General features: G+C 36.3%; 2 protein-coding genes across 2 annotated transcripts; both read right to left on the bottom strand.

The window, feature by feature from the left end:
• Positions 1-8,374: 8,374 nt before the first annotated feature.
• Positions 8,375-22,388, bottom strand: LOC106054930 (aquaporin AQPAn.G-like). Its single transcript, XM_056003951.1, has 6 exons — positions 21,469-22,388; positions 19,304-19,428; positions 15,903-16,035; positions 12,103-12,240; positions 11,342-11,422; positions 8,375-9,836 (listed from the first exon to the last, which is right to left on the bottom strand). The coding sequence occupies exons 1-6, from the start codon at positions 22,042-22,044 to the stop codon at positions 9,639-9,641; spliced, it is 1,251 nt and encodes a 416-aa protein (XP_055859926.1). The 5' UTR covers positions 22,045-22,388; the 3' UTR covers positions 8,375-9,638.
• A 30,251-nt stretch (positions 22,389-52,639) lies between these two features.
• On the bottom strand, positions 52,640-55,005 carry LOC106054931 (circumsporozoite protein-like). The gene is made up of 2 exons (XM_013211018.2): positions 54,519-55,005; positions 52,640-52,656 (listed from the first exon to the last, which is right to left on the bottom strand). Exons 1-2 carry the CDS (start codon positions 55,003-55,005, stop codon positions 52,640-52,642), a joined length of 504 nt encoding a protein of 167 aa, XP_013066472.2.
• Positions 55,006-55,868: the final 863 nt, after the last annotated feature.

The raw sequence follows: 55,868 nt of genomic DNA, 5'->3' as shown, positions 1-55,868 counted from the left end.
AACGAAGCTAACACATATCTCGGTTGAAAAATGTCTGTTTTCATATATATGTCAGTGTAGTAATGCTCTATCGTCAAGTATTTTTCAGTATACCAATTTTCTGTCGACAAGTATATGTCAGAATAGCAATTTTCTGTCTGCAAGTATATGTCAGTATAGCAATTATCTGTCGGCAAGTATATGTCAGTATAGCAATTATCTGTCGGCAATTATATGTCAGTATAGCAATTGTCTGTCAGAAAGTATATGTCAGTATAGCAATTGTCTGTCGGCAAGTATATGTCAGTATAGCAATTGTCTGTCGGCAAGTATATGTCAGTATAGCAATTGTCTGTCGTCAAGTATATGACAGTGTAGCAATTGTCTGTCGTCAAGTATATGACAGTGTAGCAATTGTCTGTCGGCAAGTATATATCTGTACAACCAGGACCGGGATTACGAATTGCGGGGTCCAATTTAATGAATCCTTGCGAGGCCCCTCTTCCTAATTTTTTTTTTTTTACAATAGCAACTATTACTATTAATTCTATCATTATAGCGATTATACCAGCATTTATTATACAACATGCGTAAGAAGCAACTCAAACCCAAATGGGGGGGGGGGCTATAAGAGTTCCCCCCTGGCCCCTTGCTAGCTGGAAGGGACACGTTATCTTAAACAATAAGTAAGTAAATAGATTTAATTAAAATTCTGGAAATTTGGATTCCTAACAATAGAGTAAATATTAATGCAAACTGAAATCGTGAAAATGTGCTAGATGTGAGCAGGGTATTTTTTCTTTTTCTTATTCCAATCAATGTGAAGAGTTGCCGAATCTTGAAACTGCTGCGCAATTTATCCCGGATAAAGGACTACTTGTCTGAACTGGAACCAATCATTATAAAAGGCATGAAACGTCGCAACCTGTGGGCAATTTAGACCAATTGCTCGTTGCCACGTCGTACAGACCTGTGACGTGGCAACGAGCTGTTGGTCTAAGCTGCCCACAGGTTGTGACGATGCAGTTTAGTGTTGAGGCCTTCTATAATGAGTGGTCTCACCTGAAGCCACAAAATATAAATAGAAGGAAGAAGATTACTCCTTGCATCCCTTCTTTTTGTTTTCAGAAGCCGTTTCGTTGGTTACAACAAATTCTACTTACCAAACATGATAGGACATATTGAAGGACTTATATGACTTATTGAAGGGACATATGGGACATATTGAAGGACTTATATGACTTATTGAAGGGACATATGGGACATATTGAATGGACATATTGATGGACTTATATGACTTATTGAAGGGACATATGGGACATATTGAAGAGACATATTGAAGGACTTATATGACTTATTGAAGGGACATATGGGACATATTCAAGGGACATATTGAAGGACTTATATGACTTATTGAAGGGATATATGGGACATATTGAAGGGACATATTGAAGGACTTATATGACTTATTGAAGGGACATATGGAACATATTGAAGAGACATATTGAAGGACTTATATGACTTATTGAAGGGACATATGGGACATATTGAAGGGACATATTGAAGGACTTATATGACTTATTGAAGGGACATATGGGACATATTGAAGAGACATATTGAAGGACTTATATGACTTATTGAAGGGACATATGGGACATATTGAAGAGACATATTGATGGACTTATATGACTTATTGAAGGGACATATGGGACATATTGAAGAGACATATTGAAGGACTTATATGACTTATTGAAGGGACATATGGGACATATTGAAGGGACATATTGAAGGACTTATATGACTTATTGAAGGGACATATGGGACATATTGAATGGACATATTGATGGACTTATATGACTTATTGAAGGGACATATGGGACATATTGAAGGGACATATTGAAGGACTTATATGACTTATTGAAGGGACATATGGGACATATTGAAGATACATATTGAAGGACTTATATGACTTATTGAAGGGACATATGGGACATATTGAAGAGACATATTGATGGACTTATATGACTTATTGAAGGGACATATTGAAGGGACATATTGATGGACTTATATGACTTATTGAAGGGACATATGGGACATATTGAAGAGACATATTGAAGGACTTATATGACTTATTGAAGGGACATATGGGACATATTGAAGGGACATATTGAAGGACTTATATGACTTATTGAAGGGACATATGGGACATATTGAAGAGACATATTGAAGGACTTATATGACTTATTGAAGGGACATATGGGACATATTGAAGAGACATATTGATGGACTTATATGACTTATTGAAGGGACATATGGGACATATTGAAGAGACATATTGAAGGACTTCTATGACTTATTGAAGGGACATATGGGACATATTGAAGGGACATATTGAAGGACTTATATGACTTATTGAAGGGACATATGGGACATATTGAAGAGACATATTGAAGGACTTATATGACTTATTGAAGGGACATATGGGACATATTGAAGAGACATATTGATGGACTTATATGACTTATTGAAGGGACATATTGAAGGGACATATTGATGGACTTATATGACTTATTGAAGGGACATATGGGACATATTGAAGGGACATATTGAAGGACTTATATGACTTATTGAAGGGACATATGGGACATATTGAAGAGACATATTGAAGGACTTATATGACTTATTGAAGGGACATATGGGACATATTGAAGAGACATATTGATGGACTTATATGACTTATTGAAGGGACATATTGAAGGGACATATTGAAGGACTTATATGACTTATTGAAGGGACATATGGGACATATTGAATGGACATATTGATGGACTTATATGACTTATTGAAGGGACATATGGGACATATTGAAGGGACATATTGAAGGACTTATATGACTTACTGAAGGGACATATGGGACATATTGAATGGACATATTGATAGACTTATATGACTTATTGAAGGGACATATTGAAGGGACATATGGGACATATTGAAGAGACATATTGAAGGACTTCTATGACTTATTGAAGGGACATATGGGACATATTGAAGGGACATATTGAAGGACTTATATGACTTATTGAAGGGACATATGGGACATATTGAAGGGACATATTGATGGAACACATTGAAACGTATGAACAGCCCTGCCCTAAGTTTGCATGAGGGACTGTGTTCGTTGGTGTACTGCAGTGTTTCTCAAAGTGGGTTACGCGTACCCCCCCCCCCCCCAAGGGTACGGGAAGACTTTTGAGGAGGTACACGTTGCACCTCATTAATTGTGCTGATTTGTTTAAAATGCCCATTTAATATGTTCTGTTAATAAATTAAAGTATGATGGGGGGGGGGGGGGGTCGAGGGGTGCTCAGCATTACAAAAATTTAAAGAGGGGTACACATAGGTCAAAAGTTTGGGAAACACTGGTGTAGTACTGTTTGATCTCCATAAGAACCTTGCTGCGTCACTTCCTATTCACTACGTCAATCAGACGACATTTGATAGCAACTAGTCAAGCAGCTCCGCCTACTAATAGGACCTACCCGTATGTCCCTTCCACGCTTGAAATACTTCACCGGAGCCTACACACGCACACAAACAGCCAATTCAGTATCGAGAGCCAATGTGCTCAGACGAGACACAACTGAATGACGAAGCGTAATCCCTTCACTGGTTTGAACTTCATCTATTTGAATGGGCCAGGTAGGCTGAGAGCGCTCCTCATTTCTATTTTAAAAAGTAGGCCAATGTGTTTTGAAACTCTGAGTATTAATATACGCAGAATATTTCGAGGCTCTATTCAGCTATACAACATGCCCGAATAAACGGAGCATTAGTCTTACATGTCTAGGCAATGATCAACTTAAGGGCTTACATTATAGATACACAGTAACACAGACTAAAAACGCAAAATACCTAGGTGTTATAATAAATGAAAAACTGTCATGGAATCCCCATATTGATGAAACTATTAAAAATTCAAACAAAGCATTAGGGATTATTTAAAAATTCTATGAATCAAATAAGAACATAAAATTAAAATATTATTTAAGCTTGGTTTGGCCAATAATAAAATATGCATCCTCTGTTTGGGACCCTCAACTCAAGAAAACATTAAGAAACTGGAACAGACACAAAATAGAGCAGTGAGATTCATAACAAACGAAGATTCACATTTGACTAGAGTAACAGCTTTAGTAAAAATCACTAAATTTAGAAAGCCTTAAGGATAGAAAACTTAAAAGTAAAGTAGCAATTATACGTACAACACTGAACCATAATCTTCAAATACAAAAACAAAATCTAATAAAATACTCAGAAAGACACAAAGATAGAGGCACACTTCTCGTTCCATATGCTAGGACAAATTTGTACAAGTACTCCTTCTTCCCTAGTGCTATTAGAGCATGGAATGGGTTGCATGAGCTAGCCAGGAAAACCAGTGACTTGGCAGAATTTAAGTCATTGGTTAATATGCATGACTGAATGCATGACGCATAGGACGTAATCATCTTCTTTTTTTTTTTTTTTGAAGTAACGTCTGTATTAGATAAGATAAGAAAGGGAAATAATATGGAATAAAAGAGTTGAAAATCATATCATATGAAGTGGATATAACAGAAAGTTGCTTATTGAAAGATGAAGTTTTCTAAACATTTTTAGATGGTAGTTTGTAACAGACACATTAACCTTCATATAGCAAAAAGATAAATAACAATTAGACTTTGATTTCACGGTGGGAATAGCATCCAAAGTAAAGATATCAGATATAAGTTTGTTTAATGCAACTCTAGATACGTTGGTGGTTACCCTTTCTTTGTTCTACGTTCACATGATAGTAAGTTTCTGATACAGATCTGTTCCATGATAATAAGCTTCTGATATAGATCTGTATCAGTGATATAATATTAATTAAATGTATTATCAAGGCAGACGGAGCTACATTCCCAGATCTCCACAATAAAGGGGCCTCCATAAAAGAGATAAACATGTACCCGAGTTTCAACGGGTCAGAAACCTTTTAAGTTGTTGTTTTTTTTTTAATTTTTTTTCCGCATTGTTACAGCTGGCAAAAATGTCGCGATTAAGAAATGTATTCTTGAAACATGCTCGGAATAAGTAAAAACAGCACCGGATTTACGACAGTGCCTCTACCACAATTAAAAAACAACAACATATTTATACGTTTTGTAACAGATAGGTTAATAAAAATCATTAAATGTAAATAACAAGAAACGAAACAAAGTTTACAAATACATAGGCATAAATTTCCAGTATAATTTTAAAAGTTTACGCTTTGTACATACAATGTATATAATCAGTGTTGTGTTTGTTAATAGTGTCTGCATTTATTTCATTGCTAATCTTTGAAGTTTTATATTTTCATTTTGTGAATATTCTATTTAGATCTAGTTCTTACATTACGGATTTACGACATGGCCTCTAGCTAGGGCCTAAACCGTCAACAAACTAAAACATATATACCCTTTTTAAAACTAAAATATGCATATTAAATAATTTTTCAAAGGAATGTTAGATTACATGTGGAATCTCCGCATTTCATTCTTCTACAATATTGCAAGCTTTTAGATATATAATAAGTATTTTGATTGATAAGTGGATCTTTATAAAAGATTCTGAAAAAGTGTAGGGGTCTCCACATGCTTGATCCGGCCCTGTTTTATGATTCTTGGTTTTATAGCAAAGCAGGCAGGCGCTTCATAAATACATTAAATCTATTAATACGTTATTTTACAGGCAAACTTTGGACTAGCACAACTGCAGGATACATTTCTTGAACGACAATGGACTTCATTCACCAATCGTAAACAAACAACATTTAGCCACGTGATAATATTGATAAAACAATGAAAATTACGTATCACGTGACAGTCTTTATGGATTGCGTAATTTGTATAGAAGATATAATTGTAAATAAATAAAATAAAATCACGAGTTCAGCATTTTATTGTCAACAAAAAAAAAAAATACAAAACAAAAAAAATCAATAAACAATTAAAAACTATGTTAATCATTAGAAAAAACAAACTCAAAACATCCATGAATAAATAACAATGAATTGTGTCTAGATGTAAGTAAATGTAAAAACAAAGAAATTAATTAAAAAATGGAACGGGAAGGAACATCACATTAAAATAAAAAAAATAGCCACAGAATATACATCAAAGAAATAATACAAACTTACCAATTTGTACACAATACTAACATACTTTTTGGACATATACATTTGTAGATATATCTGTATAATGAACATTATATAAATGGTTTATTGTAGTGAGTTTGATATATCAAATAAAAACAATTTATTTGTGTTCAAATATACATGCTTGGGATTGCATTTACTTACACAGTAAAATTTCAAAAAATAAAATAAATATAAAAACAACAACAGAACAAAACATATCTATATGTATGTCACAAGTAGGTTAAAAACAAACATAATTAAATGTAAATAAACCAAGAAACGAAACAAAGTTTACAAATACAAAAGCATAATTTTCCAGCATAATAATAAAGTTCATGCTTTCTATATACAATGTATATAATCAGTGTTGTGTTTGTTAATATTGTTTGCATTTATTTCATGCTAATCTTTGAAGTTAAATATTTTCATTTTGTGAATATTCTGTTTATATCTAGTTCTTGCATACTTAAATTCAATCTGTTTTTTCAGTCATGAAGTCATGCAAAATCATTCAGTCATCTTTTGTTCATGCAATATTTCTCTACATGCCTGTAAAACTCACCAATAAATGCCAAGAATAAAAAAAACTCTTGCCTATGTTTTAAATCAATAACACACTGACATGTATAAAACAATTTTACTACAAAACAAATTTGTTACAATGTAAAAAAAGAAACAGCAACAAACATCCCAGTTACAAACACAATAGCCGCGGCTAGAGCTCTACTTTGTCTATATTTCAGTTTGATATAAATATATATATATAGATACAAATATAATGTCAGTCAAAAGACTTCAACACATGAATCTGGTCATTAAATTAACAAAACAATGTGGACTAGTGGTCAAGATAAGTAACATCTTAACACTGAGATTTGGACAAAGTAGAACTCTGCCTGGGTCTTCTGGCAATATACTGGACACTTACAAACATTTATATAAGGCTCCATATCACTTAAAATAACATCCTAAAAACTGTATGTTGAAGAAACTTATTGGATATCATCTCCTGAACACAACAGGGGCTTAAGTCATCTTTGATGCTCAGACATAGAGTTTATATATATGACTATGTAAGACTTACAAAAGAAAAAAACAACTTGAAGCCAGAAACAAAATAAGAGTTTCAAAAACAGCTAATTAAAAGAAACAAACAAAACAAATATATTCGAAACAATTCTTTTTGATTAAATTTAGCTGACCTTTTGCCTCTCTTTTTAAAGCAAATCATTGCAGAACATTCATTCTCAATCACAATCCCAGTCACAATCCTACAGTCATAGCATCCTAATCATCAATTTTAATAAAATTACAAAATACCCGTAATTTTAAAAATTTTAAATCCTAAAATGCATACATCTTTATTGAATATATTTATTGATATATTTTTTTTTTAAATACATTTTATTTGAGTTTTACTTTGTGTTTTCAATTGTTCACTTTTAATTATTTATTTTTTTTATATTTTGTACAGGGTTTGATTACACTCACATCATCCATCATCATACATCCAATCATTGCACTTATATGCAAATAGTTTATTACCTATTTTATACTTTATATTCCATCTACTTAAAAGCCAAAAGCTTTAGATTAGAATACATAGGACCGACAGTATACAGTCAGTTATAACAATATTCAGTAAACTATAAGGTACCTTATGGAGTAGTCCAAAATAGTTTAATACCTGTTTTAATGTATTTATTTTATTCTAGTTAAAAGCCAATAGAAATATATTACAATGCATAGTGTTAACAGTATCCATTCATTTACAACAATATTCAGTTTACTAAAGGGTAACTTATGGAGTAGTCCATTACCTCAGGTGTGGCCATTTTGAACACAGCCTATGAAAGTGTATACACCCATTTGTATACATTTGTTTTGTTTCATATGTTTTACAAAGTTCCATGAGAAATAAAGAATAGTATGTCTTAGTTATACACCTCCCGCAGGAGAGAAGGGAATGGAAGTGGGCAAGGTTCCAACTCTGGGCCATGACAACAGCAGTCCAGTGTGACCAGGCAGCCATTTGCTGATGCTTTTTATAATTAAATGACTAGTTAGAAACTCAGGAATCTCTCAACTGAGTAACTGAAGGATATGGGAGAAGAAAGCTCCTTTTCAGACCTTTTAATCTCTAGGGCAGATATTGTTAAGGCCATCTGTTTTTTTTCAGCCAATAGTTAACAAGGCCAGAACAATGACTACTAGTCTTTAATTTCACAAACTAAAGTCAGGTACCCATTAGAGTTTGGTAGACTCAGGGGCACCCTAAAAATCTGGAAATTCAATACCCCAGTCTTCACTGAGATTCGAACCCAGGACTCAAAGTTCGGAAGCCAAGAGCTTAACCACTGAGCCACCACGCCCCTCAACTAAAGGATCTAAGGCTATTGAAATTCTAGAATACTCTGGTACTCACTTTGTCATTATGATTGTCCCCAGTTTGAACCCAGCCCATAGCCTTAAACCCCAGCAGGAGGTTGAAGTTTGGGGCATAAAAATATTTATTTCTGAAAGAACATCAAAAACAAATAAACAAACATGCCATCAGAGAGTAGCATATGGCATTGTTAACACTTATTCTTGTTTCTCAATTCTATATGTCATATAACATAAACACCATTGGAAGCCTCCAATGTCAGGCACCAGTGACAGTGTATGGGAAAAGCTTTTCTCAAAATTTCAACTTCGAGTAAAATAACATGAGACCTTTACCCTGACATGTATATTCTATTCATATACAAATGTACATATTGTGAGCCAACATAAGCCACAGAGAAACTAACTTACAATGTAATGATGTCCAAACATAAAAAGTGTTTACAGTAGTCAGAGAGCATTCACATAAATATTTATAACATGGGTCAAAACAAAATTTATTCAGCTTTTATAAATATTTATGTCAGTGACAAAAAGCTTAAAATCTAATATAAATTAAAAAATTTAAAAAAAAATAATAATATGTCTTTAAAACAATTAAGGCTTCAAAATATGAGTAGGATTCGACAAAGGTTAAAAATAAACATAAAATGTGTCCATTAGAAAGCAGGAAAAAGCCTGCAAATATTTTAATAAAACATTTACAGTAGAAATGTGTGTATATTTGTAGGGCAGGGAAAAAATCCCTTTTAGATTGATGACGTATGGCCTAAAATACAAGGCCTAGGTATAAAACCAGTGTTGCTCCACATCTGAGAAACTTTAGATCATTTGTAAAGAAATCCTCCTCCCAAGAATTCAGCTTTTCAAGTTCACAAAGAGTGAATTGTCACTTCAATCACCAAATTCTGTCAATTAACTTATAAATCACCACATTATGCTCATAGTCTCACTAATCACCAAGCTGCATTCAAATTAAATTTCTTTGGGGGAAAAAACCCATCAAACTCTTTTTTTTACTAGACTCTTTAGTTACTCCATGCTAAATGGAATATTTCCTTAAAAAAAACACTTAGACATTGGTTTCTGGAGTTTTTTCCAACTGAATGTGGAGCTTCTCTGGAGCTTTCTTCAACAGTGAGTGGTACTCTGTGTCTTTCTTTGGGCTGCAGCAGTGCACCAAACATTTAAAATTTGCCCCAACAGCAAAAAATTTGGCGTAGAGAAGTGCTCCGATAGCCCCTCCAATCAAGGGTCCAAGCCAGTAGATCTGTCAGAAATAGAAATAGTCAAGAAATTTTACTATCAAATCTATGAAGCAAATTGTAAGTTGTCTGTCTGTCTTTATGTATGTGCTATTAACAGAAATCAACATGGTTTTAACAAATCATAAAAAAAAAACGTGGCATGAATTGTTGTGGAGCCGTAGATTTTTTAAAAAAAATTTACAGTGCCCCCTCTGAATGAAGGTGGTTCTAAACTTTTAAAAAGTTAAAAAATTATTAAGTTGTATTGGCTGCCTGTGTTTTACTTTAAAAAGAAAATGTATTCAATGAATTTTTTCCTCTTATGTACTTAAAATAAAACCATTCTAGAGCAGAAAAATTAAATCTTTATGTAGAGCAACTTGATAAAAGTTTTTTTTTTTTTTTAGCTTTAGTTCTTAGCTAAGAACTCTAAACTGGTTGAAAATGAAAAGACATTGAAAAGAATACAGCCATGTTTCATTAGTTAAAAAGCACTCCAACAGATACATTTGAAGCTAAGGCGCCAACTTGCTTTATCTGACATAGAACTTAGAGAGCACCTGGTTGGATGAGACTTTAGAACTAGACAGCTGGAGGTCGCTTACAAAGACTTACATCTGAGACCAAAAGATAAGCCACTGCCGAGGACAGGCTTAGACGGTTAAAAGAGAATCTAAATTGACCACCGGTGAACAATGGTTATGCCTGCGCCACATGTGGCAAAATAGGTAGGTCGCAGCGTAGCCACGGGAAATACTGTATTTCTCATTAATCTTTGGGCACCAAGCCTTATTCTATTTGTAAATATTGAATTAAATGGTCATTTTTAAAGGTTACTCCATAATTATTATTATTTACAGTAAGAAGTATAGTTTAGGTAAAGCTCATCAGTCTCTGTAAAAAAAAAAAGTTTCCATTTCAGACCTTTTGGTCTATAGGGCAGATGATCTAAAGGTCATCTGATTCTGTGGCCTACGGTTAATGAGGGTGTCATGTGGCCAGCACAACGAACAACCGCCTTTACTTTTCCCCAACTAATGTCAGGTACCCATTAGAGCTGGGTAGACTCAGAGGCGCCCAAGGATCCCGAAATAAAAATCCCAGTCGTCACCAGGATTCGAACTCGGGACCCCCATTTCACAAGCCAAGCGCTTTACCACTCAGCCACCGCGCCTCCATCTGTCTCTGTAACTGATGGTTAAAGAGAGTGTCATGTGGCCAGCACAATGACCACCAAACTTTTACTTTACCCAACTAATGTCAGGTATCCTCTAGAATTGGCTCGTAAAAATAAACCAGTAAGCAAAATATTTTTTTAAAAAAGGTACCTTTACAGCCATATCTCTAAATAATGCAAGATTTATTTCCCTTTTTGGTATTAAATACAATTAATTAATAACAACTGTTTAATGAAAGGATTGGTTTAATTTTTTGATACATAAATGGGATGTGTGTGAAATAACGTCTTAAAAATTAAAAAAAAATAATTAAAATGCATAGGTAAAAAAAAAAAAAAGCTTGAACTCACCCACTGGTGACTGAAGTCTCCCATGACCACAGCCGGACCAACAGCACGTGCCGGGTTCATACACCCACCAGAACTTGGGGCCTGGTGAAAAATGAGATGCAAGAGCAATTAAGTTCTATCTTAAACATAGTGCACAATTCAAACTAACATTAAAAGGTAAAACGTTCCCCTTTCAGGCTCATCTGTCCAACAGTTAACGAGGATGTGGAGTAGTCAGCACAATGACTGTCTTTACTTTACCTAATTAATATCACGTATCCATCAACCAGGACTAGAATAACTTAAGTTCCCTCATTGAACCATTATTTACAAATAGAAAGACAAAATCTAATGAAATACTCAGACATAATTTCGTACAAGTGCTCCTTCTTCCCTAGTGCCACCAGAATCAGCAAGGAAACGACTTGACAGAGTTTAGGTAATTGATTAACATTCATAACTAGATTGAAACATTAAATGTGTTGGTCATAAGTAGGCCTATCTTCCTTTTTTAAAGTAACGTCTGTAATATGTATAAGATACCAAGACCCCCTCAATTTAGAAGCCAAGCAATGTACCACTCGGCCGCTAGGCAGCTTAAAAACTACAAATACTTATCAAAACTAAATAAGCCAAAAAGATCTTATCTTACTAAACAGCTTATGCACTTGTAGATTAGATAAGCTGTTCACAGTACCTAGCCATTTTAATAAAACTGCTTTCTGTTGTTTTTTTTAAATCTCACTAATAAACTAATCTTACGCTATAAATCATCAACCTACCCCAACTAAAACATTAGCGAAAATTGTGAGGCCAACTACAATGGGGATGGAACCCTTGACGTCAGTCCTGCCCTTGTCCACGTGAGCGATGATCACGAATACCAGGAACCCTGAGATCATCATCTCAACAACCAGAGCCTAAAACAAAATAAAAACAAAGAAAAACATTTTTAAAAATACATTTAAAAAACAACAACAATAAAACATAAAATGAATTTTGTTATTTTTATTTCACCTCAAATTGGGTATCGAACTCGTGATTTTGGCACCGTCAGATTCGTGATTGAACGATTCTGCCCATTAGGCTAGCGGTCGCTGTGTAAGAAACAATTTATTGGTACCTTCATTACACGTATAACTCTTTAGATCTAGTTTAGATCTAGATCTAATTTTAGACCTAGAATCTAGACTATGAGTTTATTAGATTAACGTAATAAATATAAGCAAAGATTAGATAATCTATCAATAAACTTAAAGCAACTTCAAATTTAATAAATATCTCAGTTATCGGTACGGCTGACTAAGACATGTTTTTTATTGAATAATTCCAATGATAGGCCTTTAAACGTCTGTATTTTATAAGATGCTCAAATTCTCCTGAACATTAATTTATTAAATTTATGAATCAATAATGCCCTTAATTCGGAAATGCTCGAAAGCGATAGTCGTTTCAAAACCAAACGTAGGATGTATCACCTGTCTGTCTGGTAAAAAGTTGGGGCACTTTAATTATTTCCCCCTCACCCAATCTCGGATTAATATGAAATTTTGCGCAATTATTTCTTTTACCTGACCACACGAGAATAATAATAATAATAAAAATGAACAATTAGTTAATTTAATATTCATTATTAATTATTTTGTTTGGTATTTTAAACAAGGGAAATAAATCGTACTTGACATATATGGTGGTGTAAGTTAAATTAGTTCCCTTGAGAAATCGATCCCTGGGTGAATTTTTTTTTAATGTATAAAAAAATAATGATGGTGTAAACATTCACTAAAATACCCCTTCTCCCCCCCCCCCTGTGGCCAACGAGCTAGTAATTTTCTTTTCAGCTATATAGATCAACTGTTAAAGTTATAAGTAAATCCATAGTGCCGTTTGTTGAGAACGGCTTAAATCTTAAGCCTTAACCTTTATGCCCGATGGTCAACGAGGTTGTCATGTTGCCAGCACAACGACCAACCGCCTTTACTTTGCCCCAACTAATGTCAGGTATCCATCAGAATTAAGTAGATTTGGGGGGGGGGGGGTCGTTTTAAAAAAATTCGAAGTCCTAGTCTTCATTTTATGATCTCATGTTTAATTCATGATGGTTGTTTATTTCGTTGTTTTATCAATAAGATCACGTGACTAAATGTTGTTTGTTTACGATTGGTGAATGAAGTCCATTACTGGGACACCTCGCTTCGGAAGCCAAGCGCGTTATCACTTAGCCGCCACGCCACCATCTCTTAAGTGAAAGAGTAATTTCTTCATTCCTTAGACAGACACTATCACTGTGAGCTCGGGTAAACGTGTCTTAATTTCATTAGAACCCGATTGCGTTGGTAGAAACAGAGGGAGAAAAAAGGGGGTGAGGTGGGGGGGGGGTTAAAGCAATATGACCAGAGGCGTTGATTCGTTTTAAGTTCGAGGAGGGGGAGGGTATTGAGAGTGTCAGGAAATGATATTGTTAAAAAGTATTTCTAATCGTTGTTTTATGGTATCGATTATAATAATATTGAAATTTCGATCTGTCGCGTTATAGCAATTACGAGCAAGCAAAACCTAGAGTGACGTCATTGACAGGCACAGGTAGGAGGGCACCTAGCACAGGTGCAAATCGATGAATTGGTCGCAGCTGGTACACCCTTTGTCTCTTTTTTTTTTTTCATGAAATCGTTTGGTCAGACAGGAGGCAGCCGGTTCTTCTGACATTGAATGCCGTTCTTTGAAAGTCCGCACTTAACAACTGATCACGTGTCACACCTTTGACGCTATTAGGTAAAAACCACGCGTGCTGCCAGAGGACGTCACGTGACAGTGCTATTTTTAACTACACGTCACTTTTGGGGGGGGGGGGGGGAACCAACGAATACAAGCTGCGACCGCGTCGTTTAAATATTACAGATATTACACTCGTCCTGTTCAGAGACGGAAGCGAATTAATTGCACGAGCAGACGAATTAGGTTCGAACCGGATTGATGGAGCCTGTTGAGATAAAAAAATAGGTCAAGACTATGCCGTTGATAACGGTGCCCTGTAATTGACTGTTGAAGATTGGCCTGTAAAATTATTTCACCATCATTTTAAATTCAAATATTGTTTTCAAAAGCTAAAGTATATACCACTTTTAAGAAGAACATTAAGACCTACTTCATTGACATTTCTTTTTGATTACTCTATAGTCAAAATTGTCACTGTAGTGTTTGTGTTTGTAATGTTATTACAGCGCCTTGAGCCTACATTTTGTAAAATTATTATTATTTTATTCACTGGTAATGATATATGTTTTTTAATTGTACTCGGTCGTAAGATCAATTAGCGTTCAAATAATTCAAATGCTAGGACAATTCGTGCAAGTGTTGCTTCTTGCCTGGTGTTATTAGAGCGTGGAAAGTAATTATTTTCTGTTTAGAGCGTCTGGCGTAATTTATAAGATAAGATAAGCCTTACATGTTTTTCCACGTTGGAAAACATATTCCTAAGATTAAAGCCTTCAAATCTGCTTCAAGTGAAATACAAATTATTATTTTTAGTCAAATTCAAATGAAATACTAATTATTATTTTTAGACAAAGAAAAATTAAATACATAGCAAAAAAAAAAGCAAAATTTTTTAAAAAATATATTTGTATATATCTTTTAAATCTCATTACCTTCACAAAAATATTAAAAAAAACAAAATTTTAAGTTAATTTTATGCAGATTGTTCACGGGCTACATTAAAACAATAATTGTTAGATCTAAAAGTCTAGTCCCACCAAGAACTCAACGGTCAGTAGTCACAAAATGGAAAAGAAAAAAATAATAATAGACCTAATTTTAAAAACTTCATGTACTTGAATAAGTTTCTTCGTTTATATATATTTTTTTTTACTCTGGTATTTCATTAACTTATTGGCCAATCTATTATATCAGTCACTTGACAGTCACTACAGCAGACAAAGGCTTTGTCTGTGATATTTGAGACAAAATTTGTAGGGCACATATGGTCTTGCGTATCCTCAGGAAATTCTATACCCTTCCTTGATCTCGTACTGCTAGACATTCGACTAATTATTTTCACATTAACATACCATACATTTTCAAGAAATTCAGTCGTATATACTTTTTAAAGACTCAATGGCTTGTACTCTAATAGTCGTAGTTTAATTAACATAATCGAAATATATAATTAGGGCTGGATTTAAGTGCATTCTCATTTAATTCTATGCCAAAAGTAATGTTTTCTGATGACAAACAAAAATGTTATTGAAGTTTAATCATAACAGGGCAGCATGTACATATGTCAAAAATGAACAATTCAGTCAGAACATGGAAAATAATTACGGAGATAAAGAGTTAAAGTATTGTCTGAAAAAAATATTTATAACAAAAGGTAAAGTTGTTGACCAGTATTTCCACTATTGTGGGGGGCCCATTTCTTGTGGAGGCCCATTTCTTGTGGAGGCCCATTTCTTGGGGAGGCCCATTTCTTGGGGAGGACCCCTGGGCATTAGCACCGCGTGCCCCTGCCCTTAATCCAGCCCTGTATGGTTCGTAACTGGGAATTTGGTGGGGAATCTTTATTCATTGTTGTATTCTGACTCACCTGTGAACTTCCCACTCCTGCGGGAGGGGCGATGACCCCGAGTGTCCCCGTCATGTTGGGGTGAACCAACTCCCTCAGCAGCATGGATCCGGTTATGGCGCCACAGCTTTGAAACATGATGTAACATAGCGCCCTAGAGAGGACAGAGAAGAAAGAAAGGTTGAGGACATTCCCTGGAACCACTGGTGCGTGACAGCGTGCTTTGTACCTACGTCACGCACTTCTGTAACTAATACTAATACCTTCGTAGGTTCAGTCACTTTTAGGCACTGAGAGGAAGGAGTCACTACACATTGATCTAACTGTGCATGACCTATACGTGTCCAACAATATCTCTATCTCTCAATCTCTCAATCTATCTAATCTATCTAATCTATCTAATCTATCTAATCTCTCTCTCTCTCTCTTCTCTCTCTCTCTCTCTCTCTCGCTCTCTCTCTCTCTCTCTCTCTCTCTCTCTCTCTCTCTCAGCTGACACTCCCATCATAAACGTTCCTGACGACACAGAAATCGTTGGCCTTATTGCAGAGGACGAAAATCTGTACCATTCAACAACTAACACTTTTTACCAATGGGGTATAGATAACTTTCTAATTTTAAATTTCAGAAAACTAAAGAAATGATAATTGACTTTAGGAAACATAAAGGCCATATTGCAGTAATTAAAATTAACAATTTAACCATAGAACAAAAACAAGAATATAAATATCTAGGAACAACCATCAACAACAAACTGAAATAGAGTGAACTTTGTCAAAACCTCTACACAAAAATTCACCAATGACTGTTCTATCTCAGAAAGCTAAGAAAATTTAACATCGACAAAACAATTATTAAACTTTTTTATACAGCAAACATCAGCAGTCTAATTAACTTTGCCATCACCTGCTGGTATGGTAATACTTCACTGGCACAAAGACCTAGACTAAATAGACTAATTAAAAAAGCATCGCATATCACTCAAATACAGCTACCATCTCTTGAAGAGCTTTTTCATGAAAGATGCCTTTCCAAAACACTCTCGATTCTTAAAGATAACCTTCACCCATTAAACCACTGTTACATAAGATCTGAACGAAGTGGTCGTCTCCTTTCCATTAGGACTAAAACAGAAAGATTTAAAAACTCCTTTATCCCACTATCGGTCAGAGTGTTGCAAGATCAGCTGTCGTCATCGAGAAGTACATAGAAGTAAAATTCATAAAGCGCTGGCTGTGAATGTGTATGTGTTTCGTGTGTGAACGTTGTTCGAATTTTTCATCTATATTGTTATTGTAAAGTAGTTTCGCTGATGTCAATTGTAGTCAAACTGAATTCCTATTTGATTGGATCAATAAAATTATCTTATCTTATATTTCGTCTTGGTTCCACGATGACCACTTATGTCATCAATGCCATGTCATCAATCAATGCTATACCTTGAAGATTTGTTATAGACGAACTCCAAGACAAACCAGGAAGGATCAAACATAGGAACTGGAAACTAACACAAATGTATTACACTTTAAACCTAAAGGGTCTTCCTTTAGTTCTTTTTATTGTGTCTAGACCAAAGGCAAACTTTTCTATATTGCTTTTATTCTTTACATTATGTCAGCCATACGAAATCTTCCATTCTGTATATGATGCCAGCTATAAGAAATTTTCCAATCATTACATACATATCTCAATAAAGTGTGTTGGTGGTCTGGGGATAATTTGTGTAATAGATCTATCATCTACCCAGCTATTTAAAAATATTTATAAAAATGAAAGATATAAAATACTTTCACATAATTTAACATTTTTTTCTTTTTGTCTTTTTTCTTGCCAAATTTAAAATTTATAATAGTAAAAACAAATCATTTGAGATCATTTTTGATTATCTGACTTTAAGTGGGCCTAATAAAGATTTTTTTTCTTTTTCATCGATCTCATTTTTAAGTGGAAGGACACAGATAACTTGGCCTGTATCTGAGACGGACTGCGGAGTGATTTCCAGATCAGGAAGTAGGCAGTAGCTTGTACCATGTACTTTAAAAAAATGTTAATTTTAGAGAGTGTAGGTTTTAAAAAAAAAAACTAGAAATCTAAGTCTGTCACAGACACGACAATAGTTAAGCGGCTTAATCTATCCTAAACTTGTGGTGTCACGCATTCCAGAGGTCTTAAGATAGAAAGCGTGCTTAGAAATAGACCAGGATTTGTCTAGTAAACACCTGAGTTTGCAATAATGAAAATATTTTTAAAAAGTTTCTATATTTGGATTTGTTCCAAATACATGTCTGAGTTTGGTGGTGTTTTTAAAAATGAGCGATCTCATGATATACAGTATTACAACATCTCAACAAAGTCTAAAATAAATTCCACTTATCTTATTCATGGTAAACCAGTAACACAGACTAAAAATGCAACTAGGAGTTAAAATAAATGAAACAAACCTATCATGCAATCCCCATGTTGATGAAATTATTAAAAATCATGCAACGTAATAGGGTTTATTAAACGACATTTCTACATATCAAATAAGAACATAAAACTGAATTAAATGGCTAGGCCAATAATAAAATATGCATCCTTTGTTTGGGACCCTCAACTCAAGAAAACATTAAGAAACTGGAACTGACACAAAATAGAGCAGTGAGATTCATAGCAAACGAATATTCACATTTGACTAGAGTAACGGCTTTAGTAAAATCACTAAATTTAGAAAGCTTTCTAGACAGAAGACTTAAAAGTAAAGTAGCAATTATACATAAAACACTGAACCATAATCTTCAAATACAAAATTTAATAAAATACTCAGAAAGACACAAAGATAAAGGCACATCCTTAGTTCTATATGCTATGACAAATGTGCACAAATGCTCCTTCTTCCCTAGTGCTATTCGTGCATGGAATGGGTTGCCTGAATCAGCCAGGAAAACCAATGACCTGGCAGAATTTAAGTCATTGATTAACATCCATTACTAGATTGACCTAGGAGCACTCGTAATAAGCAATCCTCATCTTATTTGAAGTAACGTCTGTATTTGATAAGATGAGATAAGATAGGAGTGACAAAAAAATCAACAAGATTATTAGTTTCTAAATATCGCAAGCGGGACGACATGGGGCAACAATGATCTAATAGACACGCTTGTACATTCAATGTACTTTAAAAGGTAATTATGTTCCGACATGCTAACATTCTGGTATATCTCGGTTTTTTAGTTCTATCTATATGGTGGGGAAAGAGGGGGGGGGGGGTCCACAACTAATGGTCAATTTGACCTAATTTGGTCTCCAGCATGTTTCATGAGCTTGCGAGATTCAAACAGGCACGCTATCGTTTTCACGCTCTGTCACTCACAAGACAGCCATGTCCAGACAGCACGTAGTCCCTTCACACGTCCGTTCTCCTCCCTAGCCCCTTTCCTTACCTCATAAGACTGATCTGCCTGAGGACGGCGAACCCAACGGTCACGGCTGGATTGACGTGACCTCCACTAACATTGGCCAGTGCGCTGATCAGGACACCCAGGAACATTCCTCCTCCCAATGCGTTCTGGAAACAGTCATCAGAAGTATTACATAATGATTTAGGATTGAAAATGATGGCACCTTAACTAATTGCACAGATAATACAATAAATACATATATTTCAACGTTTTTTATTTGGTAAACATTAAATCAATAATGATAAACTAAATTAATTTCCCTTGTGGGTATAAAACAAAATAATTAATTGACTGGTTCATATGTTGTATTGATTCAGGCCTTGTCTATGCCAAGAAATTGCGCGAAGTTTCAACTTGGTCCGAGATTGTGCGAGAGATATAACGTGTACACACTTTTTTTACCAGACAGACAGACAGAGTGACGTGATATAAGCTTTTGAAAAAAAAAAGAAGATTGTGAAATATTTTTCTAGAGGAAGAGAGAGATTTGAACAAGATGTGTAAACAAGAAGACATTTCGAATGTTCAATCTTTAAATGTTATTTCCTAAGTGTTTGTTTAAAGTTCTAATTCTACTCAAAGATAACATAGAAGACTGAAAAGTCAACATACACATTAAGAAATCAAGTTGACTAGGCGGTGGCTCTGATAGCTATCGAAGTGTAAGCAGAGAGACAAGGGGACACTATTCTTACTTGACGAACCTAAATGACTACCGAATTTAAAAGATTTAAAATCATATTTCAATTAAACATACTCAGGACGCACCGTAACTATACAAATCAGTTAGTTGGTAAACATTACTAAAACCCACATCCGCATTGACTTTTGAAATAATTCTCACCTCACACTCTCTCTCTCACACACACATACACACACACAAAGAGATATATCAAAAGGAGAGCTCAGCCTTGTCAGTCCTCTACCCAGATCCGCCTGTGCTTGGTCCCACATACCCATGCCCGGTATTCCACGTGCTTTCATAGATCTTGACTAACACTTGACACATACGGGAGGGGGGGCAACATATTAGACGATTTTTCATATTTGGAGAGAGGTCGATCTCATCTAGTTAAACTAAACTTAAGGTTAAGCGTGTTATTTAATTGAAATTTTAAACAAAACAACTTAAAGAGTCATTGATAATCCTTGTAGTGACGCTAATCAGATCACCTCTGTAGCGCCCCTCTCCAGGCTAAAACATAACACACATGGTCTAACAGTACATTTACATAGGTAACATGTCACACACACGCACATGCCTGGAGGGGAAAGATCTAGATCTACTTATAGACCAGTGTGTGTGTGTTTGTGTGGAAGTTTTGAGGCATGGCTTAAGTTCGACTTAATTTTTTGTAACGTGGTCTATTTCAAAAGAAACCAATCCCGTCAATAAATGACACGGTACTATTTCTTTTAATGTAGGGCGATACTGCGTTTCTCGTCATAAGTCCATTACCAGATGTGATCACATTATGGTACAATACAGTATAGTAGAAGTTCCCCCTTCAGACCCTGCGATCTATAAGGCAGATGATGTAAAGGTCATCTGGTTCTGTGTCCCACGGTTAACGAGGGTGTCACGTTGCCAGCACAAACGACCAACCGCCCTCACCCTTTCCCCAACTAGTGTCAGGCACCCATTTGAGCTGAGTAGACACAGAGGCGCCAAAAGATCTCGAAATTATAAATCCCATTCTTCACCAGGATTCGAACCAGGGTTCCCCGGTCCGGATACCAAGCACTGTACCACTAAAAAAAAAAAGGATCTCCCACAGTACAATATGGTATAACAGTATATTGTACAAAGACAAAAAAGATATACGTGTGAACAATTCAGGGGAACAATTTTTTTTTACATGTATTTTCTTATTAGAAAAATGCATTAGATAATTTTTACAGTAACTTTAAATTCAACAGTATATTGATGTGTCTAAAAGATCTACATTAATCTTAAAAGTGACGTGCATGAAAATTTTGAACTAGAATTAAAACGTTTTAAAAATACTTTTACTTTATCGTATTTTTCTAAAAAAAAATATTTTTTTAAAGTTTTCTTCTTTACACTAATAACTTTGCCGTTTTATAAAGACTACATTGTTTTATCCATCTTTTTATCGTAAAGACTTTTTGAGGCGCTGACTCACCTGTAGCAGAGGCGGCTCAGGTGTTCCGGGCATGTGGAGGCCCATCCCAATGGCAAAGAAACAAAGGAGCAGGCAACCGACAAACTCCGCCAGACAGGCACGCCAGAAGGAGATGGACGTGATGTCATCAAACTCCGTGTTCAGGAAGGTCAAGCACCAGCCGAACCTTTTAACAAATCTGGTCAGGCTGGAGTCTGGCCTCTTGATGCTCCCCGCATCTGACGTCATGGTCATCTTCTCCAGAAGTAACGGCCCGTCGAACTTGTTCATGTCCAGCTTGTAGATCTTGTCGCCGTTCAACACGACGGGGGCCCTGGACTGAGACGGCTTGGCCTGGACGGGCTCCTCCTTTTTGTCCGGTGTCCCGGGCTCCGGGAAGACCTCCCTCACGCTGATCCTCTTCTCAATCTGGGGTCGGTGGATGGTGAAGGGGTCGGTGTTGTCGTAGTTGACCCTGTTGATGGCGCTGACGCTCTGGACGGTGTCCCCGTTGTTCCAGAGGAGCTCGTCCAGGTCATCCCCGGACCCGTCGTCGTTCCTCTTCTTGTGGTGCTGATGGTGCTGGTGGTGGGTCATCTTGTCCCGCTAAACGATGGCACGGGTAACCTCCTCAAGTCCAGCAAAATCCTCACTCCAAAGAACCGCTAAAATTACTTACGTTGATTGCCAATAAGGCTTGAATTGAGAAATAATAACTCCCAGCAATAGAATAACAACAAAGTAGATCTGGCGATGTTAAATTTCGATTGAAATCTCAATCCAATGGGAAACACACACAGAATAACGGATATATTGAATATTCCCTTTTACAAGATTAGCGAGACTTCACAGCTTTAAAGTGATCTGATGGCTTTCAACAAAAAACACACGCACACAGGTGCGTTCAAAAGCAAGCGTTACACTCTATGATTAAACCTCGGCCTGGTTAGTCTCCCCTTTTATAAAGGACAAAAACATGTCAGCGGTTCTCAACTCTTTTTTTTTTAGCTCCGCGAATCCTTTTTACAATGGCAAGTATGCCGCCACCCCTGATCGTAATTATTTTAATTATTTTCAGTTTATTAAACAAACGAAAAAAAAAAGACCATTCCGTCAAAACTTTCAAAAATGTATTGCCAATAAATAAAATTATGTTAACAAAGAATGTAGCAAGATGTTAAAGTCAAATACAATTTATATAAACAAAAAATTAAACTACCGCGTTAAAGAATGGATTTTTTGAGAACATTTTCGACGAAAAGTCGTTGATGATTGCGCTGAAACCTAGCTCCCGGAATAAATCGAATTTTTTTTTTTTTTTTAAATCCATACTGTGGGGGTCCTCTCTTGTGGAAGTACTGGGGCAGAAGCCCCACCTTCTTTCCCCTAAATGCATCCCACCATGTTCAATACTATTGAGACCGTGAGCATGTATCTGTTTACAAGATCAGGAATTCTCGGGAGAGTCTTTGCAAAATCACAATGTCATCTCCAGCATCGTCAGTTTCTGTATTTAGACTTGTAACAGGCTGGTAGCTCATGTTTTGTGAAAAAAACAACTATTATTTTATATATACCTAAAAGTAAAGTCTACTTTAACACCTTGCAATCTATAGAGAAGATGATGCTAAAGTCATGTTTCTTTGGCCAATGATTAACAATCAGGGCGTCATGTGGCCAGCACAACTAAAGTAAGGTACCCAATAGAGTTGGGTGGACTCAGTGGTGCCAAAGACCCCGAAATTAAAAAATCCCAGTCTTCACAGGATTCGAACCCGGGACCGCCAAGCGCTCAGCCACCGCGCCTTTTACATTTTGTTTGACAATTGTCAATTCAAATGCACATTATATATGCACATTTCTTCAAGGTAAATAACAGAGAAATAAAAAAAAAATACTTTAAATAACAAGGCTATTAAAAGATGGCGCATTATTAATTATGGGGGAAGTCGATTTTCAGTTATCTGAGGACGTCACCACAGATCAATGATTCCGAAATGGCGAATCTTTTTACGCATTAATTTGCATTAATTTAACTCTTTCTCTCCTAAATGACAATGCCAACGTTGGTTTGACCTCATCAAATTAAATTAGTGTTTGCTTGTATAAACTTGACTTTGTGTTCTATAAAAAGAGAATGAACTCCCCTTTAATTCTAGACCAAATCAAACACATTCCGATTTACAAACGACAAAGCCATTGATGCTTAATTATAACAAGCTAGTGAAATGCTAATGAGCATAATGAAGAATTACGTCGGGACGTGGAAAATAATTACGGAGAGAAAGAGTTAAACTGTTAAAAAAATAGTTATACTGCTACAATTAAAATGTTTTGAATCATACTGCATTTGTTTACAACATTTATCCTTGAATGACAAAACATTTCATGAGAAAAACTTGGTACAATGTGAAATGTTTAAGCTAGACAAAAAAAAAAAAACACATTACCACTAGCAAGTTGTCACTCGATCCCCAAGGTTGAGAATCCCTGGTCTAAAGGCTAGGAACTTTTTCAAAATCTGGGTTTTTTTTTTTAAGTTTCTAGGTAGTTCACCACAGAACTTACTACGACTGATTCTTCAAAGAAAAGTTATAGTATAATAGCTATTTGATTAATTACTATATTTCAAAATAAAAATAAAAAGAACCCTGCCCTTCTGTTTCTATGCCCGACCGTTAACAAGGATGTCACGTGGCCAGCACACCGATCAACCGCCTTTACTTTCCACAGCGTATGCCCACTCAGGGGCGTTCTTAAAATCCCGAAGTTCAAAGTCTCTGGATTTAAACTAGAGACCCTCTTTACTGTAGCCTAGCGCTTCTCACTCGACCTCCCCTCCCCACAGAGTGGACAAGATCTACTTTTAATGAACAAGCAAGACGTATCGGTAAAAATTATCTCCATTGAAAAGAAAAAAAGAGAACCAGGCAGCTAGTATAAACTCACCCGATTTAGATATCTTCACTTCTTGATGAAATGTGGGGATATGATGGATTTGGTTTCTTTTTAACGAAGCCCAACCCTGGCAGTGCCAGAGAAAATGAAAATCAATAATACATTTCAATAATAATAATAGCAATAATAATAATAATAGTATTAATAATAAAAAGAAAAATGAAGATAAAAAAAAAATAATATAATAATAAAAGTAACAGTAATAATAGTTGTTATAATAGTAATGATAATCAAAGTAAAAAAAAATAATAGTGATAATACTAATTTCGATAATGCACCAAACAAAACATTATAACTATAAAACAAACAAAATGTACATCCACACCAGACTCACTCAAAATTTACATAATAATAGTAATAATAGCAGTAAAAGTAAAAGAAAAAGCAAAATTAAAAGTAAAAGTAATAGTAATAATAATAGTAATAGTAATAATAATAGACCTTCCACATCACCAGAAAAATCATCAGTGGAAACTGATAATGAAATAAAACTCAACCCTGGCAGTGCCACAGATGAATACTCGTTCGTTTCGAATATAATAATAATAATTTTAATAATAATAATAATAACAGTAATCCATTAATAAGTAAAAATCTAGAATAAAGCAGTTTGTGACTTCTGGGTTATCTTTACTTGCCTATCTAGGTTTTTTTTTTAAGCAGAAGCTACTAGCCTGGTCAAAACAAGTTTAATGTAGTGAATGCGAGTCGCAAGACGAGGGCAGGAGGGGTTGACGTTACGTGTCCGCTTTAGTGTTAATCGCATAAAGGGGAGATTTATTTTTTGTCCAGGTAAATGGCTCCTGGGCTCACAGTTGTAAGACTGGTCATAAGTAGGCCCGAACAAATAAGGATATAGACGTGAAGCTAGGTGCTGAAACAAATGATGATACATACATGTTAAACATAAATAAACAGCAGCACCAGGAACCAAGTTCTTAAAAACTTGAATTTAGTCTTAGAATTAACTCTTAATAAACGAATTTGATTATGAAACAAGTATGGTAACTTCGTTATAAATTCTCTTGGCCTACATTCTAAATAAGTGGCAATTTAATAACATGAAAATATATATACACCTGTATTTTACATTTTAAAGCTGTATTCACTATTCACTTCTCTTGAACTTGAACTTCGGTGTGGTAACTTTCAGTTATGATGGAAACTTGTAAAACAAAGAAGTGCATAATAAAGCTATGATATATTTTAATAAAAATTAACATAATTTTGTTTATAATATTCTGTTAGTACTTAACCTATTTTATACTAAATAATTGCATAATATTAACAATCGACTTATGTCAATGTAAAACGGTGCAGGGCACAATATTTGCAATGTATTTTCTATAATTATTTTATTCTATTTTATTTCCTATGAAATTGGGTGATATTTATTAACATTTTAATCTACTATAAGTGATTCTCTGGCATGATAAGATTAGTAAAGGGTTGCATGATTCATTTTGATGTTCTGGACAATGATGCCTATAGAGTAGGTATCCAGGCCCACTCCATCTGGTAAAAGAGAATAACATTTACTCTATTGCTGCTGTGTATTTGGTCAGCGTATCCATTTTATTAGTACCGTAAAAACGAATTACAATAAGATCACAGGCCCTTTGTGTTCAATATTATATATATATAAAGGTATGTTTGTTTATCATCAGTTCCAGAATGTTCGTGTGAATAAGCTTAATAAGACGCACGGTAATTGTTGATGTCGTCACCGTTGTCACTGTACTTGCAGAAATCTGGTTTGTGCTTGCCTTGTTTCTATAAATAGGGCTCCCATATATGGCAGGTGATGAATAAAAGGGAAACAACCGTAGGACTTTGAATGACGTCAAACGTCTGGATTTCAATACCTTGTGTATTATTTTTTTCCTTAGCGATGCGCGAAACAAACAGGAAAACATTGTGATGAAATCTGTAAGGAACAAGGTCACTGAGTGTCCCACGCTAGATCTTGATCACCTGTGGCCATGATTCAGTTAGATTTCACGGACGACTTCGTTAAGATTGTCTCATTAATTAGCGGCGCTTCACGGAACGTCAAATGGGATACTGCATGTGTGTGTGTGTGTATGACAACGAATTAGATCAGTGTCTCCAGGTTCTAGAAGATATTGGTATTAACCAGTTTGTATAGAAGATGACTCACCCTTTCGTTGATTTACAATTCTATAGCCAGGAGCTGAACACAGTAACTTATCATAATACATTTTAGTAATTCCTTCAACGATTCATAAGTTCTGAGACTTTTGTCGTAATGGACCTCATTCATCAATCGTAAATAAACAACATTTAGCCACGTGATTCTATATATCTTCTATACAAATTATGTAATCCATAGTGGCTGTCACGTGATTCGTATTTTTCATTGTTTTATCAATATTATGACGCGGCTAAATGTGTTTATTTGCGATTAGTGAATGAGGTCCATTTTAATAGACTTAGAGGCTTTCTTTGGCGCTAAAAACACTTAGTTAAAATCACAAAAAAATAATCTCCAGAAACAATGTTTTGTTTTGTCAGTATTTAAGTGTACCGCCGTGTTTACCAAAAAAAAAAAAAGTTGTTTTAGTTTAGAGATTAAATGGCACTAAAACACAAAATTTTGACCAATGACGTAAACATAACGGGTGATGGTTACAGGTTGCAAGTTTTTTCATGAAACAATCTTTAGTGGGGTGGGAGAGAAGGGCGAATAAGGAGCGAAAATTGCCTGTCAAAGGGCCCTTAACCTATTCGATCTAAATCTAGGTCTCTGTCTTTGTAGAGGGGCACACAACTTGCTTTACTTTTATTATTGCTAAAATGAGTTTCGCTATTGGAGAGTTTTTTAGATATAAAAAAAAAAAAAAAGAAAATGTCAAGGACGCTAAATTGAACGTCACTGTTGCCACTTTAAAAAAAAAAAGAGTTGTGCAATAATGTTAACAATATTAAAATGGCGGGGCAGTTGATCTTCGTATCACGTCTCCTCTCCTTTATCGCCACTAGCTAGTTACACATTTGTTTTTTTTTTTAAATAGTTCAAAGGTCGTACTGTAGTAGTTCTGTAATACCCAAATCCCTATATTGAAATTATTGTGTGCAACAACCAGAAGCGCTTGTAACACTTGATTCTGCTGTACAGCCAATAGTAAACCAAAACTAATTCTATACCCATGGACATACATAAATATAGACTGGAAAAAGGAAATAACTTCATATAACTTGAAAACATGTATATCTATTGTTGTCGGATTTCCGAATTCTGAAAAGTTGCATGATCTTCATTCTTAGAGATTTAAAAAAAAAACACTAGTGAAAATATTGTAATACTTATATAGGTTATGGCTGAAAAAGATATGAATACATAACTTTTATACTGCTAAAAAATGCTGTATAATAAAGTACACAAAATTGCAAGTCACAAATTTTCGTTTCATAAAACTCTTTTATCGGCCAGTCTATATTTATGTATGTCTATGCCTATACCTTAAGAAAACCCAGTTTATCAGCATTTCCCTTAGTTTGTTCACCGGATACGCCAAAAAGTGAGCTATTTATAGTTTTTCCCGCCATTTATGAAAATCCCCAATAACGAAAAAGACGTCTTTGTGGTGAATCTCATAAAAAAATTTTTGTCATGTAGCTGCAGACGTCTTCTATTCGACATCACAGAGAGAGAGAGAGAGAGAGAGAAAGAAAAGTATAAGGCTCACGTTACCGAAATAGAACCATTGTTAAAATATCCACTCCCCACTTTTACCTACCCCCCCCCCTTTTTTTTTTTCTAAATAACAATCTTTTGTGTGTAGGCCTATGTTCGGGTCTGTATATGTCTCAGCGGGATAGCTTCCCTTGAGTGTGAGAAAGAAAAAATGGGGCTGGGGGGTGGGGGGGAGATAGTACCCATAGTCAAAGTGTTTTGTGACCCCGACATGACCCGGACTTTCTCAGACTTACAGACTATTAAGTCTCAAGTATAAAATGTCACGGAATGTCAGAGGTTTCTCTTAAGTTTGTTTTCGTTCACTGACTATTATGGTCAAGAATGACCCCCCACTTTAGAAGTATGATCTAATATCTGTTTGTCTTTCAAGTATAAAAAAAAAAACATAGCCTAACATTGCTAAATAATAAACTAAGTTTGCTTTAAGTCTTACAACGTTTATATAGTCAGGTCAAACTGGAATTGAAAATTTATTAAATGTATAAAAGTTTGCGAAACATAATATATTAATAATAATATAAAAAAGAAAATCTGCGATATGAAACTAGTGATTGAGCTATATATTTATCTCAACTAATGTCTGTATCTACAGCGGTTTTGTTGTCTACCAGCAGTTTGGCACTACAAGTCAACGACCGCCAACAACACTTGGTTAGAAATATAGAATGCAAGTTTGTTACGCTCAGGAGGTCAATTGTAGTCAGACTGAATTTCCGTTTGTTTGGACCAATAAAAATGATCTTATCTACTTAGCATATCTTAACTCTTTCTCTCCTAACTGACGATACCAGCGTTGATTCCACCAGAATGTGGTAAATAATTACGGAGAGAAAGAGTTAAGTCTTGTCGTTCTTTTATAATAAATGTGTTCATTACTTAAACTCAGAATTAAGAAGTGATTTAACATATTTGCTTGAAGACCTATATCTCTTCGTATCCTCGTGTACTGAACAAGTTGTATGTCAAATAGAGGCAATGGAAAGATGAATACAGAAGTACCGATGTCAGAGCAGGTCAAAATGATTGGGTCTGCAGGAGACAGGGGTTCTCAACCTGTGGGTCGCGACCCCTTTGGGGGGGTCGATTGACGATTTGCCAGGGGTCGCCTAAGACCATCGAAAATATGGATTGTTATTGTCTACTCTTCTATTGCTGTGTGTGTGTAAGGGGGGGGGGAGGGGCCCCAGGAGGGGTCGCGACAAAGTGAGGAATCGTAAAAAGGGGTCGCCGAGTTAAAAGGTTGAGAACCGCTGGCAGGAGACGATCAGCTGACTGTGACGTGTCCTCAGGGAAGAGATGGTATAATAAATAGGGTAGATGGCGGTAGACAAGGGGGGAGGGAGGCTGACTATGTGTTGCTGTGACGGTCTGTGTTCACATCTGGCTGGGGCGGGCAGAAGGTGGGAGAAGTCTAAGTCAGTAGATTTGACCTGATTGCTTTCTAGTAGCACAAATAGCATGTCCCACATCCATCAGTAGGTATGCAAGGTTTCCTCGCTCAATGTTGACTGCACATATAGTGAGCCCCAGGCAGAGTGCTGCACTGACTTGATGGGAAGTATGCAAGGTCAATACATCAAAGTTGTCCGTGACGCTACTTGTGTTTACCTTAGGGTCTAGAAAATGAGGACAACTCAATTTATACAGGGAACAAATTCGCATCACTTTAATTCAGGGGTTCTCAGCCTGTGTGTCGCGACCCCTTTGGGGGTCGATTGACGATTTGCCAGGGGTCGCCAAAGACCCTCGAAAATATGGATTGTTATTGTCTACTCTTCTATTGCTGTGTGTGTGTAAGGGAAGGGGGGTCGCGGCAAAGTGAGGAATTGTAAAAAGGGGTCGCCGAGCTTAAAAGGTTGAGAACCGCTGCTTTAATTTAAAATACATTTTAAAAATATATATTGTAAAATAATCAATTTTTTTCTGATGTTTTCCTTTGTTTCAGAAGTTTCGGATAAAAATTACAGATTTTTTTTTTTTTGCATTACATGTTTCAGTTGTTCATTCTCTGACTTCAAAGTTGAAGATAATTTACATCCTCGCCTCCCGGTGGACGACGGAGGATGGCGGCGGGCGGGGTATGAACCCGAGACATTCGAGACGACTGAACGACAGTCCAGCGAGCATACCGCACGACCAAAACCTCTTGCAGGATGGCAGGGGACGACAGATTGCAGGATTCGATCTCGGGGCCATCATGATGACAGTCCGAAACACCACAAAAACATTGAAAACAGTTCAACTTTCTGATGTAAATTTACATGTAATGTTTGAGGGACACTGATATGGACGTATATTTTGTTTAAAGTAAAATTCACCTTTCAGACCTTGCGCTCTCTAGGGCAGATGATGTTAAGGTCATGTATTTCTTTGGCAGAAGAAAAACGCCAGACAAGAAAAGCAAGGCCCACGACACTAGCTCCAGCTGGAACTGGAATAACCTGCCCAGTGTGCGGCCGAACATTCCGGGCTCACATAGGTCTCACCAGCCACATGAGGAGGCATAAAACCCCAGTGCAAAGCCCTCAGCCCCCTGGATGACAAAGTGGTCATCATCGAACCACGATGGACGAACTATATATATATATTTCTTTGGCCAAAGGTTAACGAGCAGGGTGTCATGTTAAAACGACCAACCGCCTTTACTTTCCCAAACTAAAGTCAAGTAACCATTACAGTTGGGTGGACTCAGAGCCACCCTTATAATCCCGAAATTCAAAATTCCAGTCTTCCCCCCATGCTCAGAAGCCAAGCGCTTAACCACTGCACCCCCACGCTGGAAAAATAACGATAAATAGTTAAAGTATGTTTAAATTAACAATGTCAATGACGCACATTTTGTCTACGCGATGTTTTTTTAATTATATTTATTGACTGAATTGTTCTCTTTGAAATATTTGAGAAAAGAAAAGTTGTAAACACAATTTCTGAAGTGGTAGATGTAGTTACCGAAACCAAACAAAAAAACTTCAGTTCCAAAACAATGTCAATGGGTTCAGTTTGAACAAAGGTCTAACTAACGAGGGAAGCCTTAGTGTCGAGAACTGACCTATATATTCCCGAGAACTGACCTACATATTTCGAGAGTCTATTTGATACTGTTTGCTTAAAGTCAGCTCTTGTGTCTATAGATTCTGTCATCAACCCGAAAGTCCGGCTCTCCCAACTGAACTTTCAGACCTACTTAGATGTCTAGATGTACTGACTGTTCATGTTCAGATAACATGTTCATAATATTTAACCCAAGAAAAATATGAAAAAAAACAACATTTTTTAAAATGAAAACACCTCGATTATTTGACTTCAAAGATAATATAATAATTTTAAAAAATAAATATTTTATCCCTTATATACATATATATATATATAGTTTCCTACCAAATTTACATATTTTTTTATATTGTTTACTTTGAAAAATTATGACTATCAAACTAGAGGTTGAGGATATTGATGCTTCTAATTTTAAAATCTACCACACCCACTGAAAAGGCAAGATAATCTAAAATTAGTACTTTGTAACCAACAGATCAAACAGTTCATGAATTTATTAATAAAAGTAAAAAAAAACAAAGAAAAAACAAGGTCACTTCCGGTCTAAATTTCTCACAAACAAAATATTTTTAATACCCAAACCCTTTCTTTGATCAACACACCGAGTCTGTGTGTAGGCTGACAATGGATCAAGCATTCTGGAGAGGTGATTACAATCACAATACGATATCCTATTACGATACCATTTGAATCGAATACAGAAATCGAAAACAAGATAGATTGACTCAGATAGAGATCTTGACTTATCGTGTTTTTTTTTTCAGGAAAGTTATCTATTGAAACAACGATAAGGTCACATTTCTTATTCAATTTGCTAGGGCAAATTCGAACAAGTGCTCCTTCTTCCCTGGTGCTATTAAAGCATGGGACGGGTTGCGTGAATCAGACAGTAAAATCAACCACTTAACAGAGTTGAAGTCTGTAATTAACATTCACGACTAGATTCTTATCTTATCTTATAAAATACAGACGTTACTTCAAAAAAGAAGATGATTACGTCCTGCTAGTCATACATCTTGTCATGCATGATAACCAATGGCTTAAATTCTTCCAAGTCAAATAGTTTTCCCTGTTGGCTCAGGCAACCCATTCCATGCTCTAATAGCACTTGGGAAGAAGGAGCTTTTGCACACATTTGTCCTAGCATATGGAACAAGGAAAGTGCCTTTATCTTTGTGTCCTTTTGAGTATTTTATTTGGTATGTGAAGGACGATATTATATTCTCTTTTTAAGAAACGTCTGAAATGTATAGTATAATATAATATAATATAATATAAGATAAGATAAGATAACATTGCTGGCTCTTACATTTCATAAGAGGATGAATAAAGTGAGTGGAACTCTTATTGGATAGACAGTTCAATTACAATAGCGAGAGTAGCCGATGGATTAATGATAATAAACGGTACAAATTAAATACAGAAATATTGTTATTGGTTTTTAAATGAAACTTTAGAGTATTTCTGAGAAATGAAAATGATTACACCCTACCACAAACCTTTTTGCAGGATTGCATCAAAAACGTTTAGAGTCACGATCATTGAGGCGACCACCCCAAATTCCGTATCATAGACCAAGTAGCCTTTCCAACAGTAATGTACAGATTAAAAATACTTATAAGAGTATCTACAGAAGGAACTCCATATTTACATGCATGTATACATATATATCAATACTGTAAGATGTATTTTCCCGTTTCGATATCAAACAACATTAATTTATTACCACTGTGTTATTGTGTTATTGTTATTGTTAGTGCTATTTTGTAATGAAGTCATGTTCTCTTGGGAACTTATGTAAGATTTTAATTTGACCTGAGAATGATAAGGGAAGCGAGGTCGAGAGGCCAAGTGCCCTAGAAGGGGGCTCGAGGTTCGACACCCGACTCGGGCAGAGCTGTGTTTACTAAGCGCCTAAAGGCAGCACGGAAAACCAACTCCTAGATACCCCCTCCCCCCCCCCCCCCCCCCCCCACTGGTCCCAAATGAGATTGTACCAAAAGCATGAAAGTAGCGCTATATAAAAGCTATAATAATAATAAGCAGGAGAAATAACGTGTTCAAAATTTGTCTCAGACAAGATTTGTTCAAAAATTTTCAAATCGTTCGATCAGTAAATAGAGTTCATTTTCTTTCAAGTCATTCAATTTTTTAAAGCATAAACAAAACAACAAAATGGATATACTCTAAGCTCTGCACTACATGACACCAAGGGCTCTGACTTTTAATTGAAGATAAATTGGGCTAAAGTAAACACCTACGTGTTAAATAGAGCGTGTCCACATGTTTTGCGTGTGTGTCGGCAGTTCAATATTAAAATACATTCCATAGCATTTTTTTCCATACGTAAACACGGCGCGGTGTCTAAAGATAAATGCAACATGCAGGCATAACGATTCACTTTTAGAAAACCAAATATAGAACACACAAACAGAGCTATAACTTTCGTTACAGCAGCGAAAAGCCACACACACGGACGAATAAACATTGAAAAAAAAAGTCCCATCAAAGTTAACGCTAGTCTTTAGGAGAAATTTGCAATTAAAAGAAATGATTACGAATTAGAATGAGGCATTCACTTGTACACAAATGCCAACTCCCATAGTCATAAGGTATAAGTACTTGCATCTTGTTTTTATGAATGCACAAATTTAATGACATTGTTTTACAAGACAATTAATGCCTTTGGTCTTCCTTCTGTCAGAAGGGACGTGGTGGCCGAATGGCAAAGCTCTTGGCTTTCGAACCGAGAGGCCCCGAGCTTATATCTCGGTGAAGACTGGGATTTTGAATTTTTGGATTTTCCGAAAGCCCATGACAATATTTGGAAGTAGCAAAGGCGATGGGGCGTTATGCTGGCCACATGACACCCTCGTTAACCGTTGACCATAGTAGCAGATGACCCTACATCCTCAGCTCTATAGATCGCAAGGATCTGAAAGCGATACATTTCTTTCTCTGATGTCACATCCATTCAATACTAACATAAGTAAAATCACTAAACTTAGAGACACTTCAGGACAGAAGAATAAAAAGTAAAGTAGCTATAATACTAAACCATAACTTACAAATAGTAAAACAAAACCTAATGAAATACTCAGAGAGACGCAAAGAGAGAGGCACATTTTTTATTCCATACGCTAGAATAAATTCGTACAAGTGCTCCCCATTCCCTGGTGCAATTAGAGAATGGAATGGGTGGCCTGAATCAGCCAGGAAAACCAACGACTTTACCCCTCAGCCACCATGCCTCCTTAATTCTAATTTACGGTATGAAATCACTGCGGGTTTGGTTCCGTTTTAGTTCCTTATTGTGGGAAGAATTCACAGAATCCTTGGCGACCTTTCAATTTTAAAACATGTGGGTGTATTTCTACGATTTGCGAACACCTCTTTAAGCCTCTCCCCAGTTCTAGCAAACGTTTCACTCGATCTAGTCATTTAGACGTTTCCCCGAAAGAACGACCTAAACCTAATTCTGTGACCTTCTCTTTCAATAAATAGGTTACCATCTCCAGGTGTTTATGTCATGATGTGGACGTCTCATGGTATAAGTCTTCCTGCTCAGCGAGGCATGACCCTGGCCATGTTCCCACGTGACCTAGCGCACAATGAGCCAAAAACTGCCATCATTAAATGAAGTTTTGAACGTTAGAATATTTGAGATTTTCGTGCATGGCGGATAAACTATAAATTATAGTATAAATAGATAGCATTTTGGCGTATCCGGTAAACAGAATAAAAGAAAACTTGATAAGCATTAAGCCACATTCTTTGTTTGTTGTTGTTGTTTTTTTCATTTATATTATATTATATTATGCTTATTATAAGCTATCCCGACAAGATCAACGTCTAATCTTTCGACTCAGGACCGGACACAACAGAATGAGACAACATATGCACCGAAAGCTCAAAATTGGAACCAGTGAAATCTGTCCATGTGGAGTATCACCAGAGAATGCCGACCACGTCCTCCAAAACTGCTCTCTTTACCAAGAGGCCCGTATAAGACATTGGCCCCAAATCACCCCAATAGAAAGAAAACTATTTGGAGATCTCCCTGATTTGGAAACCACTGTGCAGTTCATCTCATGTATTGGTCTAGTCATATGAACGCTCCCATATAATAATGAGAACGAGGAAGAATAAAAATATTATATTATGAAGACATGCGCAGAAGACGAAATGAAAACTTAACTCACAGCTCAGCTGCAAAAAGCTGGCTAGAAGAAATAGATCCTCGGCGGACAACGGCTTTGTCTGCATGAGGTGTGGAAAAAAAAGCAGATCGCAAGTAGATTTGCGAAGGCTTGTGATACACTGCACTCATTTCTTAATCTCCGCAATCCAAGACATTGCCATTATTCTTAGGCCTACTCTGGACTTTGAGTCATCTCATTAAAAAGCTTCTATCAACTCAATCTGTCTGTCTGTCTGGTAAAAAGTTTGAACTTTTTTTTTCTCCCATTTTCCATTCTCGGATCAAGTTAAAACTTTGCACAATTATTCACCAAACCTGACAAAACATGAATCAGTCAAAACAATTAACCAATTAATTAATTAATTGTTGGTGATTAATTATTTTGTTTGATATGGAAATAAAGGGAATAAATTCTACTTAACGAGAGATGTGGTTGTATGTATGGATTTAATCCCTTAATTACGTTCTGATACGTTTTTCCATCCCACTTCCGATTCTCACGAATCGATTAAAAAATTAATCAATTTGTTAATCATTTAGTGCTAATAAATTAATTCTGTTTTATAGAAGGGAAACTTTTCCCAGTTGAAACCGATCAAGAACTCTCTGAGCCATTCACTATTAACATTTTCTGCTGTTGGATCAATCATTCGTGATTGACTTTAATAAAGAAATTAAAACTAATGTTAGTAATTTTAAAAAATCGTTCATAGTCCACATGTTCAAACTTTAATGGGCTAGAGATCTATGTTAAAAGATCAATAAATTTAAACTTTACACGAAGAAGACCACTGATTTAAAGAGCCAGCTAGGACGTGGTAAAAGCATTCAAAAACCCCAGTTACAGAACCACACAGTATATCGTCTGCTGCTGTTATGTCACATTCGAATTTGTATGCGACTTGCGTCAGCGAAACTTGGAATTAGGTCAACTGTTTTTTGTCACAACTCAGCGAGTTCTGATATTATTTAATAACCTAGGCATTAATATTAGGCTAAAGAATTTATACCTATATTACTTTATAACGCGGCGCTTAAATGCTATTTTAGCATGCTCAGTGCGCGCTAAACTAATGATGTCCAGCTTTTTTTCGAACAGTTAGACCATATAATGATAGACAATAATGAAAGTAAATAACCCCTTTCAGACCTAGCGATCTATAGGGCAGATGATGTTAAGGTCATCTTTTTCTTTGGCCAACGGTTAACGAGCAGAGTGTCATGTGGCCAGCACAACGACCAACTGCTTTTACTTTCGACGCTCACAGCGGTTCTGCGTCCCAGATCACTTCCTGCTTATAGTGTGTCCACTCTCAGATCAGAACGTGGCTGTTGAATCAGTAATACCTTACATTCGGAAATTCCCGAACGCGATTGTCCTTTCAAAACCGATGTTGGATCAAGATCTAGACCTAGTTCTCTAACCAAATTAGTGTGTATTTCTTGGTATTACTGCGAACTATTATAGCAAGCAAACTAGAGTTTGCGAGTAATTCTTATCTAAGCGATATAAATTTCCATGAAAATCATTAGAGTAGTTTTTGAGATCTGTGTCCAGGTTCTACCCTCCACCAGGTTCCACGAAGTTCTGACTTGAATAGAGGTATTGTAAAAATTAAATTATATTCATTTTCTGCCACTGTTTGAGATTGAGGCGTGTGAAAAGAAGGGGTGGGTGGGGGGATATTCAGGGTAGTCCCCGGTGGGTGGGGGGGGGTATTTCAGGGTAGTCCCCTAAGTCCCCGTAATTGTGTCCCTTTACAAAATATTAATTATTATCTGGTCTGAACATGACTTGATACATTGAAAACGTTTCTGCAAATGTATAATTGAGACAGTTCTAATTAGAATGTAATTATTTCTGTTATAGGGAAGGGTGAGGGCTGATCCGATCACAGCATTGGCTGACTGCATCCATGCCAACCCCCCCCCCCCTCCGCCCTGGTTTTATCTCGACGCTTAGAACAAAAAACACAAAAGATAATTTCATTATCAATTCATGCATTTTAAATCCAATATTCAATCGGGTAAAGCCCGCCCCCGTTTCACTTCATCTCGCGAGCAGACGGCCTGAGCACTGAGACAGTCTCGCGAAACTGCGCTGGTATCTATTTAAATCACTTAGCACTGATCTCAAGATAGGATTTAAAAGCGTTTGACACACCTTGACCCAATGACCGACAACTCCGAAGTGTGTTTACATAATCCACATAGATGTACATCAGTCTTGGCGTTAAATAAATAATTCTTGACAATACGATACATATTTCATTATGGTTTCAAATATTGTCGAATGGGGGGGGGGGGTTCACATTAATAACTTTCCATTTAAATACTAACAAGCCTAATTTAAAAAAAAATCATTAAAAAGAAAACAAAGCTTATCTAATGGGGAAGAACTCCGTCCTTATAACTTTATCTAGCAATAATGTACATGTTATTCCCCTTATTCAAGATCAAACAAAATAATTAACTACCAATAATTAATTTCTACTTGAGTATTTTGTATTTATTGACTCGTGTCTTGTTAAACCCAACAAATTTAGAAATATCTATTAGTTTCCCTTGTTGCTATTAATCAAATGTTAAAAGCCCAAATGTTAAAAGTCCAATGTTAAAAGCCCAAATGTCAAAAGCCCAAATGTTAAAACTCCAATGTTAAAAGCCCAAATGTTAAAAGTCCAATGTTAAAAGCCCAAATGTTAAAAGCCCAAATGTTAAAAGCCCAAGTGTCAAAAAGTCCAAATGTTAAAAGCCCAAATGTCAAAAGCCCAAATGTTAAAAGCCCAAATGTTAAAAGCCCAAAAGTTTAAAGTCCAAATGTTAACAGTCCAAATGTTAAAAGCCAAAATGTTAAAAGCCCAAATGTCAAAAGTCCAAATGTTAAAAGCCCAAATGTCAAAAGCCCAAATGTTAAAAGCCCAAATGTTAAAAGCCCAAATGTCAAAAGCCCAATTGTTAAAAGCCCAAATGTTAAAAGCCCAAAAGTTAAAAGCCCAAATGTCAAAAGCCCAAATGTTAAAAGTCCAAATGTCAAAAACCGAAATGTTAAAATCCCCAATGTTAAAAGCCCAAAAGTTAAAAGTCAAATGTTAACAGTCCAAATGTTAAAAGCCCAAATGTTAAAAGTCCAAATGTTAAAAGCCGAAATGTTAAAAGCCCAAATGCTAAATGCCCAAATGTTAAAAGCCCAAATGCAAATAACGTTCTATCAACGTTTGTACGTGTGTGTATGAGAGTTAGTGTGTGTGTACGAGAGAGAGAGAGAGAGAGAGAGAGAGAGAGAGAGAGAGAAAGATAGTAATTACATAGCTTGTTTACGATATCAGTTATCTGTGATATCATTTGTTTCTCTATGCAGATTGTTGATAGAAATGTAATGTCTCAAAATCTGATCTAGTTGGCAAATAATCCGCCAAGTATCTTAACACCGTACAGACAGATGACTCACAATTTCATCAGATATACGAAGATATATAAACCGATACTGTTCGATTTTTTTGGCATTCCTGTACCTGTTGAGTTGACAGCGTAACCTACACTGACAAATGCTACAGAATATAAAAATAGATGTATTTACTTCACTACGCTTAAAACTATCCACTTGTTTATACCAGTCTGACGCGACACGGATCTAGATCTACATTAACTGGGCTGTACGACAGCCTTCTCGTGTTGACTTCGGAAATTTCCTCTAGACTTCTAGTAGATCTACAGTCTAGTTCTTCTCAGGTCAGCGGAAGTTTCCCAAGACGTCTTCAAACCACTTCCAGAAGACTGCAGTCACCTGTGATATTTTTTTTTGGCTCAAACATTTAAATGTGCCAATCAGTATAGTGGAAACAAAGGCATGGTGTAACAGTTTGAAAGGCACTGACCTAGATAGTTATGCTTCACTCATGTACGTGGCAAAAATACTTTTTGTTATCTAAAAATAATGCACAGGATATATTAATATCACATCTCTACTAAAATAGATTCTAGAGGTTACACGATATTCTTTCATAATTTGTCTTACCTTTGTATGGGGGCGGCACAGGGCCGGTTTTACAAATATCGGGGCCCAATTTATTAAATGCTTACAAAGTCCCTCTGCTAATTTTTTTTTAGTTCGTTGCAACGTCAAAGGTCTGTACGACGTGGCAACAAGCTATTAGTCTAAACAGCCCACAGGTTGTGACGTTGCAGGTCAGTGATGAGGCCTTCTATAACGGATGGTCTTATATAGATCTAGACATGCAGGTCTACTTCAAAAGGTATGGTACAGAAGATTCTAGTTTGGCAATTTATATCCAGTCTGAAAAGCAAACAAAAACAAAACCCAGTAAGTTAGACTAGACTACTGGATCGAGATTTAGGTAGAGATATAATACAGAAGATTCTACATAGAACTAGGCCAAATTCTATATAAGATAGTGCGCAAAAATGTTCCTAAATATGTATTTTTTTAAATTTAACTCTTTAATGAATACATGCGGAAAACCCGCTGAAGTACGTGCATTCAATACATGAAATGCTTAGATCTCCAGACCAAATTTAATTTTAAGAAGATTACATTATATTTTGAGCGAGAATTTCACATCAATGGCCATATATGTGGTTATACTTTCCCAAAGATATGCATAAACTGTTACATTTGTAGGGAAATCGTGAGAACCGTTTTCGAGATCCGTGTCAACACCGATTTTTATTTGATTTTTGGCACCATGAAGAATTATTAAGTTGGAAAGAGGAATCGAAAAAGAGAACTACAGACGTTGATAGACTATTTGAAGGCCAGCCCGTTACAATACGATATATTTACTATTTATGCACACTTCAAATTAGCGAACAAAACCTGCAGTCATATTCAATTACTCTAAGAGGCACTGAGAGCGTAGATTTACATGTCTTTCTGGCAAATGAGGTGAGAAGCCATTGTTCAGTTATCTTACTGAAATGTGGGCCTACTAAAATTATATCTTGCCAAAAATTCCGAAAAGTGGCCAGGCAAGTTAAGTGAAAATGTTACACTGAAAACATGAATTCAATGGTGTTCAACCTTTTTTGGCCTACCGCCCCCTTTTCGTATTTTTTCTTTTAAAAAATCCGCCAGCGGCCCCCCTTCCCCCCCCCCCCCCCCCCATTTAAGAAAACACTTATACAGAAGTGTGAGAAGGCAAATTTGAACAAAATGTCATTTATTTACTAATTTTTATGCTATCAAGAAGAGGCAGACAGAGAAAGCGATGAGGAGGACAACATAAAAGAATGGACGGGCCTGCCATTGAAAGAGGTTTTAAACAAGGCAAAAGACAGAGGATTGGAGAAAGACGGTCGACAAATCTTGCGTGGTGCCCCAACGGTCCAACAGACTAAGGGATAGGTAAAGGTAAAGATGCTGTCAGTAACACTTATCCCACATGGGAGACGACTGCATGCTAAAGGCGATCTTCTTTGGCGAGCCTAAAAGAGGACGGTGTAACAGAGGTGCTTCCCCCTCCGCCATGTCAGCGCAATAACGATCAACTCAGGCGCCATTTCGCCCTCACACTGGCATAGAGTACCTGGCAGCAGATGGATTCTGAGAGAGAATTGGAGAGCTCTCACAAAAGCTGCGGGACAAACATTTGAGACTCAAAGAAAAGCCATTATTGAAGACAGGCGCAAAAAGACGGAAAGGAAACGGCTTTGTCTGCACGAGATGCTGGAAAATTTGTAGGTCGCGTAGTTATGTGAAACACTGCATTTCAGCCTTAATCTTCGGAATCGAAGACATTCCCATTATTATTGTAAGGGTTCTAATTATATATATGCTTGTCTCTTGTGTTGTTGTGTTTCTTAACTTGGCTCACAAGGGGTTTCACTTATACGAACAAATATTACTTGATTCTTAAATTCTTAAATATTACAACTAAGAACAATTATACTTAATACACATCAACTCCAACTCCAAATCTCTAAGAATCTAACAATGATATTTTAATATCCGATATAGCTCAAATAATGCTCAATAAATATTAATATTAATAAACAAACACCAGTCCAGGAAGTAAACGTCCAACCTTCCTGGACCGGGAGCAAGACCTTACTGACTTAACACACTCTCTCGCACATTCAACGAAGACTAAATCACTCAGTTCACAATACGTACAACAATTTTGCATTCATACCAAAATATCAAACTAACATTCATTCTCGCCATACCTCCCCCTGACAATTATCATTATACAAAAATTATTTCAAATAATTTACAGTGATTACACCCAAAAATTATTTCTCATTGTCATAACTTTCTTTCAAATCCTAAGAATGGTCCTCTTTTAAATTTCGGAATATTATGGCCAACTGTTCTTAGGTTTAATTGTAAATTTATTATTTATTTTTAATATAAACATTGTTATTGCTAAAGTCATTACAAGATGAAATTAAGCTAATGGAAACATTGTGCCTCCTGCAGTCTTATCTTATCTTATTTTATATGATACAGACGTTACTTCAAAAAAGATGATTACGTCCTACGTGTCATGCATTTAGTCATTCATATTAACCAATGACCTAAACTCCGCCAAGTCTGGCTAGCTCAGGCACCCCATTCCATGCTCTAATAGCACTAGGGAAGAAGGGAGTATTTGTACAAATTTGTCCTAGCACATGGGACAAGGAATGTGCCTTTATCTTTGTGTCTTTCTGAGAATTTTATTAAATTTTGTTTTTGTATTTGAAGATAATGGTTCAATGTTTTATGTATAATTTCTACTTTACTTTTGAGTCTTCTGTCCTTAAGGCTTTCTAAATTTAGTGTTTTTACTAAAGGGGTTACTCTAGTCAAATGTGAATATTCGTTTGTTATGTATCTCACCGCTCTATTTTGTAATTTTGTAATTTTTTTTTTAATTTAGTTGCCAACATGGGCGTTTTTATTTATATCGTCCTTGACCTGGTTTAGTTCCTCGTGAACATCCAGTATCAGCAAATAAAGGCCGTATTAGAACTCTCTCTCTCTCTCTCTCTCTCTCTCTCTCTCTGTGTGTGTGTGTATTTGAAGTTCTAAGAATTAAAACGTGTCAAACCTTTTCTTTTTGCCAATGTCATAGGAGATTTCTAATAGTTTGACTTCCTAGTTGCAATTCACTTTGGGGTTTTCGGTAAGAGAGACAGAGAGAGAGAGAGAGAAAAAGAGGGAGAGAGAGAGAAGAAAATTGGGATGGTTGCCTGGTTGCGTGGTATGCGCTTTGGGCTGTCAAAACCCTCCTCGTTTCTATCGCCAACTGTCCTGCAGGAAGTTTGGGTGGTTAAGGAGTAAACATCTTTACCAAGAAACGTGCGGGCGAAGGTTCCCATCCCTTTACGTGCTCACCAAACACAACTCGGGATCCGAACTCGATCCCCTGCCCTTGAAATGCAGCCATTGACCACAAAAACGTGACCACATATACATTTGCATTTTATGTAATACAAACTTTCACAATCTTTTCCCTTGAGTATGTTCATTAACATATATATTAATAGCTTTTATATAGCGCTACTTTCATGCTTATAGCATGCTCGGAGCGCTTTGGTCCAATCTCATTTGTGGACCAGTGGAGAGAGGGGGTACCTAGGAGTTGGTTTTCTGTGCTGCCTTTAGGCGCTCATTAAACACAACTCTGCCCGAGTCGGGTGTCGAACCTCGAGCCCCCTTCTAGGTAGCCAAGCCAAGCCAAGTTCAAGAGCACTTAGCCTTCCCTACCACGCTTTCCACATAAGGCCTATATCACAAAGGAGGTTCGGGAGCTGGTTGTAAATCGCTTGACTTCCAAACCAGAAGGTCCCGGGTTAAGAACGGGATTTTTATCAGGATCTTTGGGGCGCCTCAGAGTCCACACAGCTCTAATTGGAACCTAACCCCTCAACTCAAGAAAACATTAAGAAACTGGAACAGACACAAAATAGAGCAGTGAGATTCATAACAAACGAATATTCACATTTGACTAGAGTAACAATTTGAGTAAAATGACTAAATTTAGAAAGCCTTCAGGAGAGAAGACTCAAAAGTAAAGTAGCAATTATACATAAAACACTGAACCATAATCTTCAAATACAAAAACAAAATTTAATAAAATACTCAGAAAGACACAAAGATATAGACATATTCCTCGTCCCATATGCTAGGACAAATTTGTACAAATACTCTTTCTTTCCCAGTGCTATTAGAACATGGAATGGGTTGCCTGAGCTAGCCAGGAAAACCAGTGACTTGGTAGAATTTAAGTCATTGGTTAACATGCATGACTGAATGCATGACGCGTAGGAGGTAATCATCTTCTTTTTTGAAGTAACGTCTGTATTATATAAGAAAAGATAATATAAGATAAGAAGATAACATTAAACGTAAAGACATTTGGTCGTTGTGCTGGCCACATGACACCCTCGTAAACCGTAGTCTACAGAAACAGATGACCTTTACATCATCTGCCCTATAGATCTCATAGTATGAAAGGGAAACTTCACTCTTTTTGTTTTTACCATATCAGAACAATGACTACATCTAGATAAACTTTCCGCGAAAAAAAATAGTTCCTTTTTCAGGTAATATTTTTGGTCAAATTGCAGTCTCTAGCATTGATTAAGTATTACTTCCTGGATATCTCCTCTTGTTGGCGTCATATAAGAAGCTCATCCCTAAACACTGCGTTGTCAACACTAAATCTACCGATCTCTTGCATCCGTCTAATAAATTTAGCTTATATCTAGCGCACCGAGACGTCACTTCCTGGATAACTGAAAAGCTGGGTTAAACGGGGCCAAATAGTTTCCCGACATTTTCTGCGCCCCGCAAGCGAGACAATTTGTCACTACTTGTCGGAACAGGTCGAGCAGAGAGTGTAAAAAATGACGGTATGTGTATTCTGACGTCAATTTAAGACACGTGACAGCGTTCTTATCCAGCCCCTACGTCATGGGTACTAGTTGAGTGGATTGGAGAAAGTGGCTTTCATAGACACCTTTCATCAACAAGGGAGCGAATCGAAAGACATAAGTAACTCATTAACTAATTACTTTAGATGTAAATAATGACTAAACAGGGCATATAGTTATAGGCTTAAGGCAATGTAGGTACAAGTACATATAATATTATATAAAAAAAACAAGCAAAATTAAAAAATAACCTCCTTATCTAAAGGGGAAGAACTCCGGCCCTAAAAACTATATCCATCAAAAATGTACAAACTATTTCACTAATTATATATCAAACAAAATAATTAATTACAAATAGTTGATAATGTATTTTTGTTTATTGATATATGTCTTGTTAAGTACAATAAATAATTGTTTAAAGTATCAACTTGATCTGAGGGGACTAAACCCAACAAATTAAGTCACATCTGTGTATACTACGCCAGTAGTTTCCATTAGTGTCTAACAAAATTATTAATTACCAGTAATTGGTTACTTTTTTTTTATTCATCTCTTGTCTATGCCATTGAATAATTGTAATCTATTTTATTGATTCATCTCTTGTCTATGCCATTGAATAATTGTAATCTATTTTATTGATTCATCTCTTGTCTATGCCATTGAATAATTGTGCGAAGTGTAAAACTTTTTCCAAGAATGGGTGAATCGGAGAAATAACGTGTACACACTTATTTACAGACAATCAGACAGACAAAATGAGTTGATAAAAGACAGACAGACAGACAGAATGAGTTGATAAAAGACAGACAGACAGACAGAATGAGTTGATAAAAGACAGACAGACAGAATGAGTTGATAAAAAACAGACAGACAGATAGAGAAAGAGAGGGAGAGAGAGAGACATGGAGAGAGACATGGAGAGAGACATGGAGAGAGAGAAAGAGAGAGAGACATAAAGAGATAGAGAAAGAGCGAGAGAGAGAGAGAGAGAGAGAGAGAGAGAAAGAGAGAGTGCAAGAGAGAGAAAGTGACAGAGCGAGAGAGACAGAACAAAGAGATAGAGAGAAAGTATTGGTCTATTAGTGTAAGAAAACAAATGTCACGAGGTCAGACCTTCAGTCAACTTAAAAAAACAAAATCTGAGATAAAACGAAACGAAACTTTTGATCGATGGGAGACGGTGACGTCAGTGTCAGATGTTGGTGACGTCTGCCCTAAAGGGACAGGCCGTTGGTCAACAGTTTGCACTAAAGTTGGCCAACCTTTTCCAGTTCATGCACCCCTTTAAATGCTTTGAAAAGCTGCACCCTGGACACGTATAATGGTTTAACCCCTTAAAGTGCTGAGCTGTCTTACAATGAGCGCATACAAAATGGAATTACAATTCTGATGTTTAGAGGCTAATGTACCACACGCGTTTTAAGGGTTAAGAAAGTTATTGAAATTTGAGGGCGAGTTTTTTTTTTTCAGTTACAATTGTTACGTTTTTCTTTTTTTTTTTTTCACATCAGACCTAAACCTAAATTTTAATTTAATTGGTAAGCACGGTTCGGACATGGTCCAGTCAGACGATGCTTCACAAAGTCTCGCGCTTTAGGGTAGTATAGATGATATCACTTAGAGTAGAGCGTCCGAAATAGGATTTATTCATCTATCCAACCTAGGCTATTCAACTTCAAATTTTTGAAGCGTTTCATTTCTCGCCATCTGAGCTCATGTTTCATTTCTCGCCATCTGAGCTCTTGTTTCATTTCTCGCCATCTGAGCTATTGTTTCATTTCTCGCCATCTGAGCTCTTGTTTCATTTCTCGCCATTTGAGCTCTTGTTTCATTTCTCGCCATCTGAGCTCTTGTTTCATTTCTCGCCATCTGAGATCTTGTTTCATTTCTCGCCATCTGAGCTCTTGTTTCATTTTTCGCCATCTGAGATCTTGTTTCATTTCTCGCCATCTGAGCTCTTGTTTCATTTCTCGCCATCTGAGCTCTTGTTTCATTTCTCGCCATCTGAGCTCTTGTTTCATTTCTCGCCATCTGAGCTCTTGTTTCATTTCTCGCCATCTGAGCTCTTGTTTCATTTCTCGCCATCTGAGATCTTGTTTCATTTCTCGCCATCTGAGCTCTTGTTTCATTTTTCGCCATCTGAGATCTTGTTTCATTTCTCGCCATCTGAGCTCTTGTTTCATTTCTCGCCATCTGAGCTCTTGTTTCATTTCTCGCCATCTGAGCTCTTGTTTCATTTCTCGCCATCTGAGCTCTTGTTTCATTTCTAACCATCTGAGCTCTTGTTTCATTTCTAACCATCTGAGCTCTTGTTTCATTTCTCGCCATCGGAGCTTTTGTTTCATTTATCGCCATCTGAGCTCTTGTTTCATTTCTCGCCATCTGAGCTCTTTCACAGAAGCCAAAGGAGATAGCACTTCCGACACCAGTTGTAACGGATTTCTGTCAACACTCAAAGAACTTGACAAACCAGCAGAGGCGGACTGGGTATCAAAATCGGCCCGGGCATTACCATATAAACCGGCCCACAAATGGCAAGTCATAAATTTTCGGTGGGGGGGGGGTGGGATTTTTACCCCACTCCGCAATTTATATATATATTAGTGTGTGTGTGTGTATATATGTAATTAATCTTCATTACATTCTGATCTTTCATTCTTTCACACGTTTTTTCTACCCTAGAATACTCTCTTCCTATAATTAGTGGAAAGACAGTACACACCGCCAAAGGGCAGCTAGGGAGTCCGGGGAGCGCTGTGAGCTCCCCCAGTGGGATCCGGGGCCAATCATGGAACCAAGCATTATTTCCGTTATTTTAAGCTTTAAAAATGCATATTCTGAGGTATCTACAGTGCAATTAGCCCGCTACACTTCCGCTAAAAAAATTAAAAAAAAAAAACAAGTCTGCTATTCAGTGGAGTTCAGCGACTGGTAGACAGGGGCGGACTGTCTATATGGGCAAACGGGCAAATGCCCGGTGGGCCGGTACCAAATGGGCCGGTCTGGTCGGGACCAAAGAAAAAAAAATTTCAATGCAGACAACTTAAAAAAAAAAAAAGTGACAGCAGCAAGACACAAAGGCCTGAACACATTTTCTTGTTTTTTTTTGTTTTTTTCCATTTGGTACCGGCCCACCGGGCATTTGCCCGTTTGCCCATATAGCCAGTCCGCCCCTGCAAACCAGGGATCCAAGTAATCTAACTCTTTAAAGTATAAAGATAACAGCCGACACCGTACAATCGGCAACAACTAACACTGACAGTACATATGCTTCAAAATCGTTTTTGGTAAATTTAACCACTTCGGTTTTGATCATAAAATTATCTTAGCTGTCCAAGGTAACCGATTGAAGGTTAAATTTTCGTATTGCTTCGTCCACCGCAAGTGGGAGAATCGGTGGTAAGTCATAGATTAGTCAGGGCCCTTGCGTTTTTAGTATAGATTCGTGTAACTAGACAATAATAGAATATAAATCCTCAGTTCGGGTCCCCTCAACTCAAGAAACCATCTCTATTCAAGGACGAAACTTTGTAACATATCGGGTAAACCCGTTTTCACAGTGTTTTATATTTGATATGAATATATCGGCTGAACGGGTAAATTCATTTTCCCACTCTACTTTCGGTTTTGTGGAAAATTAAAAAAAAAAATGTAAAGGGAACATTCTCCATGTTTGACTTCAATCTAGATCCATTCCAGTCGATCAGCCTATACCCAAACTAACGATCGGAGAATCGCGGGTCATTTCCAGCTAGTTTATTATAAATGTAACTACATTTTTTTTTTATTATTCTTTGACCTTTTTTGCATGTGTAAATGGTAGTTGTCTCCCTTTGCCCGTGTCTCTGTTAACAGCCATTTTTTTGAAACAATGTGTTACTTTTAGTGCAAAGACCTTTGTGTTAGCTAGCACTGGCCTATATAGTAAACGTCCACAATTATCTAACTTTACCTGAGCTCTCACTTGACCTAAGTTTAAATACGTGATTCCCCTCCACAAAACACACACAGACACACAAAGACACACACTTTAGCACATCACATTTTATGACTGTCATCTCCCAGCGTTCCGTGTTAGTTTAGTGGAGGTCACTGACGCGAGACGTCCTTGTGGGTCAGCGCTATCGTTTGATGCGATGTTTTCGACTGTCCCTCTTTGTGACGAGAACCGTGACGATGGCGTCATAGAGACCTAGGTACGTCCATGGGAAACACGAGGACACTACCAGAAAACCTTTTGGTGCTAACAAACATCTTTGGACAAACAGGTGCTGACCTTCGATCTCAGTGGTGGAAGATTCTATACCAGCGGTTCTCAATGGGTTTTTATATGTATGAATATAAATTTCAATATGAATATTAATTTAAATAGGAATACTAATTTAAATACAAATACTAATTTAAATACGAATAATTTAAATATGAATATAAATATGAATATTAATCAAGCAAAACCTTCAGCTCATCTTCACCTTTCCCTTAATCTTGGGGGCACCACAAATGATCCATTGACCATCTTTTTCCAAGCAAAAATATATTTAACAAGCAAAATACAAAAAAACTTTTTAAAAAAAGAGACAAAGCTTTTATGAAGTGTAATTAGTTTGGATCAGTCATGTAATTAAATTTGTAATAGATCTAGACTAACAATAATAACAATAACCAAGGTTAAATAACATTTTAGTTTAATGTTCTTATTTGATTTATAAAAATTTGTTTTAATAAACCCTAATGCTTTATTTGATTTTTTTGATAGTTTCATCAATTTAGGGATTCCATGACAGTTTTTCATTTATTATAACACGTAGGTATTTTGCGTTTTTAGTCTGTGTTACTGGTTTACCATGAATAAGATAAGTGGAATTTATTTGTTTTAGTTTTTTTGTTACTCTTAATAACTGACATTTTTCTGGGTGGAAAGACATGCTCCAGTTTGATTCCCATTTTGTAATTCATCTAATTCTCTTTGTTAAATATCTGTGTCTTGTGTTGTTTTTATTGTTCTATATATTATGCAATCGTCTGAAAATAATCTGACTTTTGTTCCTGAGCTAATGCAGTTTGGTAAACCATTTATGTAAATTAAAAATAGTAGTGGACCTAAAACTGTTCCTTAAGGTACGCCTGAGTTTACTGTTATCGGTGTTGATTTAGAGCCATTTATTATTACAGTTTGTTCTCTCCCTATCAGAAAATCTTTAATCCACAGATGCAATGGACGATAAATGCAAAAGTTTTTTTTTTTTTTTAAGCATAACTATGGTGGTTAGCTTTGTCAAAAGCCTTGGAAAAATCTAATAATATAGCATCTATTTGCTCACTATTATCTAAGCCTTTTGAAAAGTCATCAATTAGTCCTATTGTGTTTCACATGATCTATATTTCCTAAAGCCATGCTGGTATGGAGTAAGGACATTATGATTGTCTAAGTGGTTTATGATGTTACTACATATTATGTGTTCTAGGATTTTACTGGTCTGTAGTTCCCTGGGTCAGATTTTTCTCCTTTTTTAAATAGAGGGGTGACATTAGCTTCTTTCCAGTCCCTTGGTACTCTGCCCTGGTTAGGAGTTGTCTGAAAAAGTATTTTGCTAGCTCATTGCTTAGTTCTTTGAGTAATCTAGCTGGAATACCATCAGGTCATTCAGGTTATTCGATTTAATGTTTGCTAATAGTTTTTGGATCCCCTTTTCTTGTACTTTTATTGGTTCAAATTAAGTAATATGTCACTAAAACATACAGGGCTACCTGACCACTACATTCAAACGGTATAGCCGCTAAACATACAGGGCTATCTGACCACTACATTCAAACGGTATAGCCGCTAAACATACAGGGCTATCTGACCACTACATTCAAACAGTACAGTCACTTTACAAATCAAAACTTTCAGGAGTCATCAGAAGAAAAGATCAAATGGAGACACCCAAACAACAAGTTACTTATTATAAAACGAATTAAAAATAAGTATGATGTAATATGATTAAACATAGTGTAAGTTGATGTTATATAGAGCAGTACATAATGCTACCGTTTGCCCCCAAAAGATAAATGCCCGCCCATCCCCTTACAATTTTTTTTTTTTTTTTTGCAAAAAGTGGAAATTTTAGTTAACCTACTTTTCTATGACCTGTAAAGCTAACAACTGGTAAATTTCCAAAACTCAGTGAGACATGCCATGTGTAAATATCATTTACATCATTTACATATCAGCTTTGAGTTCATGGTGCCACAGACTAAACGGGTTTGGAGATTAGCAGTACGACTCGTCCCGCGGAGAAATGTATCATGCATGTCTAGGGAGGGGATGGGGGAGGCGAGTGGCTGTCTCGTATTTCTGTCAGCAATACTAAGATAAACAATATTGAGATTTACATATACATAACAGATTACTTAAGTTTCATGTTGCATTGTACTTTTTAAAGTCTAGACAAGTTACAGGACTAATCATGATTCTCTACAGTGGCGTCACTGGGGTGGGTGTCACAAAGTGCGGTAGGCTTAGGGTGTCACACCCTGCTCCCCCCTCCTCTTTAAAAATACTTTTTTTTTTTGTTTGTTTGTTTCTTGAGCTGTAATACATATAGTTTAAAGTTACCTACGTTATTTAATTGTTGAGCTACTATAAAATGAGTGTCTATTAAATTTTAAAATTCAGTTGTTTATAACAATTTATGTAAAGTTCACTGTGTTTATAACAATTTATCTATAGTTCACTGGGTTTATAACAAGTTATCTACAGTTCACTGTGTTTATAACAATTTATCTATAGTTCACTGGGTTTATAACAATTTATCTATAGTTCACTGGGTTTATAACAATTTATCTATAGTTCACTGGGTTTATAACAATTTATCTATAGTTCACTGGGTTTATAGCAATTTATCTAAAGTTCACTGGGTTTATAACAATTTATCTAAAGTTCACTGGGCTTATAACAATTTATCTATAGTTCACTGTGTTTATAACAATTTATCTATAGTTCACTGGGTTTATAACAAGTTATCTAAAGTTCACTGGGTTTATAACAATTTATCTAAAGTTCACTGGGTTTATAACAATTTATCTATAGTTCACTGGGTTTATAACAATTTATCTAAAGTTCACTGGGTTTATAACAATTTATCTAAAGTTCACTGGGTTTATAACAATTTATCTATAGTTCACTGGGTTTAAAGCAATTTATCTAAAGTTCACTGGGTTTATAGCAATTTATCTATAGTTCACTGGGTTTATAACGATTCATCTACATACGCATCCTCATTCTTTGGAATCGAAGACATTGCCGTTAATCTATAGTTTTATTTTACAACAAAGCAACTATAAGTAAATTACTTTTTTTTTTAGTGGCCCCCTAATGGGGAAGAGACTCTATAAGTTTTGTGCGGCCTGTCTGTCCGTCCGTCTGTCCGTCCGTCCATTCGTCTGTCCGTCCGTCCGTCCGTCCCGTTTAGATCTCGTAAACTAGAAAAGATAGTGAAAATCTGACATCACAATATTTTAGACCATTCAAAGTTCTGATGCAACGGCTACTTTTTTTCTTTTCCGAAAGTGAACCATCTAATTTGTTAAATTATATATGCAAGCAGATTTTTCAAAAAAATTACACCACTTTTCAATGAAAAACTTCAGGAGAGGTAACTTTTTCTTAAAAGGTCATGGACGTTTTCATTAATAACTCAAGCTTCATTAATACATTCGCGCATTGGTACAAAAAAAAATTGCATCTAAGGTCACAATGGTAAAAGTGTCAATGAATCATTCTAAATTAAATGTATTAAGTAACTCATTGAATAGAATACTGATTCAAATGTTGTTTTAACAAAAGAAAGAATTTTGATACAAACTTGGACAGACAGGCCACACAAAATTAATAGCGTCTCTTCCCCTTCCCCTTCCCAGCATAATTTCTCCCTTAAAATCGTATAACTTCTGAATCTGATCTGTGTGTGCTATGTCAGGTGTGCTAGGTCAGATGTGCTAGGTCAGGTGTTGTCAAACAAAATACAAAAGTGCTTACTATAATTCTGACTCTAATATCTTTTAAATTTAATTAAATTACACATTTCTATTTCATTACAATTAGTTGAGAATAGTTGAAAACAAAAGAATAATTATTTTTTTGCTATTAAGAGACTAAATCGTCCCCACTAGGAAGCACCCGAACCATTCTTCTAACTGCTGGAGTACTTTTTTCTTTTGCTCTGAGTAATTTCCTTCGTAAGTCACGTGATATTGGCACACGCCAAAATGAAAAATCTTATAAAATATTTAAGCATATCATTTGACTGACACATTGTAACATTTCCTTCATCTTGGCTAGAGCTTCTTTTAAGGAAAAAAGAAATTACTATATAATCTTCAGAAATCTCAATGGCCACTTATTTACTTTCCAGTTCTAGAAAAATTTACATTAAAGGACTGAAACTTGTAAAATTTTAAGTGGCGCATCTGAGTTAGAAATGAAAAAAAAATTGGCGCCTGAAAGCACCGTCCCTGGTCTACATCGTCACAAATGATTGAACTCAAGTACATGAGAAAATGGGGAATACCGGTTATATAGGTCTACGTCTGCCCACGTGTATGTGAATGTGTCTTTGTCAATGTAATGTCTGTTTATAATTGATTTAGTGGGTGTGTGTGGATGTGTGTGTGTGTGTGGCGCTATAAGGTGAATGCAGTTGAATAACCCAAATGTCATGTCATTTGCGATGTGTCATCAGAAAAATATTCTAGAAGTGCACTATTCAATTCCTTCGGTATCATAGCATATTGTTGGTACAATACAGCACTGGCACGCCTCAGGGGTTAAAGAGTTAAAAGTGAAGTAACCACATTCATAAAAGTCACATATTTATTGTTTATCTTATATATTACTTCAAAAAGAAGATAATTACGACCTACGCATTTCGTGTGTCAATCTAGTCATGGATGTTAATCAATGACTTAAACTCTGCTAAGGCATTAGTTTTCCTGGCTGATTCAGGCAACCCATTCCATTCTCTGATGGTTCTAGGGAAGAAAGAGCCCTTGCACGAAATAGTTCTAGTGTTCACAATCAGATATAGAATAATATAGAGTCTACTATGGCCTACGTAATTGTCTAAGGAACAGTTCTCCTAAGGTTAATATAGAGTCTACTATGGCCTACGTAATTGTCTAAGGAACAGTTCTCCTAAGGTTAATATAGAGTCTACTATGGCCTACGTAGTTGTCTAAGGAACAGTTCTCCTAAGGTTAAAAAAAAAAATTAGTCAAACGGTTATTTATTTATTTTGAAAAACGTAAACGAAGCTTAATTAATATACAAATAAACCTGACTTTTTATACTTACTCACTTGTTTTTATTCTAACACACACATACCATATATATAATATCATCTACTCTAATATAATTTAGGTTAGCAACAAAATCATAACGGTTAGTGCGCTCGAAAAATATAGGACGTATTCAATATAATTTTACAATTAAAAAATTAAAATAGATTCTCTGTAACTGTATGTGAGACAACTATATGCCTAAGGCATTTTTTTTTTGGTAAGATGAAAAGTGGTCAGAGTATCAGAGGTGCCCCCCTCCCTTAATCTTCGGGCAGAAAGAAAAAGCCTTATAATTATGTACATGAGTGATTACACAAACTTTGACTGTTCAATTTTTGTTCCAACCGGAAGTTATAACACTAAAAGTTTCAATAACACTTTAATGTTCCTTCGCGGGTTTTCCCCTTACAGTTCCCTAACACTTTGTATGTTTGCAAGATATTAGCATACAACCAAAAGAGGTTCTCACTCAGTGAAAGTACAAAATAATCGATCTATAAAGCAGCACACTTTTAGTAGTCAATATATAGTTCGACAGTTTTGCTGGGCAGGGCATGTTTCCCGTAAGGGGGGCAAACGTATGACAGAGGCAGTCTTTTTGAAGAGCCGAAACCTTAACAGAGGTGCCCAACGGATACGCTTTAAAGACCAGCTTAAGCGCCAACTTGCTTTAACTTACACAGTAGAGAGCAGAGCATTAGACTGTTGGTGGCTTAATAGTGGGACAGCTGGAAATCACTCACAAAGGCCCCTGGATACACATTTGAGACCTAAAAGAAATCCACTGCCGAGGACAGACGTAGATGGCTAGAATCTAAATCGGCCACTTTGGATGTGGCAAAATATTAAGGTCGCAGATGGGGCTGCGTAGGCACATGAAATGCTGCACTCCTCATTAATCTTTGGACTCGAAGACAAACATTATTATTACTATGTTACCCATCATATTGCCCATCATGTTACCCTTCATGTTACCCTTCATGTTACCCATCACGTTACCCATCATGTTACCCTTCATGTTACCCTTCATGTTACCCTTCATGTTACCCTTCATGTTACCCATCATGTTACCCTTCACGTTACCCATCATGTTACCCTTCATGATACCCTTCATGTTACCCATCATGTTACCATTCACGTTACCCATCATGTTACTCATCATGTTACCCATCATGTTACCCTTCATGTTACCCATCATGTTACCTTTCATGTTACCCATCATGTTACCCTTCATGTTACCCATCACGTTACCCATCACGTTACCCATCATGTTACCCATCATGTTACCCTTTATGTTACCCATCATGTTATCCTTCATGTTACCCTTCATGTTACCCATCATGTTATCCTTTATGTTACCCATCATGTTATCCTTCATGTTACCCATCATGTTACCCTTTATGCTACCCATCATGTTACCCTTCATGTTACCATCATGTTACCCATCATGTTACCCATCATGTTATCCATCATGTTACCCATCCTGTTACCCATCATGTTACCCTTTATGTCAAGAGCATTGAACAATTGTAAAGACAGGCAGCTATTTCAAGATTAACAGTCAAAAATCGTGTCTTTTTAATAGTCATGACAAAACACAGACAGAGAGTTCAAGCCTTCAGACACGGAGTCTAGACCTTATTTCCACGAAACATTTATCCAGACCAATGGTTCTTTCCAATGTCGGCTCCTGGTCCACAATCCAGTTACAAGCGAGCACGAAGGACAACTCTTTACTTCTCAGGATCCATAACTTCAGACTCCTATTTCTATCATCACTTAAGGCAGGGGTTCTCAGCCTGTGGATCGCGACCCCTTTGGGGTTCGAATGACGATTTGCCAGTGGTCGCCTAAGACAATCGAAAATTGTCTACTCTTCTATTGCTGTATGTGTTTGTGTGTGTGATGGGGGGGGGGATCGCGGCAGAATGGGGGATTGTCAAAAGGGGTCGTCGAGCATAAAAGGTTGAGAACCGCTAGCTTAAGGCCAAAGGATGTCTCTCCATATCAATAGTGGAATCTTGTTGAACGTTTACTACTGCGCTAATGCACACCAAGGTAGCTGGTGAAGACCAGAGTAATCAAATTATACATACAAGTAGTTTAAGTTAATTAACAAACTCTCAGAGTAAACACTAGTGTCCTTTGTGAATGATCATGGAAATTTCGAATTTAACGCAAAACAATTTAAAAATGTGTTTTGCATCATAGAGTATAAAAGCAACAAAATTAAAAACGTTTGTTGAAAAACAATGCTTACCTAAGATTCACACAAAATCACTGCAATAT

Source organism: Biomphalaria glabrata, chromosome 11, assembly GCF_947242115.1.
Source record: "Biomphalaria glabrata chromosome 11, xgBioGlab47.1, whole genome shotgun sequence".
NCBI lineage: Eukaryota > Metazoa > Mollusca > Gastropoda > Planorbidae > Biomphalaria > Biomphalaria glabrata.
The sequence above is the reverse complement of the archived record's forward strand: the minus strand, read 5'-3'. Positions and strand labels throughout refer to the sequence as shown.

Bases quoted from the DNA above. Each gene is read 5' to 3' on its own strand.
- LOC106054930 (XM_056003951.1), bottom strand. From the start codon at position 22,044: ATGACCCACCACCAGCACCATCAGCACCACAAGAAGAGGAACGACGAC. The intron at 19,429-21,468 runs GTGAGTCAGCGC...GACTGTTTCCAG, and splicing joins CTGAGCCGCCTCTGCTACAG to AACGCATTGGGAGGAGGAAT. The intron at 16,036-19,303 runs GTAAGGAAAGGG...TGTCCTCTCTAG, and splicing joins AGGCAGATCAGTCTTATGAG to GGCGCTATGTTACATCATGT.
- LOC106054931 (XM_013211018.2), bottom strand. From the start codon at position 55,005: ATGAAGGGTAACATGATGGGTAGCATAAAGGGTAACATGATGGGTAAC.